At 43.2% G+C, this 72,089-nt stretch overlaps 1 long non-coding RNA gene and 1 pseudogene across 2 annotated transcripts; both read left to right on the top strand.

The window, feature by feature from the left end:
* The first annotated feature begins 44,034 nt into the window (after positions 1-44,034).
* On the top strand, positions 44,035-67,050 carry LOC140847743 (uncharacterized). Of its 2 annotated transcripts, none has more exons than XR_012127859.1 (3): positions 44,035-44,132; positions 45,354-45,445; positions 66,676-67,050. It is a non-coding gene; the product is annotated as an uncharacterized lncRNA (long non-coding RNA). The 2 variants fall into 2 exon arrangements; XR_012127860.1 differs by lacking the exon at positions 66,676-67,050 and adding an exon at positions 62,898-63,749.
* Positions 67,051-68,399: 1,349 nt separating this feature from the next.
* LOC108386992 (sorting nexin-5 pseudogene) lies at positions 68,400-70,139 on the top strand (annotated as a pseudogene).
* The last annotated feature ends 1,950 nt before the right edge of the window (positions 70,140-72,089 follow it).

Below are 72,089 nucleotides of genomic sequence, written 5' to 3'. Positions count from 1 at the left end.
GTCTCACTTGCTTCTGCCAGAGCAGAAGAGAAAAACGGCAAGGACCACAGTTTATTAGCAATAAACGGGTTTTAAACTTTATTTCTCCCTTTGATAGATTTCAGTTTTAGATGTATTTTTCCTGGGATTTCCTCTTCCCGAAGTTATATCTGGCATAGTCAGCAGGATCTCTGAACCCAAAATCTGTCATAATGGGTGTGACTTTTGGTGGGAGATGCCTGGAACCCCCTCTGTGGATGGTGGGGAGGCCCCAGGGGATGCAGTGGCAGAGGATGCAGCTTCACCTGTTACTGTCCCCCCATCTGTGGGGTTTCCAATTGGGAGCCCCTAGTGGGAAATCGGTCTAAGGTAAAGTAGCTCCTAGAGGGGTGGGGCCTCCCCCAGAAGTGGGGACTCCGGAAGCTGCAGAATTAGACCTCTGTGAGTTGGAAGGCTGCTTACATACCCTAAGTGGCCGTGTAGTGGCTGGCTTTGTAGGATCCCTTTTCATCAAGAAAATGTTATACAAGAGAAAGAGGGGATTATCGAGAGGGTTAGTGAGGAGAGAGAAGGACTTAGGCGGGAGAGAGACACCCTTCAGCATTGCTTGGGGGAGCTGGGCGATAACCTATGGGATGCTGTTAAGGCAGAGATACAGCTATTGAAAAGACAGGTCACTCTCCTGGAAGACTCCTTAGCAGCGACAAGGGGGAAGGTGGCAGGACAACCAGCGTTGCAGGAGGCAGTGGGGGAGGAGGAGGAAAGACTGGTGCCTTTAGCCCCGGAGATGGTGGAGGCGGGGGCGGGGCGGGACCGGGGGCCAATCTGCTGCCGATGCCACTGCCCACGGTACTAGCCTCTCCTGTGTTAAAGGCTTGCCTGGCTGTAATTAAGAAAATAAAAACGAAACAACCGTGGGCTCCTCAGGGGGAGGAGCCGCCCCCTCCCCAGGTTGTGGAGCACTTCATGCTCCCTCCCCCATACCCAGGATGAGCTGGTGGACCTGAGCGTCTGGTATAGGCAGAGGACATCGGAATCTCTGCCTACATGACTTCTATATCTCTGGAATATGGGGATGGAAAACATTGTTATGTCGGGTACTGAGATGAGTAGACTGGCTTCCCTGATGACTCACCCTTCCCTCCAGCAGTGGTTGCAAAATGCCCATCATGCCTCAGGGAATCAGATACCCCTGGAATGGTTGAAAGCTGCCATCAGGGTAGTTTGGCCTAATCAGGGTGATTTACCATATTTTCCCAGTAGTTGGAAAACGTATGCAGAGCTCCAACAGGTACTGTGGGAATTGGGTATGAAAATATCTATAATATAGACCCCAGGGCCCTGATGAGGAGGTGTTCACCAAAGGAATGAGAAATCTGGTGCTGCATAAGCTCCCACATCTCTCTTTGGGTCCCTAGTGACTACTCTTACCCCCCACCTAGGGCAACCCATAAGTGAGGCTACTTGTACTTTAGCAGATCTGGGGGAGGTTGAAACAGTAAGGGCACGGAGGGAAGTACGGGCCACAACTGAAAGGAGAGGTGCAGAAAGCCTTGTGAAGGTCTCGGGGACACAAATGTGGGTTGATTTGATAAAGGCCAGGTTAGTGAAAGAAAAACTTGGTGGGCAGCCCAATAGAATCTTAGAACTGTGGCACCAATTAAAGCCACTGCAGTAGTTCCAGCCGCTGAGGTCCAGGACACGGAAACTAGAATCAAGGCCTCATGCTCGGCCTTTGTCCCTACAAAACTTCCTGGGGGACAGTACTTAGGATTCACCTGAGCCCTCACCCCACAGGAGGACAATTGGGCATTGCAGTTTGACTGAGGGAGTGTCAAGGTCCCCACCTGGGGGACATGGTGGGGACCGGAGGCCACATGTAGAATTAGCAATTTATTGGTCCCCTGTGAATGTACAACGTGTCTTAGTGCTGGTGGGCACAGGAGCTGAGTGTTCTCTGATTTACGTCAACCCTGAGCATTTTCTTGGGATGCGTGCTGGGATAGATGGCTACGGGGATAAGGCAATTAGAGTGAAGAAAGCCCAGATCTCATTGGGGATAGGGCATTTACCCCCAATGGAGTATACTGTGTACATCTGTCCCATCCCTGAATGTATTTTGTGGATAGATATCCTGCGGGGCCTGTAGTTACAGACCACTGCAGGTGAGTTCAGGGTACATGTGGTAAAAGCAGTTCTGAGGAAACATGCTAAGCATCCACTTGTAGCTCTGCCTGTACCTCAGTGGGTGACAAATACTAAGCAGTATAAATTGCCTACAGGGCACAAGGAAATCAGAGAAACTCTAGAGGAGCTGGAGAAGGTGAGCATCATAAAGTCCACTCATAATCCTCTTAATTCCCCAGTGTGGCCAGTGAGAAAGCCAGATGGCTCCATATGACTGTGGACTACAGGGAATTGAATGAAGTCACACCCCCTCTGCATGTTGCTGTCCCCTCTGGGTAACAGACATTCTGGACACCCTCAGCCATGAACTGGGGACATATCATTATGTTGTGGACCTTGCTAATGCTTTCTTCTCTATTGACATAGCACAGGAAAGTCAGGAACAGTTTGCCTTCATATAGGAAGGCCAGCAGTGAACATTCACTGTCCTTCCACAGGGATATCTCCACAGTCCAACCATCTGTCAAGGACTTGTGGCCCAGGACTTGGCCACATGAAAGAAACCTCAAATGGTACAGTTGTCTCACTACATTGATGATATTATGCTCACATCTGATTCTCTTGCAGATTTAGAAGGGGCAGTCCCTAGACTGTTGCAACATTTACAGGAGAAGGGATGGGCTGCGAACAGCACCAAGGTTCAGGGACCTGGTTTGTCTGTAAAATTCTTGGGGGTCAAGTAAATCTATTCCTGAAACAGTCATAGACAGTGTCCAGGCTTTCCCCACATCTAGCACTGTGGCAGTATTGCAATAGTTTTGGGGTCTTTTGAGCTACTGGAGAGTGTTTCTGCACTTGGCACAAATTCTGAAGCCCTTATACCTGTTGGTAGGAAAGGGCATAAAGTGGGACTGGGGTGAGACATGTGCAGCTGCTTTTACTGCTGCTAAGTGAGCAGTCAAGGCCTTACAGGCTTTGAGTGTAATGGACTCATCAAGGCCCCATGAACTAAATGTTCATGTAACCGAAGATGGTTATGAATGGGGCCTTTGGCAGTGGTTTGAATGGACATGCCAACCTTTTGGATTCTGGTCACAGCTATGGAAAGCAGCAGAGGTCCGGTACACCTTGAGAGAGAAGCAACTGGCTGCTGTGTACCACACCTTGATGGCTATGGAGCCCATCGCCAGAACATCTCTAGCCAAGGTAATAACCACCTATCCCATCGCGGAGTGGGTGCAAGACTGGACCCAAAGGCCACAGAGGGGCATGGCACAGATGCCTACACCGGCCAAATGGGGTGCATGTTTACATCAGCATAGCGCCCTCTCTACTAGCCCCTTAAGTGGAGAACTCCAACACTTACTGGGGCCAGTGACCTGTACCAGTGGAAAGCAGGAAGAACTTGCTTTTGAGCCATTGGTAGCCGAGAGTCCTTATCGGGAGGGAAAAGCCCCTATACCTGAAGATGCTTGGCAGACGGCTCCAGTCGTGGGCAGCCCCCAAAGTGGAGGGCTGTGGCTTTCTATCCAAAGTCTGAGACAATATGGATGGAGGACAGAGAGAGGAAGAGCTGCCAGTGGGCTGAGTTGCAGGCAGTATGGCTTGTGATCACCCAGGAGCCCTCCCCTATAGTTGTCTGCACTGACAGCTGGGCCATCTGTCTTGGCCTGACCCTGTGGCTACCAACATGGTGTCATGCCAGCTGGATGGTTGGTCACCAGCCCCTTTGGGGGCAAGAGTTGTGGCAAGACCCAGTGGCCTCTGGTCAGACTAAGATTGCACTGTATATCATGTGACTGGCCATTTGCCTTTGGCATCCCCTGGGAATGATGAAGCAGACACATTGGCCCAGGTGCACTGGCTAGAAGGAAAGCCTGCCTCTGATGTGGCCTAATGGCTACATCAGCGTTTGTTGCACATGGGGCAAAAGAGAGTGTGGGCTGTAGCCCTTTGGTGGGGCTTACCATTGACCTTTGAAGAAGTCATCTGAGCCCAGAAGGAGTGCCTATGTGCTCCAAGAGGGACTTACACTGAGTTCCACAGCAACATGAGACAATAGTAAGGGGGCCGATACCCCTTGTCAGGTGGCAGATAAGACTATATTGGGCCTCTGCCCATATCAGAGGGATCTATGCCATGACTTGTGTGGACACAGCTACTGGACTATTGGTTGCTTTTCCTGCACATTGTGCAGATCAGTAAACCACCAAGAGGGACCTAGGGGATCTCTTTGCAGCCTATGGCCAGCCACGGGTGATTGAGAGCGAACAAGATACCCACTTTACTGGACATGCGTTACAAGAATGGGTGCAGCAATTAGAAATAAAGTGCAAATTTCATGTACTATATAACCCTATTGGGGCAGGCAAGATACAGAGGTACAATGGTTTGTTTAAATCTGGCCTGAAGTTGGACCCCAATAGTCTACGGGGTTGATCAGTCCACTTATGGACAGTGCTACAGCGTTTGAATGAGAAGCCACAAAAAGGAGCTTTGAGCCCTGTGGATATGCTCACACACCTTGCTGCCTCTCCTATACAACTGTATGTGCAAACCAAAGAGGAGTTTTTGAAGTCATGATACGGCCAGCAGAGCAACATCCTGCTTCCAGCCCCTACTTCATTAAACCCTGGAGATACTGTTGAATGGACGTGGTCCCAGACATTTTAACACATGGACCAGCGATGGCTGGCCATTCTGGCACCTTATGGAAAAGGCCTGAAAGCTGGTCTCATGTGTAGTCCTGGAATAACAGCAGAGTGGCCCCCAAAGATCACTGTAGTGTACCCATAGGACTTTGAACCTAGCTGAATCCTCTGGCTTGAGAATTATCACGATTTTATTACTGTTGCTATAGTTATGTCATTAGTCTAGTCATCATGCTCCAGTTTTCTTGCCCAGGGATCATTGCGGAAGAAAGGGAATGAGTAGATTGTAAGGTGAGATTTCTGAAGGGGTGGCCTGTGGGTAAAATTGTAGTATTTCCAGAATATCTCACCTGGCTTTAGTGCATCTGCATATCAACAGGTGTTTCTCTTCTCAGGGGTGGAGAGTAGTAGTTCATCTCCATAACAATGGGTAACTACCTGGGTGACCCAGGGCTTATCTGAACCTGAGAGGTTGGGGGAAGGTCTTGCTTTCTTCTGCTGGAGCAGGAGAGAAGAAAGGCCCTGGACTACAGTTTATAAGCAATAAAGTAAAAAACGGGTTTTAAACTTTATTCTCTTTTTGACCGATTTTGGTTTTAGCAGTATTTTGCCCCTGGATTTCCTCTCCCCGGAGTTACAGTTGGTTTTTCTGGAGTAAGGACCACCTCCCAGCCAACAGCCAGGTGTGCCCTTGGCCACACCTTCCACAGTGTGCACATGGATCAGAGAGAAGGTTTGACAAGATCTTTTTATGTCTTAACTAAACTGGACTCCTACTATATATGTTTCTCTGCAAACTGCTTTTTACACTTCCTGTAGTTTTTTGCCGGGCCAAAAAGTGTGACCACAGGATTTCTCATTTCATAGGATAGGTTCCAAGAAGTGAGATCCGTGGGCCTAAGTGTGCGAGTATTTTAACTGCTTGAACAGATAGTGCCAGACGGTTCTCCAAATGGGTGTGGTTACTCCTATTCCCTGTGGAAAGGACACTGGAGCCCTTCTCCCCACATCTTCACCAGCACTCAGCAACAACAGCGGCTGTTGTTTTTTCTCAGTTTTGAACAAGAATATTGGATGAAACTAGTATCATGCTATTACTTGAGTTTCCATTTCTCCACGAGCTGAGTTAATCATATTTTCTCATGTTTATGGATCATTACTATCTCCTCTTTTCAAATCAGTCTGGTCATATTCTTTGACTATTTCACATTGATATTTAAAAATTATTTCCTTACTAATTGTTAAGAGTTCATGTTTTGGATATTAACTCTTGTTTGTCGAATATATTTCCTTGTTAATCATATGTCCTTTGACTTTGTTCATGGTATCTTTTGCCATGTAATTTTTTACATAATTAAGTATCATCCATCTTGTGCTGTTTACAAAAAAATGGTGAATTACAAAATCAAAGGGAAAGAATTTAAAAAGAGTGTGAAGATATATACAGGGCTGTAGTCATTGTAAGCAGTGGATGTTTTAAATTTTTATTGTTTCCCTCATTTTTATTGTTTTCCTGTCTAAATGGCCAAAATTGCTGCAATTTTGTTTTCTATGCTTTTCATCGCATAGGGAGAGTGCTGTAATTACCTATGGATTGAGAAGGTTCTTACGGACTGGCCTGAGGCACCAGTGACCCTCTTCAGTGCTCTTTCCATAGGAAAGTGAATTCTGAACGGAAAGGAACAGACCTGGAAGCCTGGAATGTCTGCTCCCCGAGATCAGTGGAGGTGAGACACACCACACAGAGACTGGCGCTGCTTGTGACTGTGACTACCAATTTTTTCTTAGTAGGTTTTTCTTGAGGGGAGGGGAATGTTTTTATGTCTTTCTCTCTCTCTCTCTTTTTTTTGATTGCTAGATAATAGCTACATTTGGAAGCTTCCATCAGTTTTCCTACATCTGCCAGCAATTGGCATCATTCCATTTTGCTTGGGTAATTCAGTAGCATCGCCTCCTGTGGAAATAGCTGCTTCTGGCAAAACTATTTAGTTTATCATTTAATCAAAACATTTGCATAGTTCCATTCAGTTAGAAAGCAAAAGTGAGGTTGATCACTTTGCATAAAAATGAGCCAAATCAAGGAGTGCTTTAAACCATGAAATAAAATGTAATTAAATATTGGAATGACAAACATTTTACCATGAAAAGACATTCTTAAGTAATGGTTAAATAATACACACAAAAAAAATTAGTTTTGCATGCAGAAAATATTTAGTGGTGACCTAATAAATATTTCCCAAGATCTTCAGTGTGCTGCTTACTCATCTGAGGAGTTAGTTGCTCTGGCTGAGGACTTTGCTGCCGAAATATCCTCAGTGATGTAAGCAGTGAGCAGGTTGTCTGGGCTGTGCTGAAGGGGCTTGGTGCACTCAGCCCTCCTGCCTTCTGCTTTTATGTGCTTAGTGCACTTTACCTTACAGCTGTTTGACTTCTGCATGTCTTCATATTGCAGAAATACTATGCCCTGAAAAACACCTTCACAGATAGTGATGCACCAGGACAGGATGCTCTGTCTAGTCTGTGCCTTCAGAAATGTGCTGGGCACTAAGTACATACTGTAAAATATGCCCAGTCAAGGTTGAGAAGATCTGGGAGGAAGTTGGGGAATCCAAACCCTCCCAGCATAGAGGTGCTCAGAGAAATGAATGTCACCTAGACGGAGGGACACTTCGAAGGCTCACTAGATCCTGTAGACCATCAATTAAAGAGAGGGAATGCTTGTAATGTCCGCACCCTCAACTGTAAACGTGCTGTGTGGGAGGCCATCCAGGCATTGGGGAGCATCGAACGAAGAAGCCAAACAATGTGGTTTGGGACCCAAATCAATAAGTTGGGCTGAGAATGTGGTAAGGTTCTAGGACCTTTGTAGTATTTCCTTCCAAAGAGCTCCATTAAGATACAATTCAATGCCTTACAAAGCACTTACTTAAAGTGTGCAATTTAATGATTTTTGTCATATTAACACAGTTGTGCAATGGTCACCACAATGCAATCCAATCTAATCTAATTAGAATGTTTTTGTGCCCCCCAAAGAAGCTACGTACCCATTAGTAGTCACTCTTCATCTCCTTCTTACCTATCTACCTGCCCTAAGCAACCATTGAACCTCTTTCTGCTTCTATAAATTTGCCTTTTGTGGGCATTTTATATATATGGAGACTTCTGTGACTGACTTCTTTTATGTAGCATATTATGTTCAATGTAATATAATGCTATGTTGTAGCGTGTATTGGCACTTCATTCCTTTTATGGCCAAAGCATTCCATTGTATGGATATACCACATTTTATTTACCTGTTCCTCAGCTGATGGACAGTTGGGTTGTTTTCGCTCTTTGACAGCTATAAATAATGCTGCTGTGAACATCCATGTACACATTTTTGTATGGATGTATGTTTTCAGTTCTTTTGGATATAAATCTAGGTGTGGAATTGCTGAGTCATATAGCTGAACATTTTGTGAGACTGCTAAACTGTTTTCTACAGTGGCTTCACCATTTTACATTCCCACCAGCAAGGCAGAGTGTTCTAATTCCTACATATCCTTGTCAGCACTTATTATTGTCTGTCTTTTTTATTATAGCCACCCTAGTGGGCAAGACGTAGTAACTCATTGTGGTTTTGATGTGCATTTCCCTAATAAGTAATGGTGTTGACTATATATGCATGTGTTTATTAACCATCTGTCTGTCTTCTTTGGAGAAATGTCTACTAAGTCATTTGCCCATTTTTTGATTGTGTTGTCTTTTTAATATTGAATTGTAAGAATTCTCTATATATTCTGTATATAAGTTTCTTATCAGATACATAGTTTACAAATATGTTTTCCCATTCTCTGGGCTGTGCTTTCAGTTTCTTGATAGTATCATTTGCAGCATCACTTTAAAGATTTTGATGTATCCAATTTCTCTAATTTTTTGTTGTTGTTCCTTCTGCTTTTGGTGTTGTATCTAAAAAATCAAATCATTGCTTTAACCAAAGTCATGAAAATTGGTTCCTATGCTTTCTTCTAAGAGTTGTATCATTTTGGCTTTTACATTTGTGTCTATGGTCCATTTTTAGTTTTGTTAAATTATACTTAAATAAATATTTACTCTTTTTAATGCTACCAGAAATGGAATTGTGTTAATTTCTTTCAGAACATTCATTACAAGTGTATAGAAATAGAATCAATTTTTGTATATTGATCTTTTATCCTGCAACTGTGCTCAACTCATTTCTTAGTTCTAATAGTTCTTAGAAGATTCATTAGGATTTTATAAATACAGAGCATGTCATCTGTGAATAGAGATAAGTTAATTTCTTCCTATCCAATCTGGATTCTCTTTCTTCCTTCTTCCTTTAACCCTTTCTTTTCTTGTCTAATTGCCTTTACTACAATGTTAAAATGAAGTGCAGGAGGGATGACCTTAGAGGAAAACATTCTGTCTTTCACCATTAAACATTATACTAACTGTGGGATTTTTGCAGATGGCCTATGTCCAGTGAGGAAGTTCCCTCCTATTCCTTGTTTGTTGAGAATTTTTATCATGACAAGGTGTTGGGTTTTGTCAAAAAGCCTTTTCTGTGTCTATTGTCTTCTAATAATATAGTTTACAGCATCAAGTAAGACTTCATAATGATTGTGTTTCTATGATTGCAAATCACATGTGGTGATTTGTAATAAACCCCTCATGATAGTATATTTTGGTAAAAAAATGGAAGGAAGAAGCTAAAGAGACTGAATTTTAATTTAAAAGCAATTTTTGTGGAGGAGGAGCAGAAATATAGAAGACAAATGGTGGCTGCTGTAATGATGAGGGGAAAGCAATCGTAATCCTTGCAGACAAGTAGTGGATGGCACAGTCATAATGGGTATGCTGAGTAGACTTTACAAAAGTGGGCAGGGAGTGGAAGGCATATTGCAGGGGTAGAAACTATGGGCCACTGCCATCCTTAGGTGCGGAAGAGAAAGCTACAGACATCCTGGGAGGAGGGCCCACAGCTTCTCTGGAGGGATGGAGCTAAGCCATTTACCAACCAGGTCCCCTTCTTTCCTCCTGGTCCCACCCTTGCTTCCACTGCAGAACCCAGCAGGAAGCCATAGATATGGTGCACACCTGTCAGTCTCCTGGCACAGTGACAGGCGGAAAAGGGCAAAGGGCAGGTCTGGAAGGGCAAAGAAGAAGTTCCTGTCTATGGAAAGGAAGAAAAAGCTACGTGGGAATTTGGCTATATCACAAGAGTGATCCTGGGGGCTTAAAGACCACGTGCTCTGAGAGATTTTACAAACTGCCCAAAAAACCTCTCATCCTAGACATTTTACATCTTGTCATCAAAACGCCACTGGATCACAGTCCTTTTCCAAATTATGCTTACAAGAAGTGCCAAATTACTTTCCTATTGGCCTTCTTAAATCACTATTAGGTAGGTAAGTCTCCCAAAGCAGAGATATACAGATACACACACATGTTGTCAAAATGCAGAGGACAAAACAGGGTTGTGATGATTACTGGAGGGAATTCTTTCCAAACACAGAAGAAAAGGTAAATGTAAAAGAAATCCATTTCTTAAAAAGCTAAGAGGAGAGCTCTGGGGAAGCCAGCCTATGTTTAGTAAATAGGGGCCCTTTCAAGAGGAGAGACAGATAACTTAGAAAGAAAAATAATGAATGTTTAGATCTTAAGGGTGTCGGCGGGGCTCTGGGATTTTATTCTTGGCTCCACCACTGACTGGCTGTGAGACTCGGAGCAAGCTCCTTAACCTCTCTGCCTCCGTGTCCTCATCTGTGTAGTGGGGATAATGACAGCGCCTCCCTCAGATGCCCGGGGCATTAAGTGAGTTAACAGCGGCGAAGCAACAGAACAGGCCCAGCACGCAGTCAGTGCCCCATAAACAGAAGGCCTCCTGGTAAGTTTGTCTTTCGCGTCTAACAGAAGGACCAATGGGCCGGGCAGGTATGTGCCCAGGACCTGATGGCCAGTTACGCCAGTAACTGGTGAGGAGCTCTGGCTGTGTTGGCCGAGCAGGGGAAAGAAAGCAGGTGGGTGCACGTGTGGAGGAGAGGCGTGAGGAGGAAGCAGCTTTAACAGTTTCCAAAAGCTGCCATCCGGAAGTACGAGCGGCCAGGAGGCTGCTGCTTGTGCAGACTGAGGGCTGCTACCTTAAATCCCTTGTGGAGGAAGGTGAGACACAAAGAAACAATGCTGTAAAGATACTGCATTTTCTCAGACAGTGTTGAGGGTCCCCACGATCTGGGCTTTCAGTGCCACCCCGGCCCTGAGTGGGACACCATCCGCGACGCCAGGGCCTCCGAAGGCAGATCTTCCTTCTGCCCCTCCCCGCCCCCAGCAGAGAACTGTCCCCACCACAGGGCCGCGAGGGGCCCCTCCTGCGCACTGAGAGCACCACCAGACGCCCAGGTGCTCCCGGCAGCCTGGCCACCGACCCGGGGCCTAAACTGCCGGCTGACTGCTGGCGGCCGCCACCGTGGGGCCACAGAAGGCCAGGCCCAGTGGGGGGAGCGTGCGGAGAAGGGACACAAGCACCTGCCTCCGGGAGCAGGGCTTGGACACAGGCCCCACGATTCTGAGATCCTGAAGTAGCCTTGTGCCTGTTTCCCTGGCCAAGAAAGTGAGGTCCGGGGAAAGATACCCTCAACCACGAGTGTCTGCACTTTCTTCAGAAAATCATCCGGGGCTGGAATTCAAAACCAACATGGGGAAAGTGGTGGCCTGTTGCTTCCCCCACTCGGCGGACCCAGACAGAGCACCTCACCGTGGGCCTACATGGTCCGGAATTCTATGAGCCTGTTGTGAAAGTCATCATGGAAAATAAACATATGGAAGTACAGTTAAATAGATTATTTTATATGTAATACTAATCTTCCTCAAAACATCACTTATTATTTTACTACAGTGTACTATTGCCTATGTTCTTAAAATTATTTATGTCTTTGTACCTGGGTAGTGGACATACTCTGTTCTGGTGTTCCACCGTGTACGGTTGCCCAGGTCTGTTTTCAGTGAGACCAGTGTTGTCGCTTGATTAAGCCACAGTGGGATTATTTATACAAAAGAAATCTGTACATGTGACAAAGATTGTTTTCATGAGCGGTTGTGAAGCATTTATGAGCACACCATCGCTGGCATGTTCAGAGGCCTGCAGGTTAGCACAGGGGTGATTCATACCATTTCTTACTTAAGAATGCTGAAAAAAAGTGTAACTCTTTATTGTTTTTCCCTAGGAAGACTTAAGGGCAGGAGAAATTCAACACAAGAAAGGTTTATTGAAGAATACTTCTTGTGTGATCAGCACTGGATACTCTGTATGGATGCTTAAAATTATTTATGCAAATGATGCCTCTTTGTGGAGACAGAACTAAATGAGTCACGGAAGTTTCTTCTATTTCAATGAATCCATTCGTCTATAGAGAAATACTTCATACAAGGCTTAGTAGCCAAGATAATTGTTTTTCTTGTGTTGAATTACAGTATCATTTCTTCCATTTACCATTCGAAGCACTCAGCCCATTCAATTTGTCTGAGTTCTTCCTAAGATATAAACTTAGTTTTGAAATGTAGATAATTGATGTTTGATGTAGCTCTTCTCCATTCCTTTTACTTAGAGAACTCAAATAAATTAATCTAGAATAATCTTCTTCTTGGGTATTCAAAGGGATTGTCTCTCATTAAGCCCCTTACTTAATTCAGTCCCAGGTTGGTGTCCCTACCTCCTTCCACCCTTATCTTATCTGAGCTGATGATGTACAGAGCAGAGCAAATAAGGAAAATCATAATCATGTGAAAAAAATTCTTCCCTGCATTTTAAGCTGTCATCGTTGCTGAACAATGACATAAGTTTAAGAGCTTGATCTTGAAAATTGTGCCACATTTAATTTTCACCTTATTAGAAGATGCTGTCTGTGTGCACAACTGTGGGAAGGGTTTGAAGACCCCAAATTAAAGCTGCTGCTGAAATGGCCAAAATCTCTCAGTAGGTTTGTAAAGGCCAGGAGGTGGGTAGAGACAGTGGGTCAGTCATCAGTGAGCCATTAAAATAGAAATGCTAGGTGGATTTAGCATTTGAAAATCATGTAGTTCACCATACGAACAGATTGAAAAATTAAAGCAATGTGATCATGTCAGTAAATGCATAAAAAGCATTTGACAGTAGAAAAAAAGACAAATGAACCTCTAGTCAGACTGCCCAAGAAAAACAGAGGCCATAAGTTACCAGCATCAGAAGTCAAAGAGGGGACAACTTTCTAGATAATACAGATACAAAATATCAAATAGAGGAGCTTTATGGAAAACTTCTGCTAATAAATGTGATAATTCAAATTAAGTGAAAAATTCTCTGATAGACACAAACTACCAAAATTCACTCCAGAAGAAATACTTTGGGTAGCACTATATCTATGAAAGAATTGAAAATTGAATTCACAGTTAAAATATCCCACAATGGAAACCTTAGAGCCACATGGCTTCATGAGTGAATTCTGTCAAACATTTGAGAAAGTAAAAATATCAATTTTCCATAAACTATTTCAGAAACGGAAGACTAGGGGAAAATTCCTAACTCATTTTATGAAGCCAGTGTAACAAAACCAGACAAAGACATTAAGAGAAAAGAAAATTATAGAACAAACTCTCTCATGATCACTAATGAAAAATATGTAAAACATTCTAGCAGAGTGAATACAGAAATATACAAATAGGATAATCCATTATGGCAAAGACAAGGATTTCTTTTCTCACGACCAAAAATCAACATTGTCCTGAAGATCCTAACCTGTGAAATACGGCAAGTAAAAGAAATTAAAGACATATCAATAGGAAAGGAAGAAGTAAAACTGTCCTTCATTGGAGAAAACATAATTGCATTTGTAGGAATGAATGTAGAAAAAAAGCTCCCAGAGTAAGAATGTGAATTTAGTAAGATTGCAGGATACAAAGACAATATACAAAAATGAATTGTCTAGTTTGGACTCCAGTGCGGACAAGATGGTAAAAACTCCTTTCTTCCTGCTTCTGACCACTGAGTACAACGCAAAACACTGTATAAATAACACGAGAGGAAACCAAAAGAGAAAAATGGTAAGAGGAAGATAGACTGGTCTGGGACCCTAGGTCTGGAGAAATGATGTAACAGCAGGGCGCTTCATGACCCACTCCTCCACTCAGCAGAGCAAGGTGGCCCAGCATTCCCTAATTCTCAACCTCAACCCAGTAACACAAGGCAGCCAGGTAGACACACCCCTCCCCTGGACTGAACGGAATTTCCACTGATAACACCAGGTGAGTCAAGTAGCACCAGCCCAGCAATGGAGCTCTGTCAGCAGCCCACCCTTAGAAATGGCTGGAGAAGCTTCTTCAAGCAGAAAGGAAATAATAAAAGAAGGAATATTAGAAGATAAGGGAGGGAGAAAGAACAACAGAAACAGGAGAAAAATGGGTATGTAAATAGGCTATCTGCCTCATGAGCTTTGTAAATGATGTTGATGATTGAAACAAAAATTATAACATCATCTGATATTCTAGACCATCAGACTTAACTGTAGGAGAGTCCAGAAGTCTTAATAACAGTCAGGTGCCCATATTCGCCCCTGGTGGTAAAAGGGTGAGGCCACCAGACTGAAGTCAAATGTATGTGTTTTAATACTCAGAGGACCTGCTAAAGAAACGTTGCAGAAAACAACTCAAAGAAACTATAGATAAATCAATATGGAATCCTAAAAATGTTTAAGTAATCTATAGAAGGGCATGGAAAGAGAAATAAGGAAGAAAGGACATAGGAAACAAATGAACCTCAGTCTAAATCTCATGTCGTATAACAATTAATTCAAAATGGATCACAGACTTAAACATAAAATTGTTAAACTTCTAGAAGAAAAATAGAGAAAATCTTTAGGAAACAGGGCTAGGCAAATAGATCTTGCCCTTGAACTACAAGCATGATCCATAAAAGAAAAAATATGAAGTCTGACCTCATCAGAATTTAAAACTTTTCCCTGTAAAATGTCTTGTTTAGAGACTTTGCAAACCACATATCTGCCAAAGTACTAGTATCTAGAATATATAAAGAACTTTCAAGATGGGTGAAATAGGTGAAGGGGAAAAAGAGGTACAAACTTGGAATTATAAAATAGTCACTAGGATGGAAGTACAGCATAGGGAATATAATTCATAATATTGTAATAACTTTGGTGACGGAAGGTAACTACACTTATGGTGAGCAGTTAGTAAGGTATACAGCTGAAGAATATGAAACTAATATATTGTTGTATATAGACTATATTGCAATAAAAATAAAAGTAAAAACCTAAAAAAAACCCCAGAAAAAACTCAATAGTAAAAAAAAATCCAATTACAAATGAGCAAAAGCCATAAGCAAACATTTCACTTAAAGAGGAAATGCAGCTGGTAAATAAGTTCAAGAAACTATGTTCAGTATCATTAGCCCATACAGAAACATGAATTAAATGTATGCAGTGTAACTATACACCTAATATAACAAGACAAATAAAACATAGTGACAATGTCCAAAAACAATGATCACATGTCTGGGATCATACGTTGCTGGTGGAGATGTGATGCAGCCATTCTGTAAAACTTTGACAGTTTCTTAGAAAACTAAACATGCAATCACCATATGACCCATGAATTGCACTCGTGTGCATTTATCCTAGAGAAATGGTAATTTGTCATTACATCCAAAAATGTGTTTGTGAATGTTCATAGCCTCTTTATTCACCATAGCCCCAAAGCAGAAACAACCCCTATGTCTTCCAGTGGGTGAGTTGCTAAACAACATGATACTTCCACACTATGAAATAATATTCAGAAATAAAAAGAAATTAACTATTGATATACAAAACTGGGTTGAATAAAATCACATAGGACCAAATATGCACACACAAGTATGCACGCACACACACACACACACAAATGAATAGATCCATAAAGAACAGATCCATAGAAAGAAGTAAAACTGAAAAATCTTGGTAAGATTGGAGGGTTGTATCAGTGTCAATATCTTGGTTGTGGTACTGTGCTAGAGTTTTGAAAGATGTCACTATTGAGGGAAACTGGGCAAAGGGTTGAAAGAATCTGTTTTATATCTTACATTTGCATATTTATCTACAATTATCTTTAAAAAGAAAAAATTTTTTCTGTACAGCAAAGGACACCATCAGCAGAACAAAAAGGCATACTACAGTATGGGAGAATCTATTTGTGAATGACATATCCAACAAGGGGTTAACATCCCAAATATATAAAGAACTCACAGGCCTCAACACCTAAAAAGCAAATAAGCCTATTTAAAAATGGGTGGAGGATATAAACAGACAATTCTCCAAAGAAGAAATTGAGATGGCCAACAGGCACATGAAAAGATGCTCCACATTGCTAATTATCAGGAAAATACAAATTAAAACCACAATGAGATATCAACTCACACCAGCTAGGATGGCCACCATCCAAAAGACTAGGAACAACAAATGCTGGCAAGGATGCAGAAAAAGGGGAACCCTCCTACACTGCTGGTGGGAATATAAATTGCTTCAGCTATTGTTGAAAGCAATATGGAAGTTCCTCAAAAAACTAAAAATACCACTTGACCTGGGAATTCTGCTCCTAGGAATTTACCCAAAGAATATAATTTCTCAGATTCAAAAAGACATATGCACCCCTACATTTATCGCAGCACTATTTACAATAGGCACGATATGGAAGCAACCTAAGTGTCCATCAGTAGATGAATGGATAAAGAAGATGTGGTACATATACACAATGGAATACTATTCAGCCATAAAAAGAAAACAAATCCTACTGTTTGTAATAACATGGATGGAGCTGGAGGGCATTATGCTCAGTGAAATAAGCCAGGTAGAGAAAGACAAGTACCAAATGATTTCCCTCATTTGTGGAGCATAACATCAAAGCAAAACTGAAGGAACAAAACAGCAGCAGACTCACAGATTCCAAGAAGAGACTAGCAGTTACCAAAACGGAGGCATGGAGGAGGGTGGGTAGGGAGGGAGGCAGAAGGGGATTGAGGGGTATTATGATTGGTACACATGGTGTGTGGGGGCGATCACAGAGAAGACAAGTAGTGACTGTGGCATCTTACACAGATGGACAGTGACTTCAATGGGATATGGGGGGACTTGACAATATGGGTGAATATAGTAACCACAATGTTTTTCATGTGAAACCTTCATAAGCGCATATATCAATGACACCTTAATTTAAAAAAAGAAAGAAAAAGAACAAAGCGATGACCTACACAATGTGATTTCAAGACTTACTATAGTAATCAAGAAAATGGGGAATTGGCAGAAGGAGAGACAGACATGCAGAATACAATAGCTGGTCCAGAAAGAGACCTATTGTGTGTATGTATGTTTTGTGTGGTCATTTTTGTCATTGTGAGAAAGGCAATTTAATTGGAAACGAATTTTTTTCAGAAAATGCTGTTAGAAAAGTGGATATCCATATTAAAAAAATAAGCCTCAACATTCATGTCATATATAAAAATTAACTCAAAATGTACCAGAGACCGAAATATAATAATGAAAACTACAAAACTAGAAGAAATGGTCATGATCTTGGGATTGGCAATGATTTCTAAAAGAGGGTACCAAAAGAATGACCCATAAAATAAAAAATTGACAAACTGGATTAGAAAATTAAAAACCATTAGTATTCTGAAGACAGTGTTAAGAAAATGAAAGACAAGACAGAGACTGGGAGAAAATATTTACAACACTTAACTATGTGAAAGGATGTCTATACAAAATATATGAAGAACTTTTCAATTCAAAAATAAGAAGACAAAAAAACAAGTGAAAAATGATAGAGTTCAACACACATTTATCTGACCTAGTAATTGCATTCTTAGGTTCTTTCCTAAAATAAATGAAAACATAAGTTTACACAACGACTTCCACAGAAACAATGAAAGTGTGCATCAGCCAGTGAATGGCAAACATATATACCCATACAATGGAATTCTACTCAACAGGAAAAAGAAGGGAGTGTCAATATACACATGAATGACTCTCCAAATAATTATGTCATGTGAAAGAGGTCAAACACAAAAGAAAACAAATTACAGCAAATTAGAGCTATAGATAGTGCAATCAGAGGTTGTTCTGGAGCCTGGGGATGGGCAAGTCGATTAGCTGTAAAGGGGAGTGGGGGAAATTCCGTGGAAATATGCCACATGTAACTGTGGGGATGGTCACACCACTGTAAACAACTTCAAAAGCCATTTGGTACATTTTAAATTGATTACTGTTACACTCCAGTAAACCTGACTTAGTTCATTTCCTCTCATTAAAGGCATTAGAGTGACCGAGGTAGTGAAGGTTGATGGGGGATCCCAACTAGGAAGGGATCAACAAACACCTTAAGGAGTACTGGGCACTGTATAACTTCACTAGTGAGATGAGCAGCTTGGTCTTTTGGTAGAGATGGACAAATAGGCACAAATAAACAGTACCACGTGGTGAGTGCCATATCAAAGCACACATCATGCATGTGGCCTACGCTACCATAATGAGCAGTAGGATTTTTCAATTTATGTTTTTTGACAACTTTATTGAGATGTAATTTACATTCTGTAAAATACTTTTGCAAATCTGATGGTTTTTAGTATAATCAGTTGTGCAACCATCATGCCAATCCATTTTTAGAAAACACCCATTACTCCAACATTTTCCTCATTCCTTTTTCAAGTTATTCCTGCTCCAAACTCCAGGCTGAGGCAACCACTGGCCTCCTTTATGCATGAATAGCTTTGTCATTTCTAGAAATTTCATAAAAATGGGATCCTGTAATATATAGTCTTTTGTATCTGGCTTCTTTCATTTAGCATGTTTTTGAGGTTCACCCATATTTTGTATTCATCAGCTGTTTGTTCCTTTTCTTACTGGATAGTATTCCTTCAAATACCACATTATCCATTCACCAGTTAATGGACATTGAGATCTTTTCAGTTTGTGGCTATTTTGAATAATGCTGCTATGAAACCCTGGCACAAGTCTGTGTAGACATATGTATACATTTCTCTTAAGTCAATATCTAGGAGTGCAATGGCTGAGTGCACTGGTAAGTTTGTGTTCAGCTCTGAAAGAAGCTGACAAAATGTTTTTCAAAGTGGCTGCACCATTTCACATTCCAACCACCAATATATGAGGGTTCCAGTTTCTCCACACTTAGGCATCATCAGTTTTTTAAATCATAACCATTCTAGTAGATATGTAGTGGAATCTCATTGTAGTTTCAATGCCCAATGATTAATGACATTGAGCATTTTCCATGTGCCTACCAGCCCATATTATCTTTGGTGAAGCATCTATTCAAATCTCTTGCCCACACTCTTATTGGGTTGTTTTTCCTCTTATTACTGTTGCAAGAACTCTTCTTAAATTCTGAATACAAGTTCTTTATCAATACATTATTCACAATGTAGCTTGTCTCTTTATTTCCTTAGTAGTGTCTTTTGAAGAGCAGTATTCTGAACTTTGATGAATTCTAACTAAAAGTTTTCCTATTTTTGAATTGTGCTATCATATCTAATAAGTTTTTGCCTGATCCAAGATCACAAAGATTTTCTCCTATACTTTTTTCTGCAAATTTTATATTTTTAGCCCTTACATTCAGTTAATTTTTGTGTATGGTATAAGATAAGGGCCTAACAAACTTTTGAATATGAACATTTAATTACTTTAGCACCATTTGTAGAAAAGACTGTCTTTTCCCCCACTGAATTTCCAAGGCACTTGTGTTGAAAGTCAATAGCCCATATATTATGTGGATCTGTTTCTGTACACTCTGTCTTGCTCCATTTATATGTATATATACACACACATCTAGCCTTATACCAATTCCACACTATCTTGATTACTGAAACTTTACAGTAAATTTTCAAATTATGTGGCATTAAGTCCTCCAACATTGTTCTTCTTCACTATTTTGGCTATTCAAGGTTCTTTGCACTTCCATATAAATTTTAAGATCAGCATGCCAATTCCTACATATAAAAGTAAGCCTGTTGGTGTTTTGGTAGAGCTTGCCTTGAATCCACAGATCCACGTGAGGAGAGCAGAGTTCTTAACATGAGTCTTCCAATCCATGAACCTGGATCATCTCTCCACTTACTCAGGACTTCAATTTTTTCTCATCAGTGCTATATAGTTTTCTTCAATGTGCTTGTGTTACACTTATTTTGTTTAAGTGTTAATATAAATATTAAATGAAATATTCATAAACGTTTTATTATGTTTGATGCTACTAAGATTAGCTTCATTTTTTTATTGCTTATGACCAATATACAGAAACACAACTGATTTTGTATATTGATTTTACATCCTGAAGCCTTAGTAAACTTGTTAGTTTTACAATTAGGACCATTCATTAGGACTTTATACATTAACTATAATGTTTTCTGTCAAAATAAAGATAATTTTACTTCCTTCTATCCAATACATATACTGTTAATATTTTTCTCATCTTATGGAAGTGGTTAGACATTGAAGTATTCACAGTGGAATCTTTCACAATTGTCTCATGTTAGCTGTCGGGTTTTCATAGATACCTTTTATCAGTTACTGGGAATTCCCTTGTATTTCTAGTTTATTGAGAAGTCTTGCCACGAATAGGCATTCAGTTTTGTCAAATTCTTTGTGTCTACTGATATGATCATATAGTATTTACCCTTTATCTCTTAATGTGGTGTTTACATGAATTGACTTTCAGATGTCAAACCAATGTTGCCTTCTCGGGAAACACACCACTTCATTATGGTGTATAATGCTTATTATTGTTGCTGGATGGAATATATTAATATTTTTAAAGAACTTTTATATGTGTATTCATCAGACTTAGTGATCTGTGGCTTGTCTTGTGGTATTTTTCTTTCAGCTTTAGTACTCAGGGAACGCGGGCCTCATGATGTAAGTTCGGAATTATTCTTGGGTCCTCACTTTCTGAACGACTTTTTTTGTGAGAACGGTATTATTTTATCCTTAATGTTTCATTGCATTTACCAATAAAGCCAGCTGAGCCTGGGTTTTCCTTTGCAGAATGATTGAATCACTAATTGGATTTCCTTACTTTATATAGGTGGATTTAGATTTTCTATTTCCTCTTGAATCAGCTTTGATTATGTATTTCTAGGAATTTGTCCATTTCATTCTGATAGTTGGGTTTGTTTGCATAATGCTTTCTGTAATATGCCTCTACAACCCCTTAAATGTCTTTAGAGTCTGTAGTAATGTTTCCTTTTCTGTTCTTGGTTTTAGAATTGGTGCCCTCTGCCTTTTCTTCTTAATCAGGCTTCCTAAGAGTTTATCAAGTTTATTGACCTTTTTAAGGAATAAATTTCTTGTTTCATTGTTTTTCTGTATTAACCTGTTTTTTTCATTTATTCTGACCAGATGTACATTATCTTCTACCTTCTAGTTACTTGATTTGCTTTTCTTATTCCAGCTTCTTTATCATAATGCTTATTTTTTAAAAGAACTTTCTTCCTTTCAAATATGGGATCTTAAACCTATAAATAAAAGTTTTTAAAGTGATTTCTGGAGGTGGAGCCAGGATGGTGGCGTGAGTAGAGCAGTGGAAATCTCCTCCCAAAAACACATTGAGCTATGAAAATATAACAAAGAAAACTCTTCCTAAAATAGAGACCAGAGGACACAGGACAACATCCAGACCACATCCATACCTGCAAGAACCCAGCGCCTTGCGAAAGGGGTAAGATACAAGCCATGGCCCGGCGGGACCTGAGCGCCCCTCCCCCCGGCTCCTGGTGGGTGGAAAGAAACTGGAGCAGTTTTTTTTTTTGGCGAGTGCTTTTTGGAAGCCTTAAAGAGACAGGGATCCCGTTGCTAGGGAGGCAGGGCGGCAGGACGGTGAGCGGGTGCCTGGGACCGGGGCCTGAGGACAAAGATTATTGGGCGTTTTTCCCTACGGGACTGGTGGGCGGGTGCCTGAGACCGGCGCCTGAGGACAGAGGAAATCGTCCGTTTTTCACCTTTTTTTTTTTCTCTTTTTGGCGAGTGCTTTGTGGAAGCCTTAAAGGGACAGGGACCCTGGTGCTAAGGAGGCAGAGCAGCAGGACCGGAGAATGGGTGCCTGAGACCGGTGCCTGAGGACAAAGAATATCGCGTGTTTTTCCCTGCGGGACCGGTGGGCGGGTGCCTGAGACTGGCGCCTGAAGACAAAGGAAATCGCGCGTTTTTCCCCTTTTTTTTTTCTCTTTCTGGCGACTGCTTTTTGGAAGCCTTAAAGGGACAGGGACCCTGGTGCTAGAGAGGCAGATCAGCAGGACCGCTGAGCGGGTGCCTGGGACCGGCACCTGAAGACAAGGAATATCGCACGTTTTTCCCTGTGGGACCAGTGGGTGGGTGCTTTTTGGAAGCCTTGAAGGGACAGGGACCCTAGTGCTAGGGAGGCAGGGCAGCAGGACCAGTGAGCAGGTGCCTGGGACCGGCGCCTGAAGAAAAAAAAAATCGTGTGTTTTTTCCTTTTTTTTTTCTTTTTTTTTCCTGCTCCCTCTCTCATTGTTGCTGTTGTTGTTTTGGTTTGGAGGGTGCTTTTTGGAAGTCTTAAAGGGGCAGGACAGGACACTTAGACCAGAGGCAGGGAATCTGGGGATCTCTGGGCACTCTAACACCCTGGGCAACATGGAGCACAGAGGCCCCTTATGGAGATAAATAGCCTCCTGACCGCTCCCCCTCCAATGGGGCTCCACCACTTTGGAGGAGCAGCCCCAGCCAGGTCACGCCCACAGATACAGCAGAGATAAACTCCATAGCAAACGGGCAGGTAGCAGAAGCTCTGCTGCGCACAGCTGACAAGCATAAGCCACTAGAGGTCGCTATTCTCCCAGGAGAGGAAGGCCACAAACCAACAAGAAGGGAAGCTCTTCCAGCGGTCACTCGTACCAGCTCTGCAAACTATCTCTATCACCATGAAAAGGCAAACCTACAGGCAGACAAAGATCACAGAGACAACACCTGAGAAGGAGACAGACTTAACCAGTCCTCCTGAAAAAGAATTCAAACTAAAAATCATGAACATGCTGACAGAGATGCAGAGAAAAATGCAAGAGCAATGGGATGAGATGCAGAGAAAAATGCAAGAGCAATGGGATGAAGTCCAGAGGGAGATCACAGATGTCAGGAAGGAGATCACAGAAGTGAAACAATCCCTGGAAGGATTTATAAGCAAAATGGATAAGATGCAAGAGGCCATTGAAGGAATAGAAGCCAGAGAACAGGAACGTATAGAAGCTGACATAGAGAGAGATAAAAGGATCTCCAGGAATGAAACAACACTAAGAGAACTATGTGACCAAGCCAAAAGGAATAATATTCGTATTATAGGGGTACCAGAAGAAGAAGAAAGAGGAAAAGGGATAGAAAGTCTCTTGGAAGAAATAATTGCTGAAAACTTCCCCAAACTGGGGGAGGAAATAATCGAACACACCATGGAATTACACAGAGCACCCAACAGAAAGGATCCAAGGAGGACAACACCAAGACACATAGTAATTAAAATGGCAAGGATCAAGGACAAGGAAAGAGTTTTAAAGGCAGCTAGAGAGAAAAAGGTCACCTATAAAGGAAAACCCATCAAGCTAACATCAGACTTCTTGACAGAAACCCTACAGGCTAGAAGAGAATGGCATGATATACTTAATGCAATGAAACAGAAGGGCCTTGAACCAAGGATACTGTATCCAGCATGACTATCATTTAAATATGATGGTGGGATTAAACAATTCCCAGACAAGCAAAAGCTGAGGGATTTTGCTTCCCACAAACCACCTCTACAGGGCATCCTACAGGGACTGCTCTAGATGGGAGCACTCCTAAAAAGAGCACAGAACAAAACACACAACATATGAAGAAGGGAGGAGGAGGAATAAGAAGGGAGAGAAGAAAAGACTCTCCAGACAGTGTATATAACAGCTCAATAAGTGAGCTAAGTTAGGCAGTAAGACACTAAAGAAGCTAACCGTGAACCTTTGGTAACCATGAATCTAAAGCCTGCAATGGAAATAAGTACATATCTCTCAATAGTCACCCTAAATGTAAATGGACTTAATGCACCAATCAAAAGACACAGTAATAGAATGGATAAAAAAGCAAGACCCATCTATATGCTGCTTACAAGAAACTCACCTTAAACCCAAAGACAAGCACAGACTAAAAGTCAAGGGATGGAAAAAGATATTTCAGGCAAACAACAGTGAGAAGAAAGCAGGGGTTGCAGTACTAATATCAGACAAAATAGACTTCAAAACAAAGAAAGTAACAAGAGATAAAGAAGGATAATACATAATGATAAAGGGCTCAGTCCAACAAGAGGATATAACCATTCTAAATATATATGCACCCAATACTGGAGCACCAGCATATGTGAAGCAAATACTAACAGAACTAAAGAGGGAAATAGACTGCAATGCATTCATTGTAGGAGACTTCAACACACCATTCACCCCAAAGGATAGATCCACCGGGCAGAAAATAAGTAAGGACACACAGGCACTGAACAACACACTAGAACAGATGGACCTAATACACATCTATAGAACTCCACATCCAAAAGCAACAGGATATACATTCTTCTCAAGTGCACATGGAACATTCTCCAGAATAGACCACATACTAGCTCACAAAAAGAGCCTCAGTAAATTCCATAATACTGAAATTCTACCAACCAATTTTTCAGACCACAAAGGTATGAAAGTAGAAATAAATTCTACAAAGAAAACAAAAAGGCTCACAAACACATGGAGGCTTAACAACATGCTACTAAATAATCAATGGATCAATGAACAAATCAAAATAGAGATCAAGGAATATATAGAAACAAATGACAACAACAACACTAAGCCCCAACTTCTGTGAGATGCAGTGAAAGCAGTCTTAGGAGGAAAGTATATAGCAATCCAGGCACACTTGAAGAAGGAAGAACAATCCCAAATGAATAGTCTAACATCACAATTATTAAAACTGGAAAAAGAAGAACAAATGAGGCCTAAAGTCAGCAGAAGGAGGGACATAATAAAGATCAGAGAAGAAATAAACAAAATTGAGAAGAATAAAACAATAGCAAAAATCAACGAAACCAAGAGCTGGTTCTTTGAGAAAATAAACAAAATAGATAAGCCTCTAGCCAAACTTACTAAGAGAAAAAGCGAGTCAACACAAATCAACATAATCAGAAATGAGAATGGAAAAATCACGACAGACTCCACAGAAATACAAAGAATTATTAAAGACTACTATGAAAACCTATATGCCAACAAGCTGGAAAACCTAGAAGAAATGGACAACTTCCTAGAAAAATACAACCTCCCAAGACTGACCAAGGAAGAAACACAAAAGTTAAACAAACAAATTACGAGCAAAGAAATTGAAACGGTAATCAAAAAACTACCCAAGAACAAAACCTCGGGGCCGGATGGATTTACCTCAGAATTTTGTCAGACACAAAGAGAAGACATAATACCCATTCTCCTTAAAGTGTTCCACAAAATAGAAGAAGAGGGAATACTCCCAAACTCATTCTATGAAGCCAATATCACCCTAATACCAAAACCAGGTAAAGACTCCACCAAAAAAGAAAATTACAGACCAATATCCCTGATGAATGTAGATGCAAAAATACTCAAGAAAATATTAGCAAACAGAATTCAACAGTATATCAAAAGGATCATACACCATGACCAAGTGGGGTTCATCCCAGGGATGCAAGGATGGTAAAACATTAAAAAATCCATCAACACCATCCACCACATCAACAAAAAGAAAGACAAAAACCACATGATCATCTCCATAGATGCTGAAAAAGCATTTGACAAAATTCAACATCCATTCATGATAAAAACTCTCAGCAAAATGGGAATAGAGGGCAAGTACCTCAACATAATAAAGGCCATATATGATAAACCCACAGCCAGTATTATACTGAACAGCAAGAAGCTGAAAGCATTTCCTCTGAGATCGGGAACAAGACAGGGATGCCCACTCTCCCCATTGTTATTCAACATACTACTGGAGGTCCTAGCCACGGCAATCAGACAAAACAAAGAAATAAAAGGAATCCAGATTGGTAAAGAAGAAGTTAAACTGTCACTATTTGCAGATGATATGATACTGTACATAAAAAACCCTAAAGACTCCACTCTAAAACTACTAGAACTGATATCGGAATACAGCAAAGTTGCAGGATACAAAATTAACACACAGAAATCTGTAGCTTTCCTATACACTAACAATGAATCAATAGAAAGAGAAATCAGGAAAACAATTCCATTCACCATTGCATCAAAAAGAATAAAATACCTAGGAATAAACCTAACCAAAGAAGTGAAAGACTTACACTCTGAAAACTACAAGTCACTCTTAAGAGAAATTAAAGGGGACACTAATAAATGGAAACTCATCCCATGCTCATGGCCAGGAAGAATTAATATCGTCAAAATGGCCATCCTGCCCAAAGCAATATACAGATTTGATGCAATCCCTCTCAAATTACCAGCAACATTCTTCAATGAATTGGAACAAATAATTCAAAAATTCATATGGAAACACCAAAGACCCCGAATAGCCAAAGCAATCCTGAAAAAGGAAGAAAAAAGTAAGGGGGATCTCACTCCCCAACTTCAAGCTGTACTACAAAGCCATAGTAATCAAGACAATTTGGTACTGGCACAAGAGCAGAGCCACAGACCAGTGGAACAGATTAGAGACTCCAGAAATTAACCCAAACAAATATGATCAATTAATATTTGATGTAGGAGCCATGGACATACAATGGGGAAATGACAGTCTCTTCAACAGCTGGTGTTGGCAAAACTGGACAGCTACGTCTAGGAGAATGAAACTGGACCATTGTCTAACCCCATATACAAAGGTAAACTCAAAATGGATCAAAGACCTGAATGTAAGTCATGAAACCATTACACTCTTGGAAAAAAAAACATAGGCAAAATCCTCTTAGACATAAACATGAGTGACCTCTTCTTGAACATATCTCCCCGGGCAAGGAAAACAACAGCAAAAATGAGCAAGTGGGACTACATTAAGCTGAAAAGCTTCTGTACAGCAAAAGACACGATCAATAGAACAAAAAGGAACCCTACAGTATGGGAGAATATATTTGAAAATGACAGATCTGATAAAGGCTTGACGTCCAGAATATATAAAGAGCTCACACGCCTCAACAAACAAAAAACAAATAACCCAATTAGAAAATGGGCAGAGGAACTGAACAGACAGTTCTCCAAAAAAGAAATACAGATGGCCAACAGACACATGAAAACATGCTCCACATCGCTAATTATCAGAGAAATGCAAATTAAAACTACAATGAGGTATCACCTCATGCCAGTAAGGATAGGTGCCATCCAAAAGACAAACAACAGCAAATGTTGGCGAGGATGTGGAGAAAGGGGAACCCTCCTACACTGCTGGTGGGAATGTAAATTAGCTCAACCATTGTGGAAAGCAGTTTGGAGGTTCATCAAAATGCTCAAAACAGACCTACCATTTGACCCGGGAATTCCACTCCTAGGAATTTACCCTAAGAAGGCAGCAATCAAGTTTAAGAAAGACAGATGCACCCCTATGTTTATTGCAGCACTATTTACAGTAGCCAAGAGTTGGAAGCAACCTAAATGTCCATCGGTAGATGAATGGATAAAGAAGATGTGGTACATATACAGAATGGAATACTATTCAGCCATACGAAGTGGAAAAATCCAACCATTTGCAGCAACATGGATGGAGCTGGAGAGTATTATGCTCAGTGAAATAAGCCAAGCAGAGAAAGAGAAATACCAAATGATTTCACTCATCTGAGGAGTATAAGAACAAAGGAAAAACTGAAGGAACAAAATAGCAGCAGAATTACAGAACCCAAAAATGGACTAACAGGTACCAAAGGGAAAGGAACTGGGGAGGATGGGAGGGCACGGAGGGATAAGGGGGAGGGGGGAAGAAGGGGGTATTAAGATTAGCATGCATGGGGGGGATGGAGAAAGGGGAGGGTGGGCTGCACAACACAGAGAGGACAAGTAGGGAATCTACAACATTTTGCTAAGCTGATGGACAGTAACCGTAATGTGGTTGTTACGGGGGACCTGATATAGGGGAGAGCATAGTAAACATAGTACTCTTCATGTAAGTGTAGATTAAAGATTTAAAAAAAAAGGGAAGGAAGAAAAAAAGGGGGATTACTCCTTGATAGGATAAAACTATTGGTAAATCAAAGATCAACGCATGCTTAAAATATCCTTAATGTTGATCACTTAAAGGGTGTCAGATGATCAGCTATGGAGGTACTCTTTTCTGATAATATTCCTTTCTCTTAATAAAAAGAAAAAAAAAAGGCATTCCCTGTGTGCTGACCTCCAATGAGTTCTGCACAGTGGTATAGAGGGCATGTCAAAGTGTGGGCAAAGGGTCTGTTTGTTTCTATGCAGAAGATCAAGGCCTAGCTTGGATACCCAGAAAATGAACTAAGATACGATATGAGGAGGTGCTTCCGGCATCAGCACTCTCTGGAGGACTCGTGCCGGGGGATAATCATCAAAAAGCCTCCACAGGGATCCGGGCGATGCTGCCGTTGTGGCTGCGTCCACCCCACCGTTTCCTGGACTTGCCATTTGAATGAGGAGGGAGATGTCTAGGCTGGCATGTGCATACAGTGAGATAACGAATTTGACCAGATCTGTACTGTTGGAACTCAACCAGGAGATGGGGGGGGGGTGCAAGTTGAGGCACTCCAAAAATCTTATGACTATAGACTATCTACGGTTAAAAGAACATATGTTATGTGAACAGATCCCAGAAATGGGCTGCTTTAATTTGTCTGATTTTTCTCAGACTGTTCAAGTACAGTAGGACAATATCCATCATATCATAGACAAATTTTCACAAATGCCTAGGGTGCCTAAATGGTTTTCTTGGCTTCACTGGAGATGGATAGTAATTATAGTTTTGCTTTGTTTATGTCACCATATTCCTATTATGTTAATATGTGTGTGCAAATTAGTTAGTAGTTTAAAACCTATACATACTTAAGGTACTCTACAAGAAGATATGTCAAAGAAATAATTAATCCTCCCATGTTTTCTTCCATATGCTACCTCTATAGCTTTTCTTCTTCCTTCCTAATTACAACCCTTAAATAGAATTCGTGCCTCATATCGAATTCACCAAGTATCATAATTCCTCCAGGTGGTAAAGATACCTCGAGACAAGTGCTGGGCATAGACGCCACAGGGCATAAATCTTCAAAGAAGTAAGAAGCTAACCTTTTCAAACAATATGGCTTCTCTCTCACTTACCAACTTTACATTTCCCTGTATGGCCCCGGAAGATGACTGGTTAGCCAGAGACGGGTAAGATTCCTCAAGAGAGGAACAACCTAAGACAGGCACAGTCGCAGGGGGGCCATCAGGTGAGAAATTGGGGATCAACAGAGGTGAGGCTCAGAACCTCATCCCCCCTGCTTTGAGAGAAATCTTCTGCATCCGTGGATGTTTTGCTGCCCTTGTCTAGCTCAGATTAATACTTAGTCCATAGGCACACACCTGATCATCTACATTTGCCCTCTTACAGCACTAAACTATGTTTTCTACCTTTATCTTGCATCTACCTACCACTTCAGCATTTTATTAAAATAATAACAATAATAATAATAATAATAATAATAATAATAATAAAGGGAGAAATGTGGGATCAACATATAAATCAAGTATAAAAATCAAACGAATATTCATATTTGACCTGATTGTTTATAGTTCATAATGTGTGATCAAAACCGAATGTTTCTGTGATGAATGCCCTTGTACTGTTCACCATGTAAGAATTTATTCACTATGTAAGAATTCGTTCACCATGTAAGAACTTGTTCGTCATGCTTTAGAAGATTGGAGACTGACAAGAATTAGGCTTGAGATGGATTAACGATTGTACATTAAGCATTGACCCCCCTATACTGAATTTTATTGTTGTTAACAACCATTTGATCAATAAATATGAGAGATGCCCTCTCAAAAAAAAAAAGGGAATAAAAAGTGATTTCCCTGTAAGCACCATTTTACTGCAGCCTATATTTTTGGTACGTGTGCTTCCATTTTCATTCAAGATATTTTTAATTTTGCTTATGATTTCTTCCCTGATCCATTACTCAGAAAATATGGTTTAGTTTCCAAATATTTGACACTTTTCCATATTTATTTCTCTTGTTCATTGCTAACTTAGTTCTATTTTTGTCATAGAACATATTTCATATTATTTTAATCCTTTTAAATTTAGTACCACTTGTGTGAGTGAGCCAAAAACTGGTCTCTCAAAAGATAACCACATCCTTACCACTGGAACCTATAAATGTTACCTGCATGGAAATAAAGTTTTGGTAGATGTGTTTGAATTAAGGTTTCTGAGATTATCCTGGACAAGGCAGTCACACATATCCTTGTGATAGGATGGCAGAGGCGGATGCCACACACACAGAAGAGGAGGTGGTGTGAAGATGGGGACACAGAACCAAGTGATGCGGCCAACAGCTCAGGAGTCTGGCAGCCCCCAGAAACCTTAAGTTCCAGGGTGGGCTCTTGCACAGTGCCTCTGGAGGGTGTATGACCCTGCTGACTTTTTGTTGTTGTTGTTGTTGTTGTTGTTGTCATTAATCTACAATTACATGAAGAATATTATGTTTACTAGGGTGCCCCTTCACCAAATCCCCCCCACAAACCCCATTACAGTCACTGTCCATCAGCGTAGTAAGATGCTGTAGAATCACTACTTGTCTTCTCTGTGTTGCACAGCCCTCCCCATGCCCCCCACCACATTATACATGCTAATCGTAATGTCCCCTTTCTTTTTCCCTACCCTTATCCCTCCCTTCCCTCCCTTTCTCCCCAGTCCCTTTCCCTTTGGTAACTGTTAGTCCATTCTTAGGTTCTATGATTCTGCTGCTGTTTTGTTCCTTCAGTCTTTCTTTGTTCCTATAGTCTTTGGGTTTGAGGTGAGTCTCTTGTAAGCAGCATAGAGCTGGGTCTTGCTTTTTTATCCATTCTATTATTCTGTGTCTTTTGATTGGTGCATTCAGTCCATTTACATTTAGGGTGATTATTGAAAGATATGTACTTATTGCCATTGCAGGCTTTAGATTCGTGGTTGTCAAAGGTTCAAGGTTAGCTTCTTTAGCATCTTACTGTCTAACTTAACTCACTTATTGAGCTATTTTAAACACTGTCTGGTCATTCTTTATTTTTCTCCCTTCTTATTCCTTCTCCTCCTTTCTTTATATGTTGGTTCTTTTATTCTGTGCTCTTTTGTGCTTCCTTTAACTGCTTTTGTGGGTAGTTGATTTTATTTTTTGCCTTTAGTTAGTATTTGGTTGGTCTGCTTTGTTTGCTGTGATTTTATTTTCTCTGGTGACATCTATTTAGTCTTAGGAGTGCTCCCGTCTAGAGCAGTCCCTCTAAAATACCTTGTAGAGGTGGTTTGTGGGACGCAAATTCCCTCAACTTTTGCTTGTCTGGGAATTGTTTAATCCCTCCTTCATATTTAAATGATAGTCGTGCTGGATATAGTAGTCTTGGTTCAAGGCCCTTCTCTTTCACTGCATTAAATATATCATGCCATTCTCTTCTGGCCTGTAGGGTTTCTGTTGAAAAGTCTGATGATAGCCTGATGTAGGTGACCTTTTTCCTCTCTCTAGCCTTTAAAACTCTGTCCTTGTCCTTGATCTTTGCCATTTTAATTATTATGTGTCTTGGTGTTGTCATCCTTGGGTCCTTTCTGTTCGGAGTTCTGTACACTTCCATGGTCTGATTGATTATTTCCTCCCCCAGTTTGGGAAAGTTTTCAGCAATTATTTCTTCAAATACTCTTTATATTCCTTTTTTTCTCTCTTCTTCTTCTGGTACCCTTATAATGCAGATATTGTTCCTTTAGATTGGTCACACAGTTCTCTTAATATTGTTTCATTCCTGGAGATCCTTTTATCTCTCTCTGCATCAGCTTCTATGCGTTCCTGTTCTCTGGTTTCTATTCCATCAATGGCTTCCTGCATCTTATCCATTCTGTTTATAAATCCTTCCCGAGATTGTTTCATTTCTGTCATCTCTCTCCAGATGTCTGTAATCTCCCTCCAGACTTCATCCCTTAGCTCTTGCATATTTCTCTGCTGCTCCATCAACATGGTTGTGAGCTTTATTTTTAATTCTTTTTCAGGAAGACTGGTTAGGTCTATCTCCTTCTCAGGGTTTGCCTCTGTGATCTTGGTCTGTATCAAGTTCTTCTGTCTTTTCATGGCAATAGATATATTTGTAGGGAGCTGGCATGTGTGGTGGGTAAGAGAAAGTCCCTTCTTGCCAGTTTGTGGTCTTCCTCTCCTGGGAGAACAGTGACCTCTAGCAGCTTGTGCTGGGCAGCTGCATGCAGATGGGGCTTCTGATCTTGCCTGGCCTCTGTAGAGCTTATTTAGCTCTGCAGTTGCTGTGGGTGTGGCCTGCCTCAGGCTGCTGCTCCAATATGGCAAAGCTGCGTTGGAGGGGGAGCAGGTGGGAGGCTGTTTATCCCAGTGAGGGGCCTCTGAGCTGTGCTGCAGGAGTTCAGGGGCCCAGAGTTCCCCGGGGATTCGCAGCTGCTGAACTAAGTGTCCCAGGGTGCTTCCATCCAGCTGTGGGGTCCCTGTCCCTTTAAGACTTTCAAAAAGCACTTGCTTTTCTTTGTCCCAGGGCCGCTGGTTGCGGGGACCCACTCACAGGTCTTACTGCCCCATTTCCTTAGTATCCAGGACCCCATGCATGCACTGTGTCTGCGCTCTGGTGCAGATGGCTAGGGCTGAGTGTTTAGCAGTCCTGGGCTCCCTCTCCCTCCCCGCTCTGACTCCTCTCCTCCCACTGAGAGCTGGGGTGAGGGGCGTTTGGGTCCCACCGGGCCAGGGCTTGTATCTTACCCCCTTTGCGAGGTGCTGGGTTCTCTTGGGTGTGGATGTAGTCTGGCTGTTGTCCTGTATCTTCTGGTCTCTCTTTTAGGATTAGTTGTATTTGTTGTATTTTCAAAAATATATATGGTTTTGGAAGGAGATTTCCGTTGCTCTACTCATGCTGCCATCTTGGTTCTCCCTCCATGCTGACTTTTTATTTCAGCTAAATGATACAGACTTCAGGCTTCCAGACTCCAGACTGTGAGAGAACATACTTCTGTTGGTTTAAGCTATCACGTCATCATGATTTTTTACAACAGCCACAGGACATTAATACAGTCTGGTTTTGGGCCTAGCTTAGGCCCCATCCTGTAGGATGCCTCGTGGAGTCTCAGACAGAATGAGAGCTCCGCTCTTCCTGGATGGAGTATATCATGGTGCCCGTCAGGTCACGCAGGTGATGACGCCTTCATGCCCCTCTCCTGATCTCACGGGAACCTTTGGCTGTAGCTGTTAGTCACTCATTGCTCCTCCCAGTTCCATCACCTTCCACGGTGTTGCACTCGGTCCTGACCCTCCAGACCTGCAAGCTGGAGCTGAGGAGGAAGCCTGGAGTGGCCAGGAGAGAGCATGACACACAAGAAGGCTTGCTCCCCTCACAATACGGGCAAAGGCTTCCCCAACACAGAAATGGTGGTAAACGACCACAGGCAGGCGAGCCACTATTACCCGAACCTGAAGCAGAAGCCACAATTAAATGTCCAGCATTTGTCAACAAGGCAGAAGCAGGTCTGTGGGTCTCTCTAAAAGAGCTGCCTGCTGTGAGATAAAGATTTTCCTTATTACAGAGACTTAAAGCAGACTTCTCCATGAGCAGAGTGCCCTGAAGTGGGGAAAGATGTAGGAAAATTTCCTCCTCAGGGGCAGAAAACCTGTGCCAGTGGGGGGAAATGATGGTTCCTGAGCTATTGTAGAGAGGTGAGGACTTAGTCAATATCTGGAATGGTCTTAAAATCTTACTCTTTGAAGGCAGGAGGAGACATGGGGGTAAGAAATAAAGAAGGACTGGGAAGGACAGGCATTTTTTAAATCCATAGAGACATAACTTAAATTGTGTGTGTTTCTTTGTGACTTTTTGTTACACTTGCCACGAGGAGCAAAAGGAAGACCCTTCATTCATTCTATTAAATGTTTATTAAACAGGAATGCTGTTGGGACCCTACACTCTAGTGGTGGTAAGAAAGGCAATCATCAAGTAAGTACACAGACCATTTCAGAAGGTGAGGACTGCTAGGAAAAGACATTAACTGGGCGGTAGGAGGGAGAGTAATTAGTGGGGTGGCGTCTCTGGGGAAATGAACTTCTACCAGAGACCTCATACACAAGAAGAAGCTGGTCATGGGGAGAGCAAGTGTGAAGGGGTAGAGCGGGGGTGGGGTGACATCCAGGCAAAAGGGAGAGCAGGGCTCAGGGTCCTGGGGCTGGCTGTGGGGCCATGGCCCAGTATGAGACAGGAGATGGGGACTGGGGCCCCCTTACAGACAGACTGACTGACCATGGGGAGGAATCTGGTTGCCTGTTGGATGTAGTGGAAGTTTTCCGAGGGTGATGGGAGGACAGCATTGACATTTACACTGCAAACAGCACTCTGTGGCTATGAAGGGGAGGCAGGGGGCGAACAGGGGACACGTGCGAGGGGGCGGTTGCAGGAGTTGAGATCAGAAATGATGACAGCTTTGACAGACAGTGAAGATGGAAGGATATAGAAAGAATTGAGATACATCCTGGATGAAGGCCAAGGGGATTTGGGCTGTTTTGGCAGTGGAGATGAAAGCCTTTGTTACAGAACTGCCACTAAAGGCTAGATTTATTCTCCTGTTTGATACCTAAAGACACCGTTGCAAAACCACACTATAGAAAAGAGAGTGACCCCACAGGAAAGGTCTCCAGATTAGAGGCAAGTTAACATTAGCACTTTAGAGTCACATCTCTTACCTAACCAGATGAAGTAACAATCACTTTAATAAGCATTTGATCTATCATGATTTGGTAAACATGTTAGAGAAAAGAAAAACCGCATGTCAGAAGTACTGTTTCCAGACACAGGAGCCCAGGTATACCGCAATAAGTATGCACACGTGACCAGTGCCCTCCAGAACATGAGGCCTCTGGCAGGGCTCCCAGGCCCCCAGGTCTAGAAACAATACTATTTTAGACACCAAAGCCGAGAGGGGGCAGGTTGGGAGAGCCATCTGTCCCACTTGTGGTTTCGCTAGAGACAAAGGACAAGTCTTAAAGTGACAGAGCCACCTTCCCAGCTCCACGTGGGAGTCAGACTCTACATATTAGCTACACATACTTTGTAAGCAAAATAAAATGGACAGCTGTTCTTGACGGAATACTTGCATCCTCACAAATTCATGTGCTGAAACCTAACCTTCCAGGTGACAGTATTTGGAGGTGGGGCCCTTGAGAGGAGCTTAGGTCGTGAGGGTGGATGAATAGCATTAACGCCCTCATGAAAGGGGCTCCGGAGAGCTTCAGCACCGCAGCCTCCACGTGAGGGCACAGGGAGACACAGTCATCCATGAACTAGGAAGCTGCCCTCACCAGGCACCGCATCTACCAGCACCTTGACCTTGGACTTCCCACCTACCAGGACTGCAAGAAACAAATTTCTGTTGTTTATAAACCACCTGTTCTGTGCTGAAAAAGCTAATCATGTGGTTCAAACTCTTATGAGGTTGCAAAGGCTTAAGAAAGAAAGAATTACAGAGGCTGTGAGAATCTTGGCCATCTTCAAGGAGGAAGATGTTGAAAAGGTTGGATGTACCTGGCTAACTCCGAGAGGAAGAGGAGGATGGTCTTTTCTCAAAGAAAAATATGTCACTATATGTACAATATGTGTGCAAATAACCCTAAGGAGATTACTTAGCCTGTGTTATCCTAACAACCAGAAACTTCCACCTGGATACTTAGCCCATTTAAATCCCAGATTTCTTTCTGAGAGATGTGTTTATCAGGCATGGATTGCAGGGCACGATCCTGCAGACTGACTTTGTAGCCAGTAAGGAAACCGATGGGCTGAGATGTGTCCCCCCAAACTCATATGTTGGAGTCCTGACCCCAGTATCTCAGAACAGGACCTTATTTGGACAGGATCCTTACTTTCTTCAGCTTTATTGAGATATAGCTGATACATAACACTGTACGAACACATGTGGGTTTGATACATTTATGAATTGCCTTATGGTCATCACCACAGGTCACCGAACAATTCCATCACATCACATGGTTACCATTTCTTTTTTTTTGGAGAGAACATGTAGTAAGCTCTATGCTCTGGGCAACTTTGAAATATGTAAGATGACACTGCTACTATAATCACTGCCATGCTGTACATTAGGTCCCCAGAATTTACTCATTTTAAAACTGGAGGTTTGTACCCTTCATCCCTCTCCCCAGGTGCACCACCCCCATTCCCTGCTAACCATCCTTCTACTGGCCACTTCTAGGAGTTTCACTTTTTTAGATTTCACATAGGAGGATGGGAATCCTGATATTTGTCACAACATGGAGGTAAGGTTTTTACACAGGTGACCAAGTTCTGAGGTCATTAGGCCCTAACCCAATATCCTCAGGGTCCTTTTAAGGTGAAATCCGGACACATACAGAGAGAAGATGACACAGAGAGACAGGGAGAAGACAGCAGTCTATAGCCCGGGAGAGCGGCGGGAACAGACCCTCCCTCCAGGCCTCAGCAGGACCCAGCCCCACCAGCACCCTGCTCAGCCTCCCAGCCTGCAGAGCTGTGAGACAGTCCCTACTGAGGTTTACGCCCCTGGGTCTGTGGTACTTTACTACAGCAGCCCTGGCATGTAGAGACACTAACATTCCCAAATCTTATTTTTAAAGGCCATCTGTACGCAACAGGAATGGGGCAGGGGTGGTGGCGCATTGCTCGCTCTTGCTGTTCATGTTCATCAGACTGTCCTCCCACAAGAACAGAGTTGGAGCTCTCTGGAGAGCTCCTGGGAGTCTCAGAAACCCATTAGCTTGCCCTTCTTCTGCATACGTTGCAAAGTTGTAAGCGTTTGCCTGGACAGACAACTAGTAAATCTTGTCTGCCTTTCCACCTCATCTTCCCCCAGAAGACATTAGAAAGCACGGGGGAAAAGGAAGAAAGAAGGGCAACACCAAATGCAGTCAAGGGGGGGAAACAGCCCCGCTGGGGTTCAGCCATGCAAACGTCAACATTGTCCTTAGACGGGAGGCACCAGGTGACATGCTGGCCTCAGTGCCAGAAGGTCTTCCTACTCAGCTTCCAGGGGCTGACACTCAGAGATGCACCTGATGAGCCTGGGATTAGCAAAGCTCAGTGTTTAAAAGTATTATAGTCCCAGAATATAATTATTGGGAGAAAATCCTCCCTCTTCTAAGATTTGAGGGCTCTGGACCCCTTAATAGGGAACTTCAGTGTCTTGACGGTAAAGGACATGAGCTCCCTGCCTTTCCTGTAGATGACGACCAGGTGTCTCCCAGTTTGGGATGCCCCAGAGGTCACACTGATCCCAGGAGAGACTCCTTCACCACAGTTGTGAGAGTTCAGGCAAGGCGCCCAGGAATCACACAAAAACATGCAGCTTGAGACCTACCACTATGTTCATTCTCTTAAAGAAAAGTCAAAGCAAATTTGTCCCTGATTTTACGTATAATGCTTTTCAAAGGGGGCCTGCAGGGTAGGGTCCAGAGCTGGGGCACAGCTGATTAAGAACTGCCTGTGGCCAGCCTCTCCCGCCCCTTCAGGGCCTCTGCAGGCCCAAACCGGGCTCCACACAGCACAGCGGCAGCCACGGAACGGTGAGCCCAACACCCTCCTTGGCAGTGTGGCTGGGAAAATCCACCGCCATCATCCCCCAACTTGCTGCACAGGTCTGGGGAGCAAGTTTGAACACTTGCTTCCCACTGAGGACATGTCAGAAACCCACTTTGGCCCAGATAGCCCACCAGGTAATTAATGGTGCTCCTAAGGATCAGCTATGAGCTCACTCTTCATGGAGATGCTCGATTGGCAGGAGCTGTTCACCCGAGGAGCCAGGCATGGCTCTCTGTGGCACAGACTCGACTTCAGTGTAGGGCTGATTCAAGCACATATCCTGGGAGGTTCCCCTTCATAAACAGCATTCCCCATATAAAAGGGACCTGAGGGACCGCGGGGCCCCATGAACCAGTGTTCTTTGGAACTGCACGGCTGCCGCTCGGCTTCTTTCTGGCTCTGATCGCTCCAGGTAAGCAAAGCTAGACGGGCTGCTCCCAGCAAGGAAGCAGGTAGGAGAGACAGAAGGTGGCATCGGGGCTCCTAATCCTGCCCAGGGCCTGGGCAGTCCCTTCCCAAGGTGCCAGAAATCAGAAAACCTGAATTAAAGTCCCAGCTCTGGTTTTAAATCCCTTAAGCACTGAGCCCCAGTGTGTTTGGGCGACATTGCTGAGCTCAAAGTGCCTGGTGAGGCAGGTCCAGCCCTGTCAGCTCTGACATCCTATCTGTGGTCCATTCAGCAGCGGGGCCCCAGAGTCACAGCTCAGGCCGGACTGTCACCCCATCCCCACCCTTCTCTGAGCCGCATGCCACCCCCGCCGGGCGCTTCTGCATGTGTTGCACAGACACACATTCTCTTCTTTGCAGGTGCAGTGACGCTGGAATGGAACTTGGGGAACTTGCCAGGCTCAGGGCTCCTCTCAGCGCTGTCTGGCCCTCCGTTGCTGCGCGGCAGTGTTCCAGCAGCTGGGTCTTATGTTCCCCAAAGTCAACCACAGCAGGCAGGCAGCCGACCCCCCTCTCACCTGCAGTCAGAAGGCCATAGCAGCCTAACGCTCGGTCACAGTGCACAGCCCTCCCCCTCACTTCATCTCACATCATCCCAAGAAGGGTGAGTTCAGTACAGGAAGGTGTTTTGAAAGAGATGAACCACAGGCACATGACTTTTACTAAAGTGTATTGTTACAATTGTTCTATTTTATTATTAGTTGTTAATCCCTTACTGTGCCCAATTTACAAATTAAACTTTATTGTAAGTGTATATATGCATAGGAAAAAACACACTATCTATAGGTCTTGGTACTATTCCAGGTTTCAGGGATCCACTGGGGTTCTTGGGTACCCCCCAGGATAAGGGGGTACTGCTGTCTACTTCTTAATCTAGATGGAGCCTAGTAAAAAAAAAATTACATGTTGTTTTTGCACATGTGCAGAAAACAAATGTTCCTCTGGTTATTTTCTCTGACTGAACTCTTAGTGCTCTATCGGGGGACATCAGGATCCTCTGTGAAGGGTCTACCCCCTGGAGGGCAGGCTGACCCCTCTAGTGGGCTTGGTCCCTCAGGGCTTGAGCAGTCTGTGGGGCACTGGCTTCCGTGCCTGCATGCCCCTCAAGTCCATGGTTCTCCATCCCAAAGGGCATGTGGGCCAGGGGGTGCTCCCGGGCCCTGGCATCGGAAGAGGGTTGCTGATTGAGGGATTATCCACAGGCCAGGAGTCCCCCATCTCCAGCTCTTCTGCTGAGCTGCATTGAGTGTAGGCCCAGCTGTCCCTCCTGGGGTCTCCAGATCACCCTCTGGGGGTGCAGATCCCTCGGGTCTGTGTGCCTCTCTGGGGTGCCCGCAAGTCCTCTAACCAGGAAGCTGGGCTTCAGCCCTTGTCCCCAGCTTCTGCAGAGAATGGGCTCTCTGCCTTTTCTGCTGGTGGGGGTGCCCCTCAGGGAGAAAGTCTCCAAAATTCCCTAAGGGAAACAGGGACAAACCCCCTGCCTTCTGCCTCTCTCCCCCCAGCCCCTACCCTACACTTACCCCATTTGGGGTTTGCATCTCCTCGCAGAGAGCTGGTAACACCCTCACTTTGGCCTTGCCCCCACCCCAACCTCTCTTTCTTTCCCTTTCTCTCCACTTCCCCCGCGCACCCCAGGTAGGAGGCCTCCTCCAGCCCCTGAGAGAGGCATCCCCTTTGTGAAGCCTCGGGTTCCTGTCCCCAGGCTGGGAAGACACTCATCTTTGCTCTTAATATATGCAGGTAATTTTGGAGCTTCCAAATTTCCTTCTTTCTCCACAAAGCTCAGCTTGCAAAACCATTTTCTCACCCAGTACTTCAAAACTCAATTTTGGAAGTCAAAGGCTACCTAGCCTCTTTCTCTCTGCTCTGCACCTGTAAATGTCTGAGCCTCCCTTGATGATGTGAGGCCCTGGCTGAAGAGGGGCGATGTCACACCCAGGAAGGTGACCAACACAAACACATTAGCATTTTTTTAAAAACATAATTATCCATAATCTAGGAAAGGAGCACATTTTTGAGAAAGTTGAGAAGCTCTGCAGAGAGACAACCTAGAAGTGTTCCAGAAAAGGAGAATCTGTATTTCCTGTATGTACACACATGGAACAGAGATGAAGCCCATGTCACAGGATGCAGTCTGTGGCCCCTAAATACTTGTGTCATTCAGGAAAGAAAAATTTTTGTTAAAATGTTTATATCATTGTGTTCACTTTATATTCTGTTTTAGCAACAAATAACTTCTTCTATAATAATTATTATTATCTGCACACCAAAAGAAACCAGAGCTAGATTTAAAGTCTCATAAAGGACTGACTGCTCTGGGATCCTGATGGTTTCAGTAAGACTTTCTTGTCTCCTTTATGCTGGACAGCCCGAGTCTCCTGGTGCCAGCTAAAGATGGGCTTGCGGGTTACCCAGCAGGCTTACTTTTCGAGACTGCCTATTAAGAGTGGGTAGGGTTTCTCCGAGTCTTGGTTCTGACATCCGGAAGTCTGCTGTCTTGCTGGTGTTTCAGGTCAGTAAGAGATACTGAGCATAAAATATCCACATGGGCTAGAGGTGGGTAAACAGGAGAGATCATTAGCCCTAGGAATTCAGTGGGGCAGGAAATTTCATCCCTGACCCACAGAAACTGTGAGGGCCATATCTGTTGTTTCTAGCCACTAAATTTGTATTGATTTTTTTTTGCAGTAGTAGAAAATGAATACACTGGTGTCTTGAATTCTTGTGCCCTCCTCCTCCTGCTGCTGCTGCTTCTATTAATGGACAGGAAGGCTAAAGATAGCCCACGCTCCACCAGGGAGAGGGTAACAACTGTTACGGCAATTTGCTTGGCCTCCGCCTTCCCAGCGTCCTCTCTGTGGTTACTGAAGTGTGAGGGACAGCACCTGGACTCACACAGACCATGTTGCTGCCATGGGGGGAAAGAGATGGGAGTTGATGGAGGAGTGGGTGTGTCCTTGGCTCAAATGATTCAGCGTTGTCCTTCCATTGGGCTGTGAGCTCAAAGAGGAGGAATTCAATTTTATTTTTCATCTTTTTCTTTTACCCTCATTAATATGCCAAATGATTGAAGAGAATATGATGGATGAAGGGATGAGTGGATGGATGGATGGATGGATGGATGGATGGATGGATGGATGGATGGATGGATGGGTGGGTGGATGGATGGGTGGATGGTTGGGTGGATGGATGGGTGGAAGGGTGGATGGATGGGTGGATGGACAGATGGACGGACAGACGGTTGGGTGGATGGATGGTGGATGGGTGGATGGATGGGTGGATGGGTGGATGGATGGGTGGATGGTTGGGTGTATGGATGGGTGGAAGGGTGGATGGATGGGTGGATGGATGGGTGGATGGATGGATGGATGGATGGATGGATGGATGGATGGATGGATGGATAGGTGGATGGATGGATGGATGGATGGGTGGATGGATGGGTGAATGGATGGATGGATGAGAGGGTGGATGAATAGACATATGGAGCTTGAACTTGTTAGTCTTTATAAGCCTGGACTTGCACCTGATCTCTACAATGCACCACTCACTTTTGTGTCACAATGCACTGGCATGTGGACCTGGGCTTTCTTTCCCTTGCCAGCTCCCACCTCAGCACTCAAGGTCCCAGCTTGCCAGTGGCCTGCCTGGATCACTGCATCTTCCCTATTCCTGGGCCCAGGATCCTACCACCTGCTGGATGACCTATCTGCCAGAGCCTTTTGTAGTCTTACAAATGTCCTCCACTGATGACACTGGGGTCTGGACACCAGCTGTGATCTTCTGAATGCCTTCCATTGGTGACCCAGTTTCTGCTCCCCTCCCTGCCCATACTGTGTGGTCCTCAGGACACCCACCCTGCTGCTCAGCCTACCTCAGTGCTTCCCCTCTTGCCCCACCCTAAAAGGTGCTATAAAACAGTCTCAGCAGGCATGGACCATGTCACATGGGATATTGTCAAACACCCTGTGTTACTGTTTTGGGGAATATGCTCACAGAAGCATGAGAATGGCAGCCACCCCCGGACTTGGTTGGGAACAGGAAAACATTTCCCTGGCTCCCAGGCTTGGCCCCTCCTTGCTTCATTGCACCGGTGATGTAAGGGGCTGGACACCAACTAGGGAAATTGCTGCGGAATAGGTTGTGCCCTTTGAGCTTTGCCAAGGAGGCCATTGGGGGTGGAAGGAATGCTGATCTACCTGACTTTCTCCTTCTGCAAAGTTGGAGCTGTTGGTACTCACTTGGACAACCACTTAGGTAGGTGTGCAAGTGGGATGTGTGCATGTAGGACACTGTCTCAGAGAAGGAGGGTTTAGCCAACTGCTTCTGTCTACAGCTCTCCCCACTGCCTCCGTGTGCAGGGAGGGAGCACTGAGCATGTGCCATGGTAGCTGTCACCAAAACCGAATCTAAACATGTGGGTTCATTAAAGCAAAATTCAAGCTGAGGGGACTGAGAAGGGTTTCCTCCCCACATCCTGCTGTTCATCCCCTAGAAAAGTTAACACACCTATTGTTTTGTCTCAAGGAGCTTTACAATCTTTTTTTTCAATCATGAATTTTAAATAATTTTCTATTAAAGTATCATTTTAGGCCCAAGATTAATTTCCTTTTTGGGATGCAGCCCCTCACTGAGGGTCGCTCCACCATCTCTGTGCACCATGGCTCTTTCCGTGCCATTTCTCAATTCCTTCTAACAACGCCGTGGGGGAAGTATTATTACTAGTCCCGTTTCACCAGTGAAGATACTGACCAGGGTCACACAGCTGTGAGCAGCAGAGCTGGGTTCAAGCTGTGGCCGCTGAGCCCAAAGTGTCTGTTCCAGTCCCCGCACCGCCTCCAGATCTGCCCTGTCCAAGATGCCACTCACGGAACCGAACACTGCAGGCTGGGCAGAGGAGTCGGCAGGCTTTCAGCACCTGGGAATGTCCCGAGGTGCTGGCAAGAGCTGCCTTGCTCCAAGCCAATCCCCAGTGCCACATCCCGGGCAGGGAGGATGCCAGCGGCCACTGGCGCCAGAAAGGCAGGTCCAGGTTCGGCTGTTATCAGAGCTGGCATCAGATTTCAACTCTACCATTGCTTTGTTTTGTGAACACAGGACGCTCTTTAACCTCCTTAGCCTCTGCTTCTCATCTGTAAAATATGAGAACACTAGCAGGACCAGACACCTAAGGCAGCTGTGGGAAGAATAAATCTGTGTCAAATGCCTAGGTCAGTACCTGGCATGAGAACTGAGTAAAGGTTAGCTGCTGTTATTGCTTTAGCAACAGACACGGGTTTCATTGGAGAAAAGGTGTTCTTGATGATCAGGACCCTCAGGAAGCAGCCCTGGATGCCTTATCTGGGCAGGGACATGGCACAATCGCTGGGCCTGGGGCTGCAGTGGGTGGTGTAGGTGGCCGTGGGTGCAGGCGCTGGCCCCGAAGTCTGAGTTACTGTGACAGTGCCATGGCTCGAGGCACTGCTGAGCAGCTGTGTTAGGGAGCCCAGCAAACAAACTGGCTTCCTCGATCCCAAGTACCCAGTGTATCAGCCAAGACGAGTTCTTCACTAGGTGGGCACCCTCTTCACAGAGCTCTTCAGCAGGATACGCGTGAAGAGGGCTCCCAGCCTGTTTCCATGCATGAATTTCCCTGTGTCTGCAATGGAGGCCATTCTGGTAGTGGTGTTTGAAGCAAGCTGCTGCAAGACTTGGAATGGCTGCTCCGCCCAGGGTGGCAGGTCACAAAGCGAGCTTTGATGTGGTCTGCCTCAGCCAGAGCTGCCGTCCAGGCTGACTCTCCTGCAGACTATCAGCACCACCATCTGCACACACCCGAGCCTAACGTGTCATTCTCGCCTTGGGAGCAAATCATGGCTTACGGAAGTCTCTGGAAATGTTGCCAGACAGTGACGAATGATGTTAATATGACTATTAAAACTCAACAAAGGGTCTCCTTGTTAACAAAGAACAATTTCAGACAAGAAAGAAACTAAAAAAAAAAAAAACCACCGCCCAAACTCTACTCTAGGAGACATCAGCCATGTGGGGTGTCAGAGGGAATGTGCTGTCCTACAGAATTAACATGGAAACTAACAACAGAGGCAAACCCTTTCCTCTTCCAGGTAAGCACTGTGGCTCCTGGGGCACAGGTGCTCTGCATGTGGGGTCCTGGCAAATGCTAAGGTGGGGCTGGGAGTTACCATGTGTCCCCAGTGCCCTGTAGGGAGCCTCTGGCCCACACATTTGGCTCTTTCCTCCCTTTGCTCCCACAGATGGGGGTGATCCTGTGGCAGACGTGCTCTGGCTGGTGGGGACTGACTCGGTCCGGATCCTGCCTGTGCTCTATCCCAGCTGGGGGGCTGGGTATTTGCCCACCTTCTCCAAGCCTGGGCTCCCCTCTGAATGCATTAGCCTCAGGGGATTGCCAGGAAGATTCTATAAGAAAAACTAACACAACTTGGCAGTTACATAAAACACTTAGCACAGTGCCTGGCAAATGCTGGCATTGCTGTTGTTAGCAGTTATTAGAACTTCCAGAAAACCATTCCATATTTCTGGCCAGTGCAGTCCTGGGGAGTAGTTGGTGAACAGTCAGAGGGGACTGTTTCCATTCAGCTGGTCCCAACAAGATACTGACTTGTCATTCATTCAATGAATGTTTATTGAGAGCCATGCACATCATGGGATTTAGACTGGTGTTTTAGATGAGACTCTGTAATCGTACATTTAAATTGCAATTTAACATTTAAAAACCTTTAAATCCTTCTTTCTCACAGAGATTTTAATTAAATCACTGTCTTTCTGATTGCTTTGTACACAAATCTTGCTATCTTTGTAACATCCCTGGATAACCCCGGAAAGACAAATCTCTTGTACATGGGCATCACTTTGTCAACCAAACTGGAATGACTGATGGGCCCCAAGGTGTAACAGTGACAAAAGAGGGAGGTCTGGGCCTGTTTGAGTGGAAAGGCAGGGGCGGGGGACAGCATTTCTTTTTATTTATGAATGCCTCAATTTAAACCAACAGTTCAGTTTTACCAAACTGATTCTGGCTTCCCAAAATCTTCAGACTCTAGATGGGGAGAGTGCTGAAAAATATGCCCAAAGCTCTTTCAAAACTGCAGCTGTGAACTGAAGCGCCTGAGTTCCTGAGTGTGTGACAATGTGTCCCAACACCTGCAGAGAGAGAGAGATGGGGTCACACTGCTTTAAGCACAGGGTCTTGTTCCAGTGGGTGACCTGGCCCTCCTTCCCTCCTGTTTTCCTCAGCCCATTAAACTGTTGCTCCCACTCACAAGCTTTCCCTTATCTCTGTTCTTCACCTTTGTCTTAACATTTAGGTCACAGATGAATCTTCTGAAACTGATGACGGAATGGAGTCTTTTCTCAGGAAGATGAACAGACACACCTGGTGATCAGCTGGAAGCTCAAGGTGCTCCTCACTTTGCTTCTCCTCCTTTCTAACCCTGACCGCCTGCCTGGTCAGCCGTCCTGCATGGCTGGGCTGAGGCATGTGCACTGTAGGCTCTGCAGGGGCCGGGGGTGTATTAGTCAGGCTTCTGCATAGAAACAGAACCAGCAGGATGTGTCCATATAGAAGATCAATCATGAAGAATGGCTGATGCGATTACGGAGGCTGGCAAGCCCAAAATGTGTGGGCAGGAAACCCGGGAGGCTGATGCTGTGGTCAGAATCTGAAAGCAGTCTGTCCGCTGGCAGAACTCCCTTTTGCTTGGAGGACGTCAGTCTTTGTTCTCTTCAGGCCTTCACCTGATTGGATAAGGCCCACCCACATCAAGGAGGGCAATCTGCTTAACCCACAGTCCTCCCGCCAACATGTTCATGTCATACAGCAACACTCTCTCAGAAACACCCAGGGTAGTGGCTGACCACATCTGGGCACCGAGGTCCAGGGAAGCCAACACATAAAATTAACTGTCACAAGGGGCAGGGGGCTGGGGATCAGATCATGGGAAGCAATCCCTGGCATATCAAGCTTCCTTGATTATTTTTTTTCCCTGCCCTGGTCTCTTGCCCCCTATGTCCATTTCCTTTGCCTAAATAGTTTATTGTTTCCATGTGGTTCTCTCCCACAAGTGAGGATGCTTGCTAAGAGAAAGTGCAGAAGCCCCCACAGTGCACAGCCAAAGCCATGTTCATGCAAACAGGCCACATTCTGGCACAAGTCTGTGGGTTTTGTGTGTGGTTTGTTTTCTGCAAAGAGGGCTGGCCACCACTGGCTGCCACTGGCCGCCCCATGCAGCCCCCAGGCCCACCTGGCCATGCTGGTGTGGACCTCTCAGCCCCTGGCTGTTTTGCTGAAGCAGGAGGGCCCCCATTTCTGAGAGAAGAGCCTCTTTCCCGCGTCTAGTCGTGATGTGGCCACCTGCGCGCTGGTGTACAAGGCAGGCTTTGGAGCAGGGCCCCATCGGGGTGGCTTTTCCTGCTGGGGGCTCCTAAACAACACGTCCACTCAGCAGACCATGGGCCAGAAGCACTGTGGTTGGCCTGTGTGCGTGAATGTGTGGGGGCGCTCGAGTGTATGTGTGACTGTCACAGCCGGGGGAGACTGCGGAGCCTTGAGGGGGTGGCATCCAGCCCTGTGTGTGATCCTGCAAGCCTCACACATATGCTGGGGGCATGGGGGTGCGGGCGGGGCCATGGATGTGTGGAGAAGGGAGGGCCCACAGGCCCACGGCAGACATCACCCGGGGATAGGTGAGCAGAGCTACGGGAGGGCTGTGGACGGTCTCTGGGAATCGCTTTACTGCCTGTCATATCTGCGGCCCGTCCCCCTCCCCGCCCCGCTCTGCTGGACAGGTGTTGCCAGGTTCACTGGGACAGTGCCTTGCTTTTCACACCGCCATAGGCTCCATTACTCTCAGGTATGTCCAGGCATCATGTACAGGGCGAGGCCCATTCAAGGGGGCGCCCTGGGCATGCGGTGTGGGCAGTCCTGCCTCGTCCTGCTGCAGAGCAGGCTTCCATGGTTTACTCAGCACCACATTGAAACAAAACTCCATCAGGATAAAATGAAAGGAAGAACTCACTGAATTCACTATAATTAAATTATGTGCCCCGGTGGCAGCTGTCAATGGAAACCAAACCAAACAAACCCCACATTTCCAAAGAGCCAACACCACCTGGGTGCTAACTGGTTGGAAGACAACCTGAGTTTCTTTCTTGTTTTCAGTCCTTCTTTCTTATCTGGGTACTGTCCTCCCCATGCCTGTGCATGTCTGTGCTTCTTGGGAAAAGCACTGGGCCAGAACGTGGACAGGATTTAGAAGCTAGAGAAGAAAGCGCACTCCAGCTATCTCAGCAGACCTGTAGTGCTTACGGAAAGCTGTCCACTGCGCGCCTGCGCTTCCGCGGCCTCGGCCAAGAATCACCACCATGGAGCTGCCCCCAGTGGGACCCCACGGTCCCCCAGCTGTGTGGGGTGCCCCTGCCCCCTGAGGCTCCCCACGGTCCCCCAGCTGTGCGTGGTGCTTCCTGCCTCCTTCCTGAGTTTGGTCATGTGGAGCCCACAAAGTCCCTGTCCTCTTTCTGACCCCCTCCCCACCCAGAAAGGTGAAGGCGATATAGACGTGTCTCCACTCAGTGGGTGCAGGATAGCCTACACAGTGTAAAATTACAGATTCCAAAACAGTTCTTAAGGCTCAGGAGACACAGTGTAAACCCGACCTTTGTCTTCTCGCTGTGTGTGCAGATGCCAGCCTGCTCTGAGGTGACTGAGAGCTGCAGTCCTGTGCCCCCCGCAAACTTGTCAGAAAGGCACCACGCAAGCCACTCCAGGCTGCTGTGCTTTCCAAGCCCTGCAGAGACCGTCTCCATGGGAGTAGCTCTGTAGGGGTGAGGTTAGGGACTCTGGGCCCTGCGCTTTGGCTCCTGGGAGTGCATTCAAAATGGCCTTGGAAAAGACTGCGCACTGCAGCCAGGGGGTTGTTTTGTTTTGTTTAGTTTCTTCTTACAGACAGCTAGGAGGCCTAGGTCTCCCCTCAGAGAGGTCTGCTTGAATTGGAGGCCCAGCCTGCCTGTCCCGGCCTCCACCCTTTCCGGGCCTTGGAATACCCCCACCCCACCTCTCAGCCTGCTTTTGAGGGTGTTCCTCTTCAGGATGCTTTGAAGAGCCTGCCTGCTTACATGGGGAGAAGCCCAGGGAACCGACCCTGCACCTCCCTCCTCCTTCTCCTCTCCATCCCCTCCCCTCCCAGTCCCTCCCTGCCTCCCGCCTTCCTGGGGCCGCTCTCACCCCTCCTCCCTCCCTCCCCTTGCTCTTCCGGATTCTCTCCCTCTCCTTTCCCCTCCCTCCCTGCCCCACTCTCTCCCTCCATCTATGTTTTTCTTTTAGTCAGAAAATAAATCAAGCAGACAATCAGGCAATATGCATCCCCAGCTCACCGGTGAGCCTGCACATTAGCTCTCTGCCGGCTGCCACCTTTCTTAAATACACCCTCATTATGTGTCCAAAGCCAGTGGATAATACTGCAGGGTGCGCTGTCAAATTTCACCCAGGTATGCATTCCTTTGCAATAATTTACTTTCCTCATTCAAGTGCTTTCAAGATCAGTACATGTTGATACCTATGACTTAGCTGCTTCATTCTTGTTTCATTGTATGAATATGCAACAATGTATTTATCCAATTCCTCTTAAGTAGAGGTGGCTGTTTTCAGATTTTTGCTATTATGAACAATGCCTTTGTTAGGTCTCTATGTGATCATTTGCTGAGTTCTCTAAATTGTACCTAGTGTGGAGTTAGTCCAGTCACTCCCTGCATATTTTGCTAAATCTGTACACAAAGTAACAGTCCTCAGGATTACTCATCCTATCAACTCTTGAAATTATTAGACCTAATATTTCCTCTAATCTGATGGATCTTACTATTTCATTTATTATTTACTTTTCAGGATTTAGGTGTGGCTTTCACACACTCATGGGCCACTCAGATTGGCTTTTTGGTGAGTTAGCCCTTCCTTTGCCCACGTGTTCTGGTTGCACTGTTGTTTGTGCCCCCCCAGCCCCAAATCCATACGTTGAAATCTATCCCCCAATAGGCAGTAGGGCCTTTGGGAGGTAAGTAGGTCATGAGGATGGAGCCCTCAGGATGGGCTTTGTGCTTGATAACAGGGCCCCAGAAAGCCCCCTCGCCCCTCCTACCATGTGGCGCAGGGAGAAGGTGCTGTGGGCCAGGAGACAGCCTCATCAGCGCCACACTGTGGGCACCTTGATCTTAGACTCAGTTCTCCAGAACAGTGAGGATTGGATTTCTGTTGTTTATAATCTAGCTGGTCTGTGGTGCTCTGTTAGAGCCACCCCAAGAGAATAGGACAATAGTCTTTTTCTTACTCATTTGTATAAATTTTCATATGTTGTGAAAATACCAAGCTTCTGTGGTTATGAATCTGTCTCTACTTTCTTTTGTAGTTTCCATATGGATGATATGCATCACCTTCCAATAATGGTTTTGACTTTTGCTTTTCTTCCTAATCATTCTCTCCTTTCCCCGTCCTGTTGGGCCAGTTGGCCCTTCAGGACAAAGCAGACTGGAACTTCACACCTGATTTTAAAGGGACTATTTCTAATCTTACTTCTTAATGGTAGTAACTGTTGTAGATTCTCAGCAGAAAATGTTCACTGACTATGGAAGTTCCATCCTATTACTAGTTTCTTTCTTTTTTTTTTTTTTTGAGAGGGCATCTCTCATATTTATTGATCAAATGGCTGTTAACAACAATAAAATTCTGTATAGGGGGGTCAATGCTCAATGTACAATCATTAATCCATCTCAAGCCTAATTCTCATCAGTCTCCAATCTTCTGAAGCATAACGAACAAGTTCTTACATGGTGAACGAATTCTTACATGGTGAATAAATTCTTACATGGTGAACAGTACAAGGGCATTCATCACAGAAACTTTCGGTTTTGATCATGCATTATGAACTACAAACAATCAGGTCAAATATGAATATTTGTTTGATTTTTATACTTGATTTATATGTGGATCCCACATTTCTCCCTTTATTATTATTATTATTTTTACTTTTAATAAAATGCTGAAGTGGTAGGTAGATGCAAGATAAAGGTAGAAAACATAGTTTAGTGCTGTAAGAGGGCAAATGTAGATGATCAGGTGTGTGCCTATGGACTAAGTATTAATCCAAGCTAGACAAGAGCAGCAAAACATCTACGGATGCAGAAGATTTCTCTCAAAACAGGGAGGTGAGGTTCTGAGCCTCACCTCTGTTGATCCCAAATTTCTCACCTGATGGCCCACCTGCGACTGTGCCTGTCTTAGGTTGTTCCTCTCTTGAGGAATCTTACCCGTCTCTGGCTAACCAGCCATCTTCCGGGGCCATACAGGGAAATGTAAAGTTGGTAAGTGAGAGAGAAGCCATATTGTTTGAAAAGGTTAGCTTTTTACTTCTTTGCAGATTTATGCCCTGTGGCTTCTATGCCCAGCACTTGTCTCGAGGTATCTTTACCACCTGGAGGAATTATGATACTCGGTAAATTCGATATGAGGCACGAATTCTATTTAAGGGTTGTAATTAGGAAGGAAGAAGAAAAGCTATAGAGGTAGCATATGGAAAAAACATGGGAGGATTGATTATTTCTTTGACATATCTTCTTGTAGAGTACCTTAAGCATGTATAGGTTTTAAACTACCAACTAACTTGCGCTCACATATTAACATAATAGGAATACGGTGACATAAACAAAGCAAATCTATAATTACCATCCATCCCGTAAAGCCAAGAAAACCATTTAGGCACCCTAGGCATTTGTGAAAATTTGTCTATGATATGATGGATATTGTCCTACTGTACTTGAACAGTCTGAGAGAAATCAGACAAATTAAAGCAACCCATTTCTGGGATCGGTTCACATCCCATATGTTCTTTTAACCATAGATAGTCTATAGTCATAAGATTTTGGAGTGCTACAACTTGCTCCCCTCCCAACTCCTGGTTGAGTTCCAACAGTACATATCTGGTCAAATTCGTTGTCTCACTGTATGCACATGCCAGCCTAGACATCTCCCTCCTCATTCCAATGGCAAGTCCAGGAAACGATGGGGTGGATGCAGCCACAACCGCAGCATTGCCCAGATCCCTGTGGAGGCTTTTTGATGATCATCCCCCTGGCACAAGTCCTCCAGAGAGTGCTGATGCTGGAAGCTCCTCCTCATATCATATCTTAGTTCATTTTCTGAGTATCCAAGCTAGGCCTTGATCTTCTGTTAGTCCATTTTTGGGTTCTGTAATTCTGCTGCTGTTTTGTTCCTTCCGTTTTTCCTTTGTTCTTATACTCCTCAGATGAGTGAAATCATTTGGTATTTCTCTTTCTCCACTTGGCTTATTTCACTGAGCATAATACTCTCCAGCTCCATCCACGTTGCTGCAAATGGTTGGATTTTTCCACTTCTTATGGCTGAGTAGTATTCCACTCTGAATATGTACCACATCTTCTTTATCCATTCATCTACCGATGTACATTTAGGTTGCTTCCAATTCTTGGCTATTGTAAATAGTGCTGCGATAAACATAGGGGTGCATCTGTCTTTCTCAAACTTGATTGCTGCATTCTTAGGGTAAATTCCTAGGAGTGGAATTCCTGGGTCAAATGGTAGGTCTGTTTTGAGCATTTTGATGAACCTCCATACTGCTTTCCACAATGGTTGAACTAATTTACATTCCCACCAGCAGTGTAGGAAGGTTCCCCTTTCTCCACAGCCTTGCCAACATTTGTTGTTGTTTGTCTTTTGGATGGCACCTATCCTTACTGGTGTGAAGTGATACCTCATTGTAGTTTTAATTTGCATTTCTCTGATAATTAGCGATGTGGAGCATCTTTTCATGTGTCTGTTGGCCATCTGTATTTCTTTTTTAGAGAACTGTTCAGTTCCTCTGCCCATTTTTTAATTGGGTTATTTGTTTTTCGTTTGTTGAGGCGTGTGAGCTCTTTATATATTCTGGACGTCAAGCCTTTATCGGATGTGTCATTTTCAAATATATTCTCCCATACTGTAGGGTTCCTTTTTGTTCTATTGATGGTGTCTTTCACTGTACAGAAGCTTTTCAGCTTAATGTAGTCCCACTTACTCATTTTTGCTGTTATTTTCCTTGCCTGGGGAGATATGTTCAAGGAGAGGTCACTCATGTTTATGTCTAAGAGGTTTTTGCCTATGTTTTTTTCCAAGAGTTTAATGGTTTCATGACTTACATTCAGGTCTTTGATTCCATTTTGAGTTTACCTTTGTATATGGGGTTAGACAATGGTCCAGTTTCATTCTCCTACATGTAGCTGTCCAGTTTTGCCAGCACCTTCTGTTGGAGAGACTGTCATTTTGCCATTGTATGTCCATGGCTCCTTTATCAAATATTAATTGACCATATATGTTTGGGTTAATGTCTGGAGTCTCTAATCTGTTCCACTGGTCTGTGGCTCTGTTCTTCTGCCAGTACCAAATTGTCTTGATTACTATGGCTTTGTAGTAGAGCTTGAAGTTGGGGAGTGAGATCCCCCCTACTTTTTTCTTCTTTTTCAGGATTGCTTTGGCTATTCAGGGTCTTTGGTGTTTCCATATGAATTTTTGAATTATTTGTTCCAATTCATTGAAGAATGTTGCTGGTAATTTGAGAGGGATTGCATCAAATCTGTATATTGCTTTGGGCAGGATGGCCATTTTGACGATATTAATTCTTCCTGGCCATGAGCATGGGATGAGTTTCCATTTATTAGTGTCCCCTTTAATTTCTCTTAAGAGTGACTTGTAGTTTTCAGAGTATAAGTCTTTCACTTCTTTGGTTAGGTTTATTCCTAGGTATTTTATTCTTTTTGATGCAATGGTGAATGGAATTGTTTTCCTGATTTCTCTTTCTATTGATTCATTGTTAGTGTATAGGAAAGCTACAGATTTCTGTGTGTTAATTTTGTATCCTGCAACTTTGCTGTATTCCGATATCAGTTCTAGTAGTTTTAGAGTGGAGTCTTTAGGGTTTTTTATGTACAGTATCATATCATCTGCAAATAGTGACAGTTTAACTTCTTCTTTACCAATCTGGATTCCTTTTATTTCTTTGTTTTGTCTGATTGCCGTGGCTAGGACCTCCAGTAGTATGTTGAATAACAATGGGGAGAGTGGGCATCCCTGTCTTGTTCCCGATCTCAGAGGAAATGCTTTCAGCTTCTTGCTGTTCAGTATAATGCTGGCTGTGGGTTTATCATATATGGCCTTTATTATGTTGAGGTACTTGCCTTCTATTCCCATTTTGCTGAGAGTTTTTATCATGAATGGATGTTGAATTTTGTCAAATGCTTTCTCAGCATCTATGGAGATGATCATGTGGTTTTTGTCTTTCTTTTTGTTGATGTGGTGGATGATGTTGATGGATTTTCAATGTTGCACCATCCTTGCATCCCTGGGATGAATCTCACTTGGTCATCGTGTATGATCCTTTTGATATACTGTTGAATTCTGTTTGCTAATATTTTATTGAGTATTTTTGCATCTACATTCATCAGGGATATTGGTCTGTAATTCTCTTTTTTGGTGGGGTCTTTACCTGGTTTTGGTATTAGGGTGATGTTGGCTTCATAGAATGAGTTTGGGAGTATTCCCTCTTCTTCTATTTTTTGGAACACTTTAAGGAGAATGGGTATTATATCTTCTCTGTGTGTCTGATAAAATTCCGAGGTAAATCCGTCCGGCCCTGGGGTTTTGTTCTTGGGTAGTTTTTTGATTACCATTTCAATTTCTTTGCTCGTAATTGGTTTGTTTAACTTTTCTGTTTCTTCCTTAGTCAGTCTTGGGAGGTTGTATTTTTCTAGGAAGTTGTCCATTTCTTCTAGGTTTTCCAGCTTGTTGGCATATAGGTTTTCATAGTAGTCTTTAATAATTCTTTGTATTTCTTTGGAGTCTGTCGTGATTTTTTCATTCTCATTTCTGATTATGTTGATTTGTGTTGACTCTCTTTTTCTTTTAATAAGTTGGGCTAGAGGCTTATCTATTTTGTTTATTTTCTCAAAGAACAAGCTCTTGGTTTCGTTGATTTTTGCTATTGTTTTATTCTTCTCAATTTTGTTTATTTCTTCTCTGATCTTTATTATGTCCCTCCTTCTGCTGACTTTAGGCCTCATTTGTTCTTCTTTTTCCAGTTTCGATAATTGTGATGTTAGACGATTCATTTGGGATTGTTCTTCCTTCTTCAAGTGTGCCTGGATTGCTATATACTTTCCTCTATATACTGCTTTCGCTGCATCCCACAGAAGTTGGGGCTTAGTGTTGTTGTTGTCATTTGTTTCTATATATTCCTTGATCTCTATTTTGATTTGTTCATTGATCCATTGATTATTTAGTAGCATGTTATTCAGCCTCCTTGTGTTTGTGAGCCTTTTTGTTTTCTTTGTGGAATTTATTTCTACTTTTATATCTTTTTGGTCTGAAAAATTGGTTGGTAGAATTTCAATATTTTGGAATTTACTGAGGCTCTTTTTGTGAGCTAGTATGTGGTCTATTCTGGAGTATGTTCCATGTGTACTTGAGAAGAATGTATATCCTGTTGCTTTTGGATGTGGAGTTCTATAGATGTGTATTAGGTCCATCTGTTCTAGTGTGTTGTTCAGTGCCTGTGTGTCCTTACTTATTTTCTGCCCGGTGGATCTATCCTTTGGGGTGAGTGGTGTGTTGAAGTCTCCTACAATGAATGCATTGCAGTCTATTTCCCTCTTTAGTTCTGTTAGTATTTGTTTCACATATGCTGGTGCACCTGTATTGGGTGCATATATATTTAGAATGGTTATATCCTCTTGTTGGACTGAGCCCTTTATCATTATGTAGTATCCTTCTTTATCTCTTGTTACTTTCTTTGTTTTGAAGTCTATTTTGTCTGATATTAGTACTGCAACCCCTGCTTTCTTCTCACTGTTGTTTGCCTGAAATATCTTTTTCCATCCCTTGACTTTTAGTCTGTGCTTGTCTTTGGGTTTAAGGTGAGTTTCTTGTAAGCAGCATATAGATGGGTCTTGCTTTTTTATCCATTCTATTACTGTGTCTTTTGATTGGTGCATTAAGTCCATTTACATTTAGGGTGACTATTGAGAGATATGTACTTATTTCCATTGCAGGCTTTAGATTCATGGTTACCAAAGGTTCACGGTTAGCTTCTTTAGTGTCTTACTGCCTAACTTAGCTCACTTATTGAGCTGTTATATACACTGTCTGGAGAGTCTTTTCTTCTCTCCCTTCTTATTCCTCCTCCTCCATTCTTCATATGTTGTGTGTTTTGTTCTGTGCTCTTTTTAGGAGTGCTCCCATCTAGAGCAGTCCCTGTAGGATGCCCTGTAGAGGTGGTTTGTGGGAAGCAAAATCCCTCAGCTTTTGCTTGTCTGGGAATTGTTTAATCCCACCATCATATTTAAATGATAGTCATGCTGGATACAGTATCCTTGGTTCAAGGCCCTTCTGTTTCATTGCATTAAGTATATCATGCCATTCTCTTCTGGCCTGTAGGGTTTCTGTTGAGAAGTCTGATCTTAGCCTGATTGGTTTTCCTTTATAGGTGACCTTTTTCTCTCTAGCTGCCTTTAAAACTCTTTCCTTGTCCTTGATCCTTGCCATTTTAATTACTATGTGTCTTGGTGTTGTCCTCCTTGGATCCTTTCTGTTGGGTGCTCTGTGTAATTCCATGGTGTGTTCGATTATTTCCTCCCCCAGTTTGGGGAAGTTTTCAGCAATTATTTCTTCCAAGAGACTTTCTATCCCTTTTCCTCTTTCTTCTTCTTCTGGTACCCCTATAATACGAATATTATTCCTTTTGGCTTGGTCACATAGTTCTCTTAGTGTTGTTTCATTCCTGGAGATCCTTTTATCTCTCTCTATGTCAGCTTCTATACGTTCCTGTTCTCTGGCTTCTATTCCTTCAATGGCCTCTTGCATCTTATCCATTCTGCTTATAAATCCTTCCAGGGATTGTTTCACTTCTGTGATCTCCTTCCTGACATCTGTGATCTCCCTCCGGACTTCATCCCATTGCTCTTGCATTTTTCTCTGCATCTCATCCCATTGCTCTTGCTTTTTTCTCTGCATCTCTGTCAGCATGTTCATGATTTTTATTTTGAATTCTTTTTCAGGAGGACTGTTTAGGTCTGTCTCCTTCTCAGGTGTTGTCTCTGTGATCTTTGTCTGCCTATAGTTTTGCCTTTTCATGGTGATAGAGATAGTTTGCAGAGCTGGTACGAGTGACCGCTGGAATAGCTTCCCTTCTTGTTGGTTTGTGGCCTTCCTCTCCTGGGAGAATAGCGACCTCTAGTGGCTTATGCTTGTCAGCTGTGCACAGACAAGGCTTCTGCTCCCTGCCCGTTTGCTATGAAGTTTATCTCCACTGTTTCTGTGGGCGTGGCCTGGCTGGGGCTGTTCCTCCAAAATGGTGGAGCCCCCCTTCAGAAGGCGCTGGGTTCTTGCAGGTGTGGATGTGGTCTGGTTGTTGTCCTGTGTCCTCTGGTCTCTATTTTAAGAAGAGTTTTCTTTGTTATATTTTCATAGATCTATGTGTTTTGGGGAGATTTCCACTGCTCTACTCATGCCGCCATCCTGGCTCCACCCCCTATTACTAGTTTCTTAATGTGTTTCATAATAAGTAAGTGCAGAATCTCATCAAATGCTTTTTTTCTGCATCTTTTGGGGAATCACATGCTTTTCCTTATTTAATCTATAACATGATTAATTACAACATATTTCCTGATGTTTATCTTTGCAATTTTTGGGTAAAGTGTATTTGTGTCTGACATACATTGAGGCATTCAAACAGACTGTAAATTATTTTTAGGAGTTTTGCATTTGCCTTTGGGAGACTGGCCTGTTTGCCTTGCTTGGGTTTCTCTCTGTTGTCCATCTGTGGATCAGTCTTCTAGATAAAAAGTTGCGGGGGGTTTTGTTCTTGTTTTTTGTGATGTTGGGTTGTTTATTTTGTGCATCTGTGGCAATAAATGAGATCTCAGTGATGATATGGATTTGACTGACCTCTGCAACTGTGCATGGCAGGAGGCCTGGAAATGGGTATCCAGATCCTGGTAAGGGGTGATCAGGGCAGCTGCAGCTGCTGTGCTTACTATCAGACAGATAGACTCCAAAACAAAGACTGTATCCGAAGACAAGGAGGGACATTACATAATGATAAATGGGTCAACCCAACAAGAGTTTCAGATGTTAACATTTGTAAACATTTAGGCACCCAACACAGGAGCACCTAAATATATAAACATATATTAACAGAAATAAAGGGAGAAATAGACAGCTACACAATAATAGCAGGAGACTTTAATAACTTGCTTACATCAATGGATAGATCATCCAGCAGAAAACAAATAAGGAAACATTGATTAACACATTAGATCAGATGAACATAACAGATCTATACAGAACATTCGGTCCCCAAACAGCAGAATACATATTCTTTTCAATTCCATTCCAGGATAGGTCACACATTAGGCCACAAAATGAATCTTAATAAATTTAAGAAGACTGAAACCATATCAAGCATCTTTTCCAGCCACAATGGTATGAAACTAGGAACCAATTTCAGGAAGGAAATTGGAAAAAATACAAGCACATAGTGATTAAAATACATGCTATTAAACAACCAATGGGTCAAGGAAGAAAGCAAAGAGGAAATTTTTAAAAACTTGAGACAAATAAAAATGGAAACACCATTCCAAGAATCTCTGGGACACAGTAAAGGCAGTTCTAAGAGGGAAATTCATAGCAATACAAGCCTATCTCAGGAAATTATAAAAACCTAAAATGTACAATCTAACTTTACATTTAAAGGAGATAGATAAAAGAACAAAGTCCAAAGTTAGTAAGAAGGAAGAAAATAATAAATATCAGAGCAGAAATAACTGAAATAAAAACTAAGACAATAATAGGAGAGATCAATAAAACTAAAAGCTCGTTCTTTGAAAGAAAAAAATCAACAAACCTTTAACTAGACTCATCAAATAAAAAAGAGAGAGCCCAAATAAGTAGAATCAGAAATGAAAGAGGAGAAATTACAACTGATACCACGTAAGTACAAAGGTCTTGAGTGAGTACAATGAACAATTACACACCAACAAATTAGATAACCTAGATAATGGATAAATTCCTAGAAATATACAATCCTCCAAGACTGAATCATAAATAGAAAATGTGAATAGATTGATTACTGGTAATGCAATTGAATCAATAATCAAAAAACTCCCAATGAACAAAACAGAGTGCTTCATGGGGGAATTTAACCAACCCATTGAAGAAGAGTTAATACATAGCTGTCTCAAATTATTCCAAAATATTGAAGAAGAAAGAACATGTTCAAATTAATTTTACAAGGCCAGCTTTACTCTGATAACAAAACCAGACTAAAAAAAGAAAAAGAAAAAATAAGTTAGAGGCCATTATCCCTGGTGAACACTGATGTAAAAATATTCAACAAAATATTAACAAACCAAATTCTACAATACATTAAAAGGATCAAACACCATGACCAAGTAGGATTCATTCCTGGAATGCATGTATAGTTCAACATCTATAAATCAATCATTATATACCACATTAAAAAAACAAAGGCTAAAAATCATCTAATCACCTGAGTAGATACAAAGAAAGCACCTGACAAAATGCAATATCCATTTATGATAAACTTTCAAAAAATTGGTATAAAGGGATTGAACTTCAACATAATGAAAGACATATATGACAAGCCCACAGCTAACATCATACTCAACAGTGAAAAGCTAAAAGCTTTCCCTCTAAGATCAAGAACAAGACACAGATAACCATTCTCACCACTTTTATTCAACATAGTATTGGAAGTTTTAACCACAGAAATTTGGCAAGAAAAATAAATAAGAGGCATCCAAGTTAGAAAAGAAGTAAGATTGTCACTATTTGCAGATGACATGATCTAAATATAGTAAACCCTGAAGACTCCACCAAAAAACTGCAAGAACTAATAAATGAATTCAGTAAAGTTGTGAGATACAAAATTAATGGACAGAAATCTATTGCATTTCTATACACTAACAATGAACTATCAGAAAGAGGAATTAAAGAAACAATTCCATTTACAATACCTAGGAATAATTTTAACAAAGGAGATGAAAGACCTGTATTCTGAAAACTATAACACATTAATGCAAAAATGAAAGATGACACATAAATGGAAAGATATACTGTTGCTCATGGACTGGAAGAATTAATATTGTTAAAATGTCCATATTACCCAAAGCAATGTACAGATTCCATGCCATCATTATTAAAATACCAATGGCATTTTTCACAGAAATAGAAAACCGATGCTAAAATGTGTGTAGAACTACAGAAGACTCCAAATAGCCAAAGCTATCTTGAGAAAAAACAAAGCTGGAGGTATCATGTTCCCTGATATCAAACTATGCTACAGTAATCAAAGCAGTATGACATAAAAATGGACACATAGATCAACAGAATAAAGAGCCCAGAAATAAACCCATGCTTATACGATCAATCTATCGCAAAGGAGGCAAGAACATACAGTGGGGAAAAGACAGTCTTCAAGAAAAGGTACTGGGAAAACTGGATAGCTACATGCAACAGAATGAAATTGGACCATTTTCTCACACCATATACAAAAATAAACTCAAATGGGCTAAGAACATAAATGTAAGACTTGAAAACATAAAACTCCCAGTAGAAAACCTAGTCAATAAAATGTTGAGTGAAAAAGACAGATAAAAAACAAAGTTATAGATATAAAATTTTTAAGTTAAAGATATAAAATTTAGTAAATTTAGTAAATCTCACTTACAAAATCATCTAAGATAAGTGTTTTTTTTGTTCAGTGCTTTTTGAGGGCTGATTTAATTTCTTTTATTGTTATAGACCTATTCAGGCTTTTAATTTATTCTTGAGGCAATTTTGATCACACGTATTTTTCTAGAAAACTGGCCGTTTTGTCTTGGTATTCTCACTCACGGTGAGGGGATGCAATGCCGACCTAGTGGCTGACCTGGTGGTACAGCAGCACTGAGTCTCGTGTCTTTCCCGTGTTTTGTTTGCTCTTTTCTTCTAAATTAAAACTTCCAGAGTTTCTATTCATTTCTTTTCAAAAATGATCTGCTTTTGTTAATGCTCCCTTTCTGTTTTTCTAATTCCTTATATCTCATTTCCTTCTTATTCCTCACTTGCTTTCAGTTTACCCTCTCTTTTTTATATTAACTTTGTGAGTTGAACAGTTTATTCATTAGTTTTCGGTCTCTTTTTCTTTTCTAATAAATTTATTTAATTATGTGGTTCTTCCTCTGTACACTGTTTTTATACATTTTGATTTGTGGTGTTCTTGATCAGTTCTGTATGCTTTACAATTTTTATAATGGCTATTCCTTGGGCATGAGTATCTTGGGTTGTTCTGCAGGCAAACACTATTACTAACTGTAGTTTTACATTTTTGTCAGAGGAATCATCTATGGCACAGGCTAGTAGTTCTTTTCTGTAAAGGGCCTGATTATAAATGTCTGGCTTTGGAAGTCACACAGTCTCTGTTGCAACTACTCAATTACCATTTAGGGCAAAAATAGCCAGGCACACTACATAAATGAATGAGCACCACTGTGTTCCAGTAACTTTATTTATGGACACTAAATGTGTACTTCACATAATTTTCACATGTCACAAAACGTACTTCTTCTTTGATTATTTTTCAGCCATTTAAAAGCATAAAAAGAATTCTTAGCCTCTGGTAAAAAACAAAACCGGAGTGGGCTGGATTTGGCCCATAGGCTGTAGTTGCTGATCCTTTACTTATTTATTAGCTATGTTTATTTGTGTTTACTTGAATACTTATGTATATGTTGATTATTGTTTCTCTTTCTTCTCCCTCTTGTAATATAAGCTCTGTTGGATAAGGATTTTCATCTCTTTTATGGCCTGATATATTTGTCAAGCACTTAGAAAAAATGTGTGCCATGTAGTATAAAATACTCAAAGGTGTCTGTTAAATAAATGAATTTGTGAATGAGCGAAAAAGCTAAAGACAGCATTGCCACCCTCTCTGTCCCAAGACCACACTCTGAATCTATCACCTTGGTGAGTCAAAAGCAGAAAGCGCTTTTGACTCACGGCCCTCAGGATGCATCCCGACACATGTGAAACTGGTCAGAACAGGTGAAAAAGGCTTCTTCTAGAAGATTCTTGAGCCTAAAGCTAGGAATTATGCCAAGGATAGAATGTTTCTTTTTGATTTCTACCCAGCAGAAATGCATGGCAACATTAAATCCCCCCTGTGTCCCGGGTGGAGATAACCCAGGAACAGAAAGAAAGAAAATCAGACACCCATGTCTACACAAAACAAAAATGTTTAAATATTTATAATCACGCCTATTCAAATAATTACTCAATGCAACTTACAAAAAGATAAACACTACTAAGATTTTTTTTTATTTTTAATGGAAGGAAGGGAAATGAGGGAGGAAAAAGAAGAGCAGGTGTCAGGGGCCAGATCAGTTCCAAAAATGCCCCCACAGAGTTCTGCCACATCTGAGGGCACTGGTGTTAGCAGCTTGGTTCCGCTTTCAGCGACCAAAACTAGAAGCTAAGTGACATCAATGCCATGACGGCACGTCCTCGAGGGAAAGAACAGACCGGGGCCCCAGGGGTAGGCAGGAACCAGCCCTGCTGACTGGCTGGGGAGGCCCAGAGGCACAGCTCCCAGGGGCCCTCTCAGGGAGGCTGAATTCATGGCTGTCCACGCTGTCCGTGGCCTCTTCTGCAGCCCGCAGCGTCCACAACTGCAAGGCCAGCTGTCCAGGCTGCAGGAGGCACTCATGGTCTTTCCCTCCTCTGACCTGGACTGAATTCTCCTCTTTATAAATACTCCTTTGAGGAATATTTCCAATAAATGTCTGACTGATGCTTTGATGACACTCTCCTCAAGGACCATCAAAAGGAGCAGCTTCTGAAACCAGCTGGAGCAGGCTGCCCCTGAGTGTCATCTGCCCTTTCGCTGTCCTCCGTGGATGGCTCTTTCCTGTGGGGTGCGAGCGCTGAACCCCAGTTCCTGCCTCACCCTGGTGGGGGACCTGCAGGCTTTGGTTCCCTCATGGGAAAAGGAGAGACACCAGAACTTCCCTCCTATGCTTCATGTAAACATTAGTGAGTTCCCATGGGGTAGTGGCCGGAGCACAGCAACTACAGCCTTTTATTTATTTGATTAGAAAAAAGTCAGATTTTTCTTTTTTTCATGGGGTAGTGCAAACATATCTTGACACAAACTTTTTTTCAATCTTGTATACTCTTTACTTTCTTGGGATAGAAGCCCTTCAGGTGTGGGATTATGAGCAATAATCTCATGTGATCTGTCAGAAAAGGAGTTAGCTAGCAGAGAAGATAAATGACCTTGGAGACAGAGGACCTGGGTTTGACTCCAGATTCTGCCATCAACCCGCTCTGAGCCCCAAACTATCTGATGCTCAGGGGTGAACAAAAATGTAATCTCCAGGCATGGTGGTGGGAGGCAGAAGAAGAGCATGTGTGAGCTCACACACAGCACACAGCCAGACTCCCCTTAAGCACTGGCAGATGGCAACTGTTCCTATCGTAGCAGTGAACGAGACAGGCGGGTAGTGAGACCCTCATGTGTAGCTTTCCCCCTATCATCCCATAGCATCTCTTTCCTTCTTAAAGGGAAGGTATGTCACAATTTTGGGTAATTTGGTCTTGCACAGAGAACACTACCATGGTACATGGTAATTTATTGGCAGGATCTTGGCACATTACCAAATGTTCTTTCCTTTGTTATGGCACTGCTAAAGGCCATAATTATATCAAAAGCATTTAAACATTTTCTTCTGCTTGTGTTTCATAGTGACCCACCTGAATCACAGCCACAAGTGGGTTCTCAACACGCAGGCAGGAAACGGCCCCTGCAAACAGTCTCCTCGTGCCCCTGGAGCAGCGAACTCAGAGCCATTTCAGCACCAAGGCATTGTCTGAAAGTTGCTTCCCAAGACTGTGTGTGCTACAATACGCTATTTTGCATGCTTTGTGCAAGTGACTATACTTAAACTTTTTTATTATTGAAATGAGATGAAAGATGCTCAGTGATAGGGAAACAACAGTTTTTGTCCCAGCTAATTTCATCCAAAGGTAGAGTTGAGATACATGTATTGGGTAACTCAGTTAACCTTGGGCAGCTCCCTAAGAAGCTATTTCTTTAGAGTATCTATATTGTGAATTTATTTTTTATTTTTCAAGTACACTATACAAGTGGGTTTTTGAGAGCAAATAAGAGCATGATTAAATTCAATAACATGAACACTGATATTTGTTTTGGCAATGAAACTCACCTTTCAAAAATGATGTCAGTTGTTTCCCACTCATTGTCTTGAGAAGCGTCCATCTGATCTTTATTGAATGCCTTCTATGTGCAGGCACTTATATAGGAAACAGTTTTAGGAGGTAAGCCTTCTGTATTCCCTTTTTATAAATGAAGAAACTGAACACAGGAAAGGACATTAATCCCTGAGGCCTCACAGTCACTCTGGGCCATGCTGGACTGCATCCCTGCCACCCTGCCTTTCAAGGACCTCATGGACGTCTAAACCTCTGATATGCAGTAAGGCAGGTACCAGCCACACAAGGCTATTTAAACTTAACTGTACATGTATCAAAATTAAATTAATTAAATTGTATCAAATTTAAACTAAAAATTTAACCCCTCAACTGCACTAGCCCCAATTCAAGTGCTCAAAAGCCTTATTGGCTAGTGGCTCTCCTACTGAACAGCACCGAACACAGAATCTTTCCGTTACTATAGAAAGCTTTCTTGTACAGGCTGCTTCAGAGGGCTCAGCCTCTCAGCTCTCAGCTGCTGCCGGAGAATCATCAGATGCCTCCAGAGGTAAACAGCATGAAAAGCGGGCCTCACTAGTTCAGGCATACCTTCCCTCCAGGTTCTGACTTCAATTCCTGGCCCTTTCGTTAGCTTTCTGGTTCCTTCATACAGACTTTTGCCCAGGTTTTCTAGCACTCAGCAGGAAGATTGGCCTGAAACCAGTCAGATCACCTTCCCCAGCACTCCCTTTCCTTGCAGATCTGTCTGCAAGCCCTCCTTTGCTCTTACCCACAGGCTCCTGTATTGCCTGGTGGGGTGCACATCCAACCATGCCTGAAAGTTAAAATAAAGGTTGTTTTTAAGCCCCATTTGGTGACAGTCCCAAGAGACATCAGCATTCTTCAAACCTTGCTCTATGCCAGCACCACCAGCCTCATGGCCTCCGCACACACAGAATGCTCGTGGACAGCAGCCTGGCCATCTTCGCTGGCATGCTTGCACAACTCCTGTCAGCTCTTCTAGGCTTCCCCACCTGGTGTCTCATTGACACTTCCAACCAGGGGACCAGGCACAGTCCCCCTTTGGCTTCACTGAATCTCCAGGTCCCACTCATCAGTTTATTTACAATCCTGAAGCCACTAGAGGAATCTCGTGCACAACTGCTGACAAGACTCATCGTGAGGATTCTACTCTGTGCTTCTTGATGCTGCCTGGGATCCACATTCCAAGAAGCCAGAGCAATAGCATATCCGCACATGTGGGGAGAGCGGCCCGCCCCCACTTGTTGCTGGGGCTTGCCACCCGGCTCTTCAGTACCAGTGCATGTTCCCAGTCCCCGATCACAGTGGGTCCTGCAGCTCTGGTCCTCTTCTAAGGCCTCCACTGGCCCAAAAGAGAAGTGGGAGGCAGACACACTCACTACTCCCATCACCCGATCACCTTTTTGCTCCTCAGTGGTGACCCTCAAATTCAAAACTCTTAAAACCTCCATAGACACAAACCAACCTCCCCCCATATGGGTGGGTTTAAAAAGACACCAGCATCTTGTGTGGAGGAGGGAAAGGGGCTTTCTGTGTGATCACTAGTGAGCTGTGCTCAGCCTGTCCAAGCACACTTTCTCCCTCAGAAGGTCTTGAAATGCTTTACCCAGACATGCAGACTAGCTCCATCTTCCAGCCTGCCTCAAAGATTCTATGTTGCCTCTATTCTGACACCAACTATATGCAGTTTAATTCCAGCACTGACTACCTGGGGTTAGCACAGACCTCACAAGTAAAGGGCAACATCCTCCAAAAGACTGCCCTTGCCTCACACCAGGCTCAGGTTCAGGGGGTCCCAGGATACCCAAACTTCTGGCTAACTGCCTATAAACTCAGGAGTTCCCCTACCCTATCAGATTTGATAATTTTCCAGAACAGTGCACAAAACTCAGAAAAGTCCTATACTTATGATTATGGTTTTATTATAATGCCTACAACTCAAGACCAGCCAAATGCAGGCATAGTGGAGTGAGGCCTGGGAGGGCCCCAAACACAGAGCTGCCACGCCCTCCCCTCGTGGAATCAGGGTGCACCATTCTCCTGGCACGCCATGTACCAGCCAAGCAGCTCCCCTGAGGATCAGTGTCCAGAGTTTTTACTGGGGTCTCATGCAGGGATACCTGATCAAACCCTTGGCCACTGTGATTGAATTCAATCTCCAGCTGCCACCCCCTCCCTGGAGGTTCCTCTGGCTCCAAGTCCCAACCTTCAGTTCAACTGGTTGCTCTTTCTGGAGACCACCCACTCATCACCCATGATTCACTACATTAGTCTAAACTCAGCAGTGATCCAAGGGTCTCATGAATAACAAAGACTGTTCTCCCATTCAGGATGCTCCAAAGGTTTCAGAAGTTCCATGCCAGGGCTCTGGGACAAACACCAGACAAATTCTTTATTATAACACCCTTATCGCTTATTCACAGTTATATGATGAGATTCTTATTCACCAAGAGACAGAGGTGAAGATCTTCTTTTACTCCCCAAGAAAAGATCTAAATACCTTCTCCTCCTTTGTATGAATTCCACAAAATCTGTCCAAGATAAAAATTTGAATGTTAAGTAGCAACAGACTGTATTTTTTACTTGAAAAAGATAATATTGCTATTGCTGCCTCTTCTACCATGACAAATAATACCAATTATTGCTCTTGCTTTTGGGGTGTATATGATATACTACCTACATGCAATAGACTAGGTAAAGGCAAAAGGTATAAGAGAATCAGACTTGAGAAAATTGTTTTAAAGTTTACCTCTTGGACCTGATTTCCACCAAAAGCAAACATTGTACATATTAGGCAGGTACATAAGCATGAATCATGTGCATAGACGTGGAAACGGTTGGAAAACCAAGTTTGCAAAAGTGTCAGGCCTGAGTGAAAATGCAAACCTCAGAATAAAAATCAATTTGCCATATAAGATGCAAGTGCTTGGCCTAAAGTATGCAGCAAAGCCTGAAATATATATATATATGTATATATACATGTATATGTGTGTGCTTATATATTGTGAGGAAGAGGAAAGGTGTACATTGCCTAGAACCCTGGAACCCTGATTCTAATCAGAGAAGTCCTGGAAAAGTCATGGCCAGTTCCAGCCCAGAGTAGCTTGGAGGAGCTGGCAGAGGAACCCTCCAGTAGGAATTGATACTGACAAGGTGAAAATAAAGTTCTGAAGGGGCCATTTTGGATAGGCTCCAAAGACTAAACATGTTTGACAGGACAGTGACACATCCAAACATTTGATTTCTGCAACGTTTCCATGTGTTTTCAGCATGCACCTTAGTGCCTGACCGAGAGGAAACATACGAGCCAGGAAGAAAGTGCCATACCTTCCCACGAGCCAGACGGTGCCTAGGCTGCAGCCTCCATGCCCCATACACAGAGAGATTCTGCATCTACACTGCACAAGGGGCTGCTGTGGAACAAAAATAGGAGTTGAGCTTATTCCTGCTTAACACCAAGAAGTGCCATGAGATTCTCACTTCCTGAGCACACAGGAAGCACAAACGTTTTCTGAATTAGATCCTGAGAGAGGGACGTTTCCTACATTGCCGCCAATAAGGATGTCTATGTAAGTTTAGTGAAAGGGAGTGTTTTTGTATTTGTACTTCTTGCATTCTTGTTTTTATAAAAGCTAAAAAGTATTTCTTAGCTTTTGTCTATGTGTGTGTGTTTGTCCAAAGTAGTTAAAGTTTCAGGAAGACTAAAAAACAAACTAGAAACCTGTAGAGTGGAAGTGTGCCTTACTTTACTCAAAAGGATAACAGCTGGGCTGAGAGGTAAAGCCAAAAAGTTGGCCCCCCGCGGACCCCTTTGACCGTGGGTGTGGTGAATTAAACAGCAAAGTTCTGCTTCCAGCTGAAAATACTGACAGAGGCCATGCTCTCTCCTTCGCTTTCTGGACTCCTCCTCTCTCCTTGCACCTCAAAAATGTTCCTAAGAGAAGAGAATGTGCTTTGCAAGGATTCTAATAGAGTATTTCTGGGTTGTAACTTTTAATTTATTCAACAAATACCTATCAAGTGATTGCTATGTGCCTGGGGCTGAGCTGTGTATGCTCTAATAAAGAAAACAAGATAGACAGAAGACACTTAAATACAATTATGATCATTTCTATTAGTGATAAATGCTATTAGGAAAGCATACAGCCCAGAGTGGCAGGCGCAAGGGTGGTGGCACTCAATGGGATGGCTCTGGAGAGGCAGGCTGAGGCAGCGTATTTACTGCTGGGTCCTGAATGCCAAAGGCTTCAGTCACACAGGACAGGCCAAGGGGAGGGTGGGCACCTGAGAGGAACAGTGAGAATTTCAACCGGGCAACATGCCTGCAAAAACCGAGTGGGACCAGGTTGTGTGGCCATCACCTGTAGATGCTCTCGAGGGGCATCAAGAGCTTCTGACACCTCAGGGTTCTAGATCCCCGAAAGACTCTCTCGCTGGAGAACACGTGCGAGGCCAAGACAGCAAGGGAGGTTGCCAGCACAAGAAAGAGGACAAGGAGAGGCAGGGGGGCGAGTGAGCAGAAACCTGGGCAGAGCGGCTGAGCAGATGCAGATTTGGAGAAATCCTGAGATGGGTGCTGCAGAGAAGGGCCACACTGCGGGCCAGGGACCTGAACTGCAGCTCTGGGGGAGCCACTCGAATCCAGCTCCATAGTTCCCCTGCAGAAGCAAATAGGAGCCCTCTGTGTTGCAAAGTAACCCATTTAACTCTGAGGATTTTAGGGTTCAGAGTCAGTTCAATCAAATATGAGCTCGCATCAACACCCAGAGACACGAGCCAGCAACATGATCGGACTGAATCTGAGAAAATGCTCAGGGTTAAGATGCCATTCTCCACCAGAAAGAATCGGGGCTTCTGGGAGAAACGGTTGATTCTGGAGCTGAGGCAGGACAAATATAAGGTGAGCCAGGAATGTTCTCTTGCAGAGTGTAAGAAAATGCTTAAGGAAAACTGGGGATGGAGCAAAGGACACAGAAGCAAGCTGAAGGGGCTTCTGCTGGCTAAGTCAGGAGTGATTTGAATGTCAAAATAAATAATGGTAATAAAGGCTCATAAGCTTTTAAATAAAATAGCTGTGATTCCATACAGATGTAAACACAAAAACAAATAAATACAGCTTTCCCGGGGCAGCTGGGATGGTGGCAGAGTCCTGAGGCCTCCTGCAGCCTTCGGGCAGGGAGGTTGGTGGAGGCGGCGCCGAAGCCACGCCTGAGAGGCACCCCGGCGGCGGCCCCAGCTTCTTTCCTCGCACAGCCAGAGGGCTTCGCTCAAGGCCCGAGTCGCCACGGCCGCGGTTCCCGAGTTGCTGCTGCAGCAGGAGGAAGACCGCAGCAAGGATCTCCAGGCTTCCCATTTGCTGAAATAACCATTTAAAGAACTGTGCACGGTGCTGAGGTTACCACTCCGAGATCAGTGTGTGCCTTTCTATGGTGCTGAGATCTGTATCTGTGGACCTGAATGTTGATCCCTCGCTTCAGATTCACATACCTGATGCATTCAGTGAGAGAGAGAAAGTCAAATTTACAGTGCACACCAAGACCACATTGCCCACATTTCAGAGCCCGGAGTTTTCTGTTACACGGCAATATGAAGCCTCTGTGTGGCTACATGCCACTCTTATTGAAAATATAGACTATGCTGGGCTTATTATTCCACCTGCTCCTACAAAGCCTGACTTTGATGGACCTCGAGAGAAGATGCAGAAACTGGGAGAGGGTGAAGGGTCTATGCCCAAAGAAGAATTTGCTAAGATGAAGCAAGAGCTGGAAGCTGAGTATCTTGCTGCCTCTAAGAAGACCGTGTCCTCCCATGAAGTCTTCCTTCAGCGGCTTTCTTCCCACCCTGTTCTCAGTAAAGATCACAACTTTCATGTTTTCCTCGAGTATGACCAGGATCTAAGTGTTAGGAGGAAAAATACCAACGAGATGTTTGGTGGCTTTTTTCAAAAGTGTAGTGAAAAGTGCTAATGAAGTCCTTTTTTCTGGAGTTAAGGAGGTAGATGACTTCTTTGAGCAAGAGAGGAATTTCCTCATTAACTATTATAATAGGATCAAGGATTCGTGTGGGAAAGCTGACAAAATGACCCGGTCCCATAAAAGTGTCACTGTTAACTACATCCACACTGCAGCCTGCTTGCACAGCCTGGCTTTAGAGGAGCCTACGGTCATCAAAAAGTACCTATTGAAGGTTGCTGAACTGTTTGAAAAACTTAGGAAAGTAGAGTCGTGTCTCCTCAGATGAAGATTTAAAGCTGACAGAGCTCCTCCAATACTACATGCTCAACATAGAGGCTGCTAAGGATCTCTTATACAGACGCACCAAAGCACTCACAGACTATGAGAACTCAAACAAAGCCCTGGATAAGGCCCGGTTGAAAAGCAGGGATGTCAAGGTGACTGAGGCGCAATAGCAGGAATGCTGCCAGAAGTTTGAACAGCTTTCTGAATCTGCAAAAGAAGAACTAATCAATTTCAAACGAAAGAGAGTGGCAGCATTTAGAAAGAATCTAATTGAAATGTCTGAACTGGAAATCAAGCATGCCAGGAACAACGTCTCCCGGCTGCAGAGCTACGTTGACTTGTTCAAGAGCAACTGATCAGCCTGTTCTCTCAATGAAGGACATGATGGGAAAGCCAGTGTACTTGCACTTAAATCATTACCACAGAAGACTTATTACCCTTGACTTCAGTTTAAGATGATGTGAATAAATAATTTTGATTTCTAAAAATCTTAACACTTAACCATGTTGGTTTAAAAATATTTTATTGCATGCTACTTGGACATAACTAATCTTTTCCTTATGTATTTAATACCTCAAAGTGGGTAGAATTTTAATACTGGGTTCTCCTGTAACTTGACTTTTTTTTTAAGAAAGGGTGAGGGAAACATGTGCCTTTTGGAAACAAATAGACAGTTGCCTGGCACATGCTGTCTCACTGTTTCATGTGTCAATGTCCCTGCAAATGAGTTATTTTAGGGTAGGTAAACTAATCAATTTCAAACGAAAGAGAGTGGCACCATTTAGAAAGAATCTAATTGAAATGTCTGAACTGGAAATCAAGCATGCCAGGAACAACGTAGCCAATGAAAACCAGTAATTCAGCTGCCTGTTGCAGGTACCATAGACATATCCATTCTTCACTGAGATAATTTCCCCCCTTACTCTCATAGCTCCTTAGTTATCTTGTGAATTTGTACTATAAGAACAACAAGAAAATCTAATTTATCTTTATACACCCTTTCAGCTCCATTTTTGTAGTTGGGATATAAATATTTGAAAAGATACAGGTGTCTTAAGATTATATAAAGAAATAATACAGCCTACTATAGAATATGGCCAGATCTGCATTAAGATGTGAGCCCCCTCCCTAATGATGGTGGGGGGGTATGTGTGTGCTTGGATTTTTTAAATAAAATGTATAATAAAATAATAAACCGTGCTAAAAAAAAACAAATAAATACAGATGGGGAGGAAGAAAGTTTTCCTTACAATATAATGCTAATAATAAATGTATAATAAATGTAATGCCAAACATGATAGTAATAATTAATTCAGCCAGAAAACATGACCAAGGGTGTAAATTTGATAAGGAATTGTGTAATCACATTGTCTCAGAATGTCTTTCCATAAAATACTCTTACAAAGAGAGAAACAACAGCATTACAGGGAGAAGCTAGGACACCTTGCCCCAGTGGTCAAACCCAGCATCTCCTGGAAGGGGACACACAGAAATAGCCAAGCCCTGGTCGAAGGCACGGAGACCTTTGTGATATTCTTTCCCAAATGCACAACCTGCATCCAGTTACAAGAAGTATCGGACACACGCAAACTGAGGCACATGCGGCAAAATGCCTGGCTTTATGCGTCAAGGTCTTACCTGTTTCTGAGTGGAGGAGATTAGAGAGACATGACAACCGAGGGCCACATGTGTGACCCTGGGTTGGCCCTTCTACCTACAAAGGGCGTTACAGGCAAAGCAGGGTGGGCTCTGAGGTAGGAGGTGATGCCGCATCAGTGCAATGCCCTGACTTGAGTGTGGTGAGATTTTGCAGGAGAATGTCCTTGCTAGTCTGTATGCTTATGGAAGTGTTTGTGGGCGGCAGGTGTCCTGGCCACAACTTAACCTCAGATGGTTCAGGACAAAAAAATTCTTTGTACAGGATAGTACGGGCAACTTTTCTGAAGATTTGGATTTCAAAATAAAACTAGATATTGAAAAAAATATTTATTCACATAAGATCTCTATGAAGAACCAAAAATAGATGGAATCTCTACTCACCTCTTACTCTGCTTGGTGGTATGAAGGTTTTTTTTTTTGTTTTTTTTTTTTAGAGGGCATCTCTCATATTTATTGATCAAATGGTTGTTAACAACAATAAAATTCAGTATAGGGGGGTCAACGCTCAATGTACAATCATTAATCCATCTCAAGCCTAATTCTTGTCAGTCTCCAATCGTCTGAAGCATAACGAACAAGTTCTTACATGGTGAATGAATTCTTACATAGTGAATAAATTATTACATGGTGAACAGTACAAGGGCATTCATCACAGAAACTTTCGGTTTTGATCATGCATTATGACCTATAAACAATCAGGTCAAATATGAATATTTGTTTGATTTTTGTACTTGATTTATATGTTGATCCCATATTTCTCCTATTATTATTATTATTTTTATTTT

Source organism: Manis javanica, chromosome 2, assembly GCF_040802235.1.
Source record: "Manis javanica isolate MJ-LG chromosome 2, MJ_LKY, whole genome shotgun sequence".
Lineage (NCBI taxonomy): Eukaryota > Metazoa > Chordata > Mammalia > Pholidota > Manidae > Manis > Manis javanica.
This window is presented reverse-complemented; position numbering and strand designations above follow the sequence as displayed.